The 71,516-nt window shown below is 27.7% G+C and overlaps 5 protein-coding genes across 10 annotated transcripts in view; 4 read left to right on the top strand and 1 right to left on the bottom strand.

Annotated features, from left to right (window-relative positions):
- The first annotated feature begins 317 nt into the window (after nucleotides 1-317).
- Nucleotides 318-17,486, top strand: LOC145750054 (protein phosphatase 1 regulatory subunit 12A-like). 4 transcript variants are annotated; one of them, XM_082565981.1, is made up of 22 exons: nucleotides 318-702; nucleotides 1,538-1,668; nucleotides 3,954-4,072; nucleotides 5,573-5,744; nucleotides 5,979-6,123; nucleotides 6,287-6,361; nucleotides 6,474-6,956; nucleotides 7,110-7,200; nucleotides 7,362-7,471; nucleotides 7,649-7,752; nucleotides 8,005-8,082; nucleotides 8,338-8,427; nucleotides 8,956-9,024; nucleotides 9,132-9,259; nucleotides 9,498-9,613; nucleotides 9,960-10,170; nucleotides 10,360-10,514; nucleotides 13,438-13,482; nucleotides 13,786-13,929; nucleotides 14,101-14,214; nucleotides 14,497-15,833; nucleotides 16,412-17,486. In XM_082565981.1, exons 1-21 carry the CDS (start codon nucleotides 454-456, stop codon nucleotides 15,739-15,741), a joined length of 4,074 nt encoding a protein of 1,357 aa, XP_082422107.1. In that variant the 5' UTR covers nucleotides 318-453; the 3' UTR covers nucleotides 15,742-15,833; nucleotides 16,412-17,486. The 4 variants fall into 4 exon arrangements, with proteins under 4 accessions (XP_082422107.1, XP_082422114.1, XP_082422132.1 ...); XM_082565988.1 differs by having other exon boundaries at nucleotides 7,113-7,200; XM_082566006.1 differs by lacking the exon at nucleotides 14,497-15,833.
- A 5,477-nt stretch (nucleotides 17,487-22,963) lies between these two features.
- LOC145751172 (uncharacterized) lies at nucleotides 22,964-33,693 on the top strand. 2 transcript variants are annotated; one of them, XM_082567284.1, is made up of 26 exons: nucleotides 22,964-23,294; nucleotides 23,607-23,775; nucleotides 23,979-24,079; nucleotides 24,190-24,327; nucleotides 24,773-24,866; nucleotides 26,022-26,126; nucleotides 26,321-26,460; nucleotides 26,785-26,848; nucleotides 26,949-27,047; nucleotides 27,223-27,398; nucleotides 27,649-27,799; nucleotides 28,048-28,149; nucleotides 28,459-28,613; nucleotides 28,871-29,389; nucleotides 29,555-29,788; nucleotides 29,877-29,922; nucleotides 30,027-30,125; nucleotides 30,293-30,407; nucleotides 30,490-30,781; nucleotides 30,945-31,125; nucleotides 31,331-31,453; nucleotides 31,519-31,677; nucleotides 31,808-32,133; nucleotides 32,207-32,272; nucleotides 32,352-32,559; nucleotides 32,734-33,693. In XM_082567284.1, the coding sequence occupies exons 1-26, from the start codon at nucleotides 23,220-23,222 to the stop codon at nucleotides 32,829-32,831; spliced, it is 4,035 nt and encodes a 1,344-aa protein (XP_082423410.1). In that variant the 5' UTR covers nucleotides 22,964-23,219; the 3' UTR covers nucleotides 32,832-33,693. The 2 variants fall into 2 exon arrangements, with proteins under 2 accessions (XP_082423410.1, XP_082423402.1); XM_082567276.1 differs by having other exon boundaries at nucleotides 23,607-23,771; nucleotides 23,975-24,079.
- Nucleotides 33,694-45,244: 11,551 nt separating this feature from the next.
- Nucleotides 45,245-50,087, top strand: LOC145751768 (serine protease 23-like). Its single transcript, XM_082567890.1, has 2 exons — nucleotides 45,245-46,037; nucleotides 48,714-50,087. Exons 1-2 carry the CDS (start codon nucleotides 45,453-45,455, stop codon nucleotides 49,377-49,379), a joined length of 1,251 nt encoding a protein of 416 aa, XP_082424016.1. The 5' UTR covers nucleotides 45,245-45,452; the 3' UTR covers nucleotides 49,380-50,087.
- Nucleotides 50,088-60,568: 10,481 nt separating this feature from the next.
- LOC145743064 (uncharacterized) lies at nucleotides 60,569-65,461 on the bottom strand. 2 transcript variants are annotated; one of them, XM_082560954.1, is made up of 4 exons: nucleotides 65,146-65,461; nucleotides 64,694-64,858; nucleotides 61,605-61,709; nucleotides 60,569-61,069 (listed from the first exon to the last, which is right to left on the bottom strand). In XM_082560954.1, exons 2-4 carry the CDS (start codon nucleotides 64,851-64,853, stop codon nucleotides 60,702-60,704), a joined length of 633 nt encoding a protein of 210 aa, XP_082417080.1. In that variant the 5' UTR covers nucleotides 64,854-64,858; nucleotides 65,146-65,461; the 3' UTR covers nucleotides 60,569-60,701. The 2 variants fall into 2 exon arrangements, with proteins under 2 accessions (XP_082417080.1, XP_082417072.1); XM_082560946.1 differs by having other exon boundaries at nucleotides 64,694-64,966.
- A 265-nt stretch (nucleotides 65,462-65,726) lies between these two features.
- LOC145743057 (nucleolar transcription factor 1-like) overlaps nucleotides 65,727-71,516 on the top strand; it is a 7,050-nt gene continuing 1,260 nt past the window's right edge. The window contains exons 1-16 of the mRNA XM_082560934.1: nucleotides 65,727-66,696; nucleotides 66,781-66,827; nucleotides 67,145-67,270; nucleotides 67,376-67,612; nucleotides 67,698-67,877; nucleotides 68,133-68,243; nucleotides 68,326-68,450; nucleotides 68,697-68,880; nucleotides 68,994-69,049; nucleotides 69,246-69,436; nucleotides 69,515-69,561; nucleotides 69,671-69,748; nucleotides 69,939-70,090; nucleotides 70,244-70,364; nucleotides 70,633-70,800; nucleotides 71,224-71,367. Coding sequence (XP_082417060.1) covers nucleotides 66,636-66,696; nucleotides 66,781-66,827; nucleotides 67,145-67,270; nucleotides 67,376-67,612; nucleotides 67,698-67,877; nucleotides 68,133-68,243; nucleotides 68,326-68,450; nucleotides 68,697-68,880; nucleotides 68,994-69,049; nucleotides 69,246-69,436; nucleotides 69,515-69,561; nucleotides 69,671-69,748; nucleotides 69,939-70,090; nucleotides 70,244-70,364; nucleotides 70,633-70,800; nucleotides 71,224-71,367 — 2,028 coding nt within the window. The 5' untranslated portion in view covers nucleotides 65,727-66,635. The remainder of the gene's footprint in view (nucleotides 66,697-66,780; nucleotides 66,828-67,144; nucleotides 67,271-67,375; nucleotides 67,613-67,697; nucleotides 67,878-68,132; nucleotides 68,244-68,325; nucleotides 68,451-68,696; nucleotides 68,881-68,993; nucleotides 69,050-69,245; nucleotides 69,437-69,514; nucleotides 69,562-69,670; nucleotides 69,749-69,938; nucleotides 70,091-70,243; nucleotides 70,365-70,632; nucleotides 70,801-71,223; nucleotides 71,368-71,516) is intronic.

A 71,516-nucleotide genomic window follows, 5' to 3' on the forward strand; every position in this document is an offset into this window, starting at 1 on the left:
GCAGTTTTTAAGTTTTTCGTATAGTTTATTAAAAAAAAATTTAAATAAAATTGAATAAATGTTTTCGTAGCGAAAATGGTTGAAAAAGTTGATGATTATCCCTAGGTGACGCTGTTCACCAGACAATCACTTTTGCAGCTAGGGTGTGGGCAGAAGTCTGATGACGTCGATATTTGTTGGATTAGTTTAATATAAATGACATTTTTATTTTAATGCCATACATCTTTTCTTTTAAACTAAATTTATGACATTTTTAAAAGCTTTAAAAAGTGCAATTACTGATTTATTTATTAGTTTTATTATTAATTGACAGGTATTAAGTCTGTAAGTCTTTTAGGCCAAACTTAAAATATTAATATAAATGCTCCAGTAACCACATTTAGCAATCAGGCAGTTCTGTTAAAAGAAACTTAAATTTGGATATATTATTGTGAGAATATATTTTAGTGCAATATGGATGAGAATGGACGACCATTAACAGCAAAAGAAAAAAGACAGGAACAGCTAAAATGTTGGCAAAACTCCTCAACAAATGCAGAATCTGGAAAAATTTTAAATCTTAAACCAAAAGTTAAATTTAATGACGGTGCGGTGTTCTTAGCTGCATGTTCAAGTGGTGATTTAGAAGAACTTAAAAGTCTTTTGAACAAAGGTGCAAACATAAATTTTGCGAACATCGATGGATTAACTGCACTACACACCGTAAGGCTTTGTTTGCATTATTGACATAATTATACTTGTTTATATTTATTTATTTAAGGCTAAAAAGTAACTTTTATTACTTAGGTCAACTCTTTTGTTGTCACTAGAATATAAAAAAAAATATGGTATTACTTTTTAATTATATATATATAAATACGGTAGTACTTTTTAAATACTTTAAATCTTTATTAATGATATAAATACTATAACTATCATAATCTACTTAAAAACTTAAAAATCCTACTCAGGCATGAGACTTGCGTATTAGTGTTAAATTTGAGTGCAGAATGTGGTGTGAAAATGTCGCAATCTTGTCAGTTTAGTAATTTAACTTTCAAAAATCCTATCGTAAAATTAGTGTCATCTAATATGATGTTGTTACTGTTAATGGAAATAGAAAAGGTGAAGTACTGCTGCTTCAAATCAGAAGAAATTAATTTTTAACATTTTAGTCAAACTTTTTTAGGAAATGCCATTGCTTTTTTTTAATAAATTTACTATTTTAGTTAAACTTAAAAAAAGGGTCGGTAACACTGTAATCACTCCAAATTTTATTTATTGTTATAGATATTAATAACGTAATTTAAAATCGATTATTAAGGTAAAATTTTTTTAATGCAAATATCCACAAATGCTAGGAGGATTAGTATAAATATAGGTGACCTGTATGAACACTAATGCTATTATGGATATGTACTTTTTTAATTGTTTTATAAAGTAAAACAAATTAAAAATAATTATCATTAGCACTGTATTTTTACTTAAACTTGTGTTTTGTTTATTTTATGATTTTGGTCAATGTTATTTAATATTAAAATAATTTATTAATTTTTAGGCCTGTATTGATTGCAAACTTGAAGTGGTAAGTTTTTTGGTTGACAATGGGGCCAGTATTGACCAAGAGGATAATGAAGGATGGACACCTCTACATGCTACTGCATCTTGTGGATTTATGGACATAGCTAGGTTAGTAGTTTTATAAGCTGGCTAATAAAACTTACTTTCATATTATTTTATGTGTAGTCGTAAAGTTCTATCTTAGTATGCATTCATCTACTAAACATAATTATCAACTGTTCTTTGCATTTTAACTTTTTCATAAATAGTTTTTAATTTAAATTAGACCCAATTTAATTCTAATTTTTGGCGTGCTTTATTCAGGATGTTACTTGTTACGCTTTTTTTGTAAACATGTTAGGAGGACTAGAAATCATAATCTCTAAACTTAAAATTTTATTATATATACATCCAAACCCCCTTTTTTATTGTTTAAAGTTTATTTTTTGGTTAAATTTAAATCACTTCAATAAAAAAAAAATTTGAAATATATTATATATATATATGGGCAATTCTTCGGTAACGGAATTACAATTACTGTGGTTTACAAACTTATAATTTTTTTTTTTAATATAATTAAAATCATTTTTTAAGTTAAAACAACCCATGTATTGCCATTCTAAATTTTTCTAAGCATAGAAGTCCATTTCGAACTTCTATGCTTCTTAAAAATTGAAAAATGTTTGGTAACGGAATTACGCCAATAAATTAGATTTAAAAGGTTGGGTAATACTTAATCCCAATTCGTATGAATTTTATAAAAATTAACTTAAATTAAACATGTGTAAATAATTGTCCTTATTGAAAGACACAAAAAGATACCAAATTTTTTTAGTTAGGGTTTAAAAAATATTTATTTATTGACAAATTAACTTAAAAAAACCCGGTAACGGAATTACACTTTAAGTAACAGAAAGACACTGTCTAATTTTGGCATGTAACTTTAGTCTTAAATTTACTTAATTTCAGATAAAATTAAAAGAAATAGTTTTAGGTACTGTTAAAATAAGAAACAAACCTAACTAAAAAATTTTTTAAAAAATCTTGGTAACGGAATTACAAAACTAAAAACTACTAGTTTTTTTTTAAATAAACTCTTAAACAGAACAAAACAAACCAAATTTTAAAAACTCTAACTACCATTTTAACAAAAACTACAAACATAACTTCAAAAATAAAATTAACAAACAAACATAACATGTTTAAAATTCTAAATCGCTAATCTCTAAATAAGTAATAAAATTGATGTCGCATAAACAGTTTGTTACACCTAAATAAAATGGATAATTATGCAAAAACAATAAGTCTAGTGGGTAAAATAGCTTATAATATTGTTTGAATATGCCAAATATCAGTTAAAAATCAGCTTGTTAACTATGAATATTTTTATTTAATTTTATTTAGTAATATATGTACCCATAAAACTAATTTATAAATTTCAAAACTACCTTCTTACAAAATTAAAAAAATGGATATTATATTACAATGCCATTTCATTTTTTTACTTATAAAAATAATTATATTATTTTAAATCACGTAAACCAGGCAGAAAAAGCATTTCTACAAAATCTCTGATGTTGTAATTCCGTTACCTGTAATTCCGTTACCATTATTGTAGATAAAATTGATAAGGAACATTAAAGTTTAGTTTTTATTTATAGTACTTAACAACTAAAATCAGAGAATTAAAAATATTAAAAGTTGTATTTGATTAAATTTTAAGTTATAAAACTTTTTATGTAAATTCGGTAACGGAATTACCTATATTCTTACAAGTTAAAAACTTAAAAATTGCTGATTTTTAAATTGTAATATAGAATTTGTTGTTTAACTTATGTTAAGCATATGTTTAAACCTCTTATACTAAACACATTACAAATCTGTTGTAATCTGTTTTGTAACTTTTATATTAACTTAAAATTATTGCTTAAAATAGCCATAAAAGTGCAAAAAAATTTGTACATTTTAAATTTAAAAAAAAATCACTTATTAAAAATAATTAGCCAAAATTTTTTTAAATTTAAACTTTAAATATCAAAACCAAAGAAACGGGTAAGTTCATTGAACAAATAATTTAAGTTCATTTTTTTTTAAAAAACACTTTCCCAATGAGAATTGCCCATATATGTTTTATTATGAAAATCTATTTCAACTTAAAAATAAAAATTTTGCCTTAATGAAAAGTTCAATTAATTGAATTGGATAACTGTAATTTGTATTCCAGACTTGAAACAATGGTATTACCATTTAGCCTAATTATATACTTAGTTTGTAACTTACCCTACCTTTATTAAACTATCAAAATTATATATAAAAGTAGAACTTTTGTATGTTAATATATAAAAAAAAACATTTAAAAAGGTTTATTTTATTTTTAAAAATATTTAATGACATAAAAATTTATCTTCAATTAGGTATTTGATTGAGAAAGGTGCAAATGTCGTAGCTGTTAACAGTGAGGGAGAAATTCCTCTTGATATAGCTGAAGAAGATGATATGATCGAATATTTACAACAACAAATTCAATCTCAAGGTAATAAGTTATGAAAATTTAGCTTAGTTGTATTGTAAAAAAATATGTTTTGTATTTAATTGTTTGTTAAATGGGTAGGGATAATTATTTTTTGGTATTATATCTAGACATTTTGCTTGTTGAATTTGTCCATACAATTTTGTGTTTAAAAATTAATAGATCAATAAAATTTCAAGAAAGTAACAAAAACTATTTTTTAAATGACCATATATAAGTTACACATACTTGCCAGTTAATAATCTCACAAGCATGTGAAATTTAGATGAAGCAAAACATTGCAATATTTTTCTTTTGAACCCAATAGCTTAACTTTTTTTTAATATGTGTTTATTATTTTATTTTTACACTTTTATTTTTGTTTTTTTGCTCAACTTTTACCTAACTTGGGGCAAAACATTTTTATTTAACTATAAAGTTTTTCAGTTGGGTTAGGGTATTTATAAAAATAGGACTTTTTTAAATTTTGTAAACACTGGCTCTGTGTCGGGTAGGTAAGGCTTAAACCCAGATCAGTATAAATTCTTAAAACTTATACACTTCTATTACAATACTATCATGTTTTATATTTGTGTTAATCATAAAATCATTTAAGATATAGATCAGTTTTTTAAATAGCCTATAAGTTAAACATTTTGTTCATTAAGCTACGTTATGTTAAAATTAGGAATAGAAAATTACGATAGCAAAATTGATGTCATTATTCTATTTTTAGGGTAACTTTTATAAGCTAGTTATAAACTGTTTCGTATTTTTATTAACCAATGGTGCAATATAATGTTAATTTGATCAATTTTTTTAAATTTCATTATGTAGGAGTTAGGTGTTGTAACTTATTTACATATAAAAAATCGCAAATTGTTGTCTGGTATATAAGTGTATACTGACTAAAACACATTAGTATTACAATTTATCAGCTGTCTTGTATTTTTATTGTGTTAAATAATTCTTTTAGTTATTTTTTTATCATCTTTTTTATATTATATATCTTGAGGTCAAATGACTTATAAATTGTAATTCTTAATCTATTTTTAGGTTATATATCTTTTTTTACTTTTTTTTATTTTATATATGATAAAGTTAGCATGCCTATATAAGTATATTGTTAATTCAAAAAAAGGTAATAATAAAATTGGTTTATGGTTTAAAAGTTAATATGTAATTTTGTTTCGCATTGTTTATAATGTTTGTTTTTCTGAATAGTTGGTAAAGATGTTTTTTTTTCTGATTAGTTAGTAAAAAGAAAAAAAAATGTTTAAAATAAATTTTTAATTAATATTTTATGGGTTTAATAAAAATTATATATTTTATATATTTATTATTATATATTTATTAAATTTATTTGTTTATTCTTTTTAAATTATATATGTAATACAAAACTTTAAAAATGTATCTAATTAAGTAAATAAACAAACTTTGTATTATTTTTAATTTTTAAAATTGTCTAGCAAATCTATATATATATACATATAATTATTAGATCTAAATTTGTATTTTTAAAAGGTCTTGATATTGATGTTGCTCGTAATCAAGAAAGAGAACTTATGGTATCTGATGCTCAGCAACAGCTGAAAAGTGTTCTGAGTGGTGAGAAATTAACTGTTCTTGTTCACCCAAATTCTGGAGCCTCAGCCTTGCATGTTGCAGCTGCTAAGGGATATAATGACGTTATTAGGTGAGAACCTAGTCAACATTGTTTATTACTAAGATTTGAAAACCTATGTGTAGGAAAACAAAGCAAAAGAACTATATTATTTAACATATACATTTTTTCTTTCTTTTTTGTATTTTATTATTTTTTTTACAATTCCAAGAATTACAATTTTGTTGACTTTTGCAGTTTTGTTTAATTTACATGGAAATATAATTATTTTCTTATTTGATCACAATACACTTTGAAATTTCTCAGATTACTTTTGAATTCTGGAATGAATATAAATATGAAGGACAACGATGGTTGGACTCCATTGCATGCGGCAGCTCATTGGTCTCAACAGGAATCTGCAAAACTTTTATCTGATCAAGGAGCTAGCTTTTCTATAAAAAATAAACTGGTATTAAGTGCAGTAGTCCTATTATGCTATCAGTTTTATAAATAAACCCTTACTGGTCGAATGGCTTTTTGATAATGTTAACTGTTGTAGTTATATTCCTTTTTAAACTTAAAAAAATTCTTTTTGTAATTTTTAACTTTATTTTTTTTTTAAATTTATTCAGGGTCAAACAGCATTTGATGTTGCTGATGAAGATATGTTAGAATACTTGGATGATCTTAAAACACATCAAACTCAGGTACAAGTTTAAAATCCATTAGCTTTAATTTTTAGCTTTAATTACTACTCAATTACTAAAATATTAAAAATGATTGAGTTAACTTAAACTTTAATGATACGTTATTTAACAGATAAAGGAGGAGTATTCAGATAATTCCACTATTATTAACAACAATTGCAATGAAGATATTATTAACAATTTTGAGAATGATTCTACAAAACTGCAAAATCGAAACAGAAGAAGTTCTCGTGAAATCGCCACTTCTTCGGATGAAGATGACTCCACTTCTTCTAGTGAAATCTCTTCTTCCAGACTTACAAGAACAAAGCCTCCCGAAAAACAAGGAAAATTTGATGACATTACTAATCAAAGAAAATCTCCTGGGTTTAATCAAACTGATATCTCAGAAATATTTTCTACAAACACTGAAAAAAAAATTAAACAAAGTGCATCAGTTGGCAACGTGTCAAACCTTAAGGGTTTACATTCTGAAAACAGACCGGCATCATTGCATTTAAGTTCTTCTGCTTCTACAAGCAAAGGCACAAGTAAAAACATCCAGACTACGAAAGACTTTACTGCCAACAAGTCATCAACGCAGTCTTCAATATCTGTAAATTTTTAAATAATTTTTTTTAAAAGTTTCAATAATATACTTTGGTACAAAAAAATGCTTTATAGTTTAACAATGCTTAATTAAATAACTAGCAAATTTTGAAATTAAAAACAAATATGGTAAGAAATTCCCAACAGTGTTTTATTTTAGAAGTCAAGTAATGGCCCACCTCTTACGCCTAGTACACCAAATGAAAGAAACAGTAACATTAAAGAAGCTGCTCCTTCAACATGGAGAACGGGTATAAATTTTTTAATTTATAAAACTTATTGACATAAAAAACTAATTACTATTACCTGACAGCACAATTGAGTTAAGTTTTAAACTTCAAGATACAATAACATAATTAAATGAAATTATTCTTTTTATTTATAAATATACAAAATCTCTATTGCAATTCAGGCTTACGGAAAACAGGAAGCTTTGATGACAAGATGAGAGCTATACAACGCCCTATAGGAACTTCAAATTATACTTCATCAAGAACTAGTGAAAGTGGGTCACCTACAAAGGTTAGCTGTTAATTGCTTATACCATGTTGTGTATTACAGAAAACCTATGTGTATGATTCATGTTATTAGTTAGCTGTTATTAATTTTTTAAACTACATCAGTTTTAAAAAAAATTAATCAATATTGAAGACCAATTATTACTTTAAAAAAAGTATAATATTCTAAATATGTTTTTAGTTACAAGATACACTAAAAACTGCCAGGGTAGCTCCAATTCCTGTAATAGATGCTAGAACAAACAAAACTAAACCTAAAGGAGAGACCTCTGAGGACATTTTCAAGTAAGTTTGCAAATCTTAAATTAATTAAATATTTTAAAAGAATTTTATTCATACGAGTACTGTAATAAAATATTCTTCATTGTGTTTTAAAATTATTTTTTATGTGTCAGAATAGAATGTGAATTTGGAATTTAAATATGCAAACACCACAAATGTTTTATTTTTTAAATAAAATAGGCCCGATTAATAAAAAACTTAAATAAAATAGGCCCGATTAATAAAAAAATTAAAAGTATTTTTTTGTTACCTTAGCTTTCAGCGGACAAATTCTTACAAAAAACATGACACAGAAACTACTCCTTCCATTGATTCTTTATCATATAAACGCAGGTTTGTTATGATTTTATTTTCTGTTATAATTTATGCTTTTGTAATTACATGCTGTGCTTTAACTTTTGTTTCTATGGGAAAATAACTTTATAATTATCTGCAATGAATTTAAAATGTTTTCAAGAGCATATTAACTTGCTCAATTGGCATTGTAAAAAGCTCTACATTTAATCAGATTAGTTAAATAGTAGTTGAATAGGCTTGGCAATTTGAATAATTTTGCCTGGGAGTTGTTATATATGTTATATAAAACAGCATTTCCTACAAAATGGCCCTTGGTAGGTCAACTAGTGCTGAGGTTAAGGACAATGATGTACATTTTAAATCTGTTTCAAGAAAGCCCAGGTACATTTGTGCCATAGAACATAGTTTAACACCAGATTTTTTAGCTATGTTGTAGTATAGGTTTGCATATTAAACTTGTTTTTTTTTAGATTTTAATTGTAAAATTTTATCTATCAAAATTTAGATATTATTTTAACTTAACTTCCATATTATTCCCAAATATAACTTAACTTTACATTATACAGTGCATGCCTTTTTAATAGTTTTTCTTCCTTGAAATAGCAGATGACATTTGTTTATTAGTTTATATCCACTACTTAGTAACAAACCTATTGTAAAGTCTGTTAATTATCTAACTGTAATCTTCTTGGAATTTGACTTTTTGTGGTTAAGTTTTTTTTGATGGTGATCTCAACCTTTAAGGATGTGTTAGTTTTGTATTTGTAGATGTGTATTGAATAACTTTTTAATTTAACACACTAATTACAATATATAACTTGACTTTAAAAGTACTTTAACTAAATAATTACTTTAGTGATTTTTAATAAATTACCCCAAAGTGATATATAATAAGAAATATTTTTACAGTACGACCAACACTAAAGAAGATAAGCCCGAACCTACTACTACAAAGCCTCACTTAGCTGCACAAATCAGGTATGTCTTACGCAAATTAATTAATGTTCTTTATGTATAAATGTTTAATTTATTTCTTACCTAATGATGTAATAATAAAGAAACTTTTTTAATATTTTTCCTTGCAGTAATGACAGTCCAGATCGCCGAAGATCATTTCTTCAACCAGTCCGTGATGAGGAAGCAGAAGCTCAGCGAAAAGCAAGGTCACGCAGAGAGAGGCAGTCTAGGAGGTCTACTCAGGGTGTTACACTTGGTATGTTTTAAATAGAATAACTTAATATGGGTTAACTTTTAATAAATATGATAAAAGGTGTTAATAAAATAAACTATTATTGATATAAACTATAATTGACTGTTGATAAAAAATAATTTTAGTTAGCAGATTTTTCACAATATATACTACTAACTTTTCTTGTAAGTAAAGTCTAAGACAATATGGACAAAATATGTTAAATAAAGTGTTGCTATATATTTGTAAATGATTTTGTTAGATGTATATGAGGAGGCAAAAAGACAAATTGATACGATGAAAACTGAAAAAGCTGCCGCTGCCGCAGCTGCTGCAAGTAATGCGATGGAAACTTCTGAGTCAAATATTTCTCATAATGTAAGTTTTACCTTTTAAATGTTATTATTTTCTTTAAAAGATGTAATGAAATTTATTTGGCTTAAAAAATATTTAAATACCCTCAATTTAAATTTATTTATTAAAATAAATTTTGTTGCTACATGAATAAATTGGTAAAATTCCCTGCTATGTTTGGAAATACTATAAATATAGTCCCGTGAAACCTAAGAGTATTTTGTATAAATATTTATTTTAAGATTTTAAAATTGTTTGCGGTATAGGGATATATAAATACAACTGTAATTTTAAGATTTTCAGTACAGTTGAATAACTCAAAAAAAAAATTAAGGTTTGGTTGTCAGTAAAAAAGGTTTTTAAATTTTAGGATTCCTCTTCGAACTTGTATCGGAGATTGGGTGATCAGACATCAAGCGATCTCACTTCCACAACAAGTCAGCCTACAAAGTCTTCCGTCGTTCTTCCTTCAGGTTATATCCCCTCAAGTGAAAGAGTTAAAAACAGTGCAAAGACTCTTTCTGTACCATCTATATCCATACAAAATGAGGAAACAAACACGATTGAGAATAATAAATCTGGTAAAATAAATATTCCAAAAAATACTAAAATAATATTTTTTCCTTTTATGTTTTTAGAAATGTGTGAGAAATTTTTTTTTAATGTTTGTAAAGCTTTTTTTCTTTAACATTGTTTATGCATCAAATTAAATAGGATTTTTATGGTAAATAATTAACAATTACTTGTATTGATATGATTTATATTTGTAGATGACAATGTCGATGAAGAAACAAACCAATTAACGCCTGCCGTCCAATCACCTTCAGTGCGGAAAACTGCTGCCCAACAAAAAAGAAGGCAGCGAAAAGAAAGGAGATCGACTGGTTTACCTGGCCTTAAACCATCAGAAGCAAATAATGTTGATGTAAGTGATGAAAAATCGTATTCAGATGATGATAGGGTGGGTCAAAAAAATTTAGAGGTTGAAATTGTAGGGGGGTTAGATAGGGGTTTTTATAGGATCAAAGATGGGAAAATTTTAAGTGGAAAAGAAGACCTTGGTGATGATGAAAAACTAACACTTAAGACTTTTAGTCCTAAAAGCAAATATCTGTCAACAAAAAGGCTTTCAGTTTCAAAAAATGCTACTAGGCGGAAATTTTTAACCTCCAAACATGAAGAGGATGATGAAAAATACAACGAACTTGTGAGTCGATTGTCACAAAGAATACAGAAAAACAAATCTTTAGATCCTGTAAATACAAGTATATTACCACCAAAAGAAAAAGTAGGTGACATATCTAAAGTAACAGAAAAAAATGATAATATGTCAATACCGCAAGGTGATAATGCAGTGCCCAAAACAGTGAAAGGTGAATTTTTAGAGTTATCCTCTGAAAAAGAAGCAAGTTTTGTTGATATGTTTGCAAAGAACAATGATTCTTGCCCAGATTCAGCTGCCATTATCTCTCCCAATTATAGTAATGAAACTGATATTAAAAAGCCAAACACAGTTAAAAAACAAAATATTGTCGATGACGTTGCGACTAATTTGAATCCACTATTATCTTTAAAAACTAACATACCAGAAAATGACTTTAAAATAAATACTAACAAACCTAGGTTGCGGGAAAAGGTTGTTTCAAATGAAACTGAGCCTCTTAATAGCCCTCTTGTTCAGTCTTCTTCTTTAAATCAACAACATCATGAAAATGATCAGATTGGTGATGTTGAAAGAAATAATATTTCAACAGGCTTAAAATGTTTGGGGGCATTTTGTTGTTTTTTAGTCTTCTTAAAATGGTGGTCACCATGGGCAGAGTAATTTGTTTAAATGATTGTAACAACTTTATTTTAGGTTGGGGATGAAGGATTGTTTGATTTTTTAATATTTATTTGTATTATAATGTTAAAGCATGTTGCAAAATATATATTTGAAGTGATAATACTTTTATATGTTGTTGGAATACATAAATATTAATCAAATTGCACTTTCCTAATCCAAATGTTGTGGTTTTGTGTTTTGTAATATTTGTGCATGACTTTAACATATACTCACATGCATGTTTGTTTCAACAAAGTATTGTATAAACTTTCTAAGATAATAATTTTAAATTTGCTTGCTTAATATTGTTAAAACAGGCCAAAGGCACATTTGTTATAAATGTTTTAGGCCATGTTGTGGGTTTTGTTACAACAGTAACTGAATATGTCCAATTTTAGATAATTGAAAGTGTAGATTAACAACCCCATATTTTTATTAATTATTTGATTTTTATCAATGTTTTGACAAATTGGGGTAAATTTTTTTAAACTTTAATGTTTAGATTACTTTCCTTTACTTTAGGTTAAAAAAAGGCATGTAACAATAAACAGATATCACTGTTCAAATTTTTCATATGTTAATTTTTGAAAACCTGAATTGATTTTGATTGCACTGGTTGTATTGCTATTAAATGTTTAGCACTGCTGCACTATTGTTTTGTTATGTCAGTGTAACTTAAAACCACATTATATATTAACTAAAAATTAAAAATTTTTAGTGAACACATCTTATTAATATAAACTTTATTCTTACTAATAACTAATCATTTTTTGCACTGATTCTCTTATCTGACACAAAGCTTATATTTTGTAGACGATTGGAAGTTCTGATGAATTAGACAAAATGAAGAAAATAACTAATTTAAGTGAACGCCGTGAAAATGCTAATTGTAAGGATTTAAAATGGCTAAGAAAGTTGGCTAGTGTGACAAGCAAAATAAAAGTTCACAACAAGGAGAGTTTTTCTAGAATAGAATCCTCCACAACCTTAGAGATGTGCCAGAAAGTCAATACCAAAAAAAGGCGAAGATTATTTCAGGGTGATTTGCATCCAATTGAGATTAGAAGATGCAGTTTATCGGATAGTCTTAGTCCAATGTCATTTAATTCAGGGGATTTCCTACTAAGCAAACACTTTGTCAGCATAAATAAAAATACTAGTAATCCAGAAAAATCCAAAGTCGATAGACCTACCCTCAGCAAGCAAACAAAAGCACTTTTTTTAGAAAAAAGACAAGGTTGTCAAAACAAGGAGTAAGGAAAGTGTTAGAATTCTATAATTTGTATTTATATATATTAAAAAAAAGATTTAAATTCGTTTTTTTTTCAGATTTAAGAGCAATATTGATTTTATTGAGGGATTTACATTAAACAAAGCTAATCAAAATGTTGAAGTTATTAGAAATGATAAGAAAGATAGTTTACCCAAAACTACACCTTTTACTTATAATGCAAAGGTTGAGAAAGTAAAGCGTAAATTGGATTTTAATTGTTATCTTACAGTTAGTAGCATTTTTTTACTAAATTCATTTTTTTACTAAATAACTTTTTCAATTTTAGTTTATTAGAACTTTTTTAATATTTTAGCAAGTTATTTTTTCACACATTTAAAAAAAAACTCTTTTTAATATTTTCACTGACTTCTTTACTCGCTACAAAACCATATTCTTAGTAAGGAATTGCTTTTTATTTCTTGTTTAATGAAAACGTGACACAATTTTACATTAAGAATAAAGAACAGGAAGGAAATTAGGCCTATTAACTTACATCACTCTCTCTGACTTTTCTTTTAAAATTAATCATATTTTTGTGATACACTACTGCCCTCCGTTGTTTAAACTTTCTTCGTTTGCATGTTTGTGTAGTGGCGCTTTATTCTTTATAGCTTTGAATGTATTATCTCCAACATGTTTAGTTTGTGTGTGTTTTGTATTTATCTAGGGTGGGTAATGTGTGTTTTAGATTTTCTTTGCATTTTAAGTATTGTTAAGAAATTTTTCTAAAATATTGAACATTTTTTTTAGAATCAAAGTGATGATGAACTATTTGGGGCTAATGATAATAAAAATGTAAGTTTTCAAGGTCTTGGTTTTTATATTTTTTATATAATTTAATGTCCAACCTTTCTTACAGTTTTTATTTTTTATATATTGTGAAATTTTAATAATTAACATCACCATTATATTTTAACTTTTAGTGTATCCTTCTACTAGTTTTTTTGGTGCTATTTTTGAAAATAAAAAATTTCTCAAGGCAACTTTTTAATTACATTTTTGAACCAAACTTTATTTTACCAATTGATAAAAATTTTATTTTTATTTTGTGATTGAGATTACTTTGTTTTGATCACAAAACCAAATTTATTTTTTTAGAATGATAGATTGCGGGAGCCTGTTTCGGGGTTGGAAAGTTCAGTGAAACGGCGGGGTTTAAGAGGAAGTGCCTCAGATATTCCTGCGAAAACCTCTGCTAGTATTTTTGAAAATAAAATTAAACACGAGAAAGATTATAAAAAGGTAAAAGTCACAAAAGCGACAAAATAATTTTCTGTAATTCTGTGTGCAGAAAATAGCTGAATAACTAAATTTTATTTGCGGAAAAAAAGAAATATTAAAACTAAATAATATTATATAATAAATAATTCAGTAGCCCCCCTAGGAGTTCTATATGTTTTAATTTTTTTTTAGATGTACGAAGAAAAATGTTTAGATTATGATAGACTTCAAGAAGAATTAGAGAAAGTAAAAAGAGAACGTCGAATGTTGGAAAAAGACCTTGCAGATATGGAAAAGGAACTTATGGTAACATTTTACTTTAAAGTATTAATTTTTTGATTCCTTTTTGGTTAACTATATAATTTTCTACTAGTTGTAACTCGTTTTTTAGTATTGTTAAGTGGTAGTAGTAATATTTGTTTTATATACAGTTTTTAAAGTTTTGCTTACAACTCGGGCTATACTTAAAATTATAGTTTTTTTTGAAAAAGTTTTTCTTGAGTTAAAAATGTAGATGCTCTAAATTCTTCTATTGCTTTATTTACCTTTGTAGTAGTATACTTATAAACTTATCAATAATTTAACCAGAAAACTGAACAAAAAGAGGCTTTAAGGCTTAAAAACCAAGTAATAAAACAAGAAAACTTAGCCCTGAGTAGATTACTCAACCAAAGTTCGGTAAAGGACGATCTAAGTGAACAAGATTCTTCTGAATTATCGGATGATTTTTCAACAAGTCAAATAAAAACTGACCAAAAATCAAAAAATTACAACAAAATTTATGAAAAACCAAACTTTAACTCACAGAACTATGGTCAGAGTAATATTAGGTCAAATTTTGAGAAATCCAATTTTAAAGATGATCTGGAGATTTGTAATGAAAGTGATAATGCTGATTTGTTTAAAAAAGAGAAAGATAATATGGGTTTCAGTAAAAGCAAGAGAATTTCAAATCCTTCAAAAATAAATAAAGACATTTCTGATCATAATTATGATTTCCAAAATAGAAGAAGTTCTTCTAGTAAAAATATAAGCAAAATGTACTCACCTGATGTATTGGATAAAAGTTCAGATGATTTTCGATCTATTTTCCCAAGGAAAAAATCGACTGATTTTACTGATAAAAACAAAAAAAACACCTCTGAATCTCAAGATAAAAGTAAATATTATGAAAACAATGATGAAAGTAACACTTCTTATATTAAAAAGTCACCATCTAATGATTCACTTGCGACTGATGATAATGTTGCAACAACTGATTCACAAAAAGTTGAAAATAATTTAACAAGTGAGGATTGGGATCCAATAAGACCACATTCTTATACTAAATATGATGTTGGCAAATACCCTTCAAGAAGATACTCACCTTCGTATAACTCAACTGAAAGTACTTTTAGTTCTGGATTACCAACAAGGAGAGGAAGTAGTAGTCTAGCTTCGATTTATGAGCCTAGTACTGACAGAATCCGCAATACTGATCGTTCATCAAGGTATAGCCCTGCAAATTATAACTCCAGTCTAAGTTATTCAAGCGACCGAAAACCTTCTCCACTATCTTCAACTTCTCCTTCTTTATATCACACCATTCCAATTCCATCAAAATCACAATATAAGAAAAAGCTTGGACTTACCACATCTTTAGGATCAAGTAGATTGAGTCCTGTTAGTCAACGAGCTAGTTCCTCCTCATCTTCTATGGCTGGTTTTAAAAGTGGAGGCTCAAGAACTCGTGATGTGTTAAACAGAAATCCAATTTCCTATACTTCGTCAGCTAGTTCAAAGCGAGTTGGAAATCTGATGAACACATATCGAAACCAGTACCAAAATCCTTAAAACATTTTTTTAAAAGGACGGCTGTAAAAATGTCTTTTCCAAATATATTATACTCGAGCCGTTCTTAAAGTTAAAGTTGGATATTGTCAAAGGTGATGCCTCTTGCATCTAATTTGTTGTTTTTTGCATTCTTGTCTTGGTTATTTTGTGTGGTTTTAAGTCAATTGCAAATGATTTTGATTGTAGTTTTGATTTGTAAGTTTTTTCCATTTACAAAATTAACACACCCTGATAAACATCTTATTTTCATTAAATTAATAAATCATGATTTTTATTGCTTGATAAATCCCTTAAAATTGTGTTCATTATCAATTCTGTAAATTTAAAATAATAAAAAAATGTCTGCCAAAATTTACATTTATTTGCATGTGAAAACCAGGCAGTATAATGTCATGCACGTCTTTTGTTCTGCCTCTTTCAATTTGTTTTATGTTTTATTAAATGATAATTGCCTGCTTTTTTTATAATTTTTTTTTATGTTATTAATGAAAATTTTTGTGATTTTGGTATTTTTTCTAAGATATTTGATTTGAATTTGGGTTTTTGATGAAATGATTATAGTTCAATGTAATATTTTTATATCATAATATATTTTTTAAGTTTCAATATAGAGAAATTAATCATAGTTTTCACCTTTTTCAAGAAAGTAACCCTTTTTTTGTTCTTTTAGGTACAAACAGATCTTCGAACTGACAATCAAAGACTTAAAGTAGAAAATGGAGCCCTCATTCGAGTGCTTAGCAAACTGTCAAAATAAAGAAAGGCAATATTTGAATTTATTGTCATTTTTTGATCACATAACCACATGCACCTCACACTATTTGTTAAAGAGAAAAAACTAAAATGGTTTGCCGAAGAAAAATAAGAAGGGATTCTGGTATGAGCTACTGTAAGAGAAGATGAAATAAGTAAAAGGATTAAGCTAGTATTTTTGTTTCAAGTGCATGAATTTTTTGAAAAAAATTAAATTTTCACAACTTGTGCATGAGACTGTTTCAATCTTCGCCCTGTATTAAAAAAGTTTTTTTTCTAGTGTTACCTTTTACTTTAAATTTTGCACCACCTTTCCAACTTGTTTGGTCAATTTTATTTAGTTTTAAAAATAACAATTGCCTTGATTAAATTATCAGTTATTTTTAAAACTTGTTTTCAGGTTTAATACCATTGTTTTAGATATTTCGTTCTTTTTTATTTTTATTTTTAATATCTTTTCAAAATTTAGTCGACTTGAAAATAATAATTTCACAACAGTTCATAAATGGTGCTATGTTATAAGATTCTGTTGGGATGCACTTATGTAATATTGCAACATTTTAATATCAACTGAATATAGGTCTTAAGTTGCAAACTAAGTTTTGTAATATTTTTACGCAGTATTTTTTTCAATTTCTTTTGTAGGTTATGTTTATTGGGATTGAAGATTTTTTTCAAAATTACGTCTTTTTATATAATCACAAATGGTCGATTACAAGAAGGTGTGATGTTCACATGTTGTTGGTTTTTTTGCCTAGTGCCTCAGTTTATTGTTTTTCGTTCTTTTTTTTATCTTCAATTGAAGTTCTTTTACATTTACAAAAAGAAATTAGGACATTTATGTGATTAAATCTTACTGTAATATTAACAACAAGGCGTGCATTTTGATGATTTTTTGTGAATTTTTATATGTTGGTCGTCGGATTTAATCAGCTTGAACATTCAAATTTATTTTTTAAATTTATGAATATTAAATTTATATGCTCCTACAGCATATCTGTTCTATTTGCAGTTAAAATAAGTACAAATTACAAGTTAAAATGAGGAACTAATTTTTTATTCGGCAAAGATGTAAAGCACATATACTTTATTTACAAAAATTACGGCTGTAAAATACGAGAGAGAATAAGCGAGGACCGTAATGTAAAAAGTGATCCCAAAATTAAGATTTATTCAGCTAAAGCTGCTCAGAAATGAAAACATTATTTTTTAAATTTAAACATTACTTAAATTAACAAATCAGGAGTTATAATTCATTCCTAATTACTTTCATTTTACGCTACAGATTTATTCATAACCTTTGGTTTAACGAAAATGTATTTATTTACCAACAATATTTTTCTAATATATTTTCAACTAATGTCGGATAATTAATTATTTAAGTAGTAACTTATCACGCTTCTTATTATAAACCCTTGTAATAGATTAGCCAGTTTTTGCTTTAAAAAAATTAAATTAATCAATTTTTTTTTTAACAAAAAGTAATGCACAAAATAATTTTTTTTACGGTATTAACTTTTAAAAGATGTATTAGTTAAAACAGAAAATAAAAAAACAATAATTGGTTAAATTATTAAATAACTATATTTTATTTATGCTACTGGATTTAACTTTTTGTGATGGCGATTTAACTTTTCGTGATGTTTATGTTATCTTTGGCAGATTAAAAAAAAAAACATTTTAGCACAGTTTTTAATTGGTAATTTTACATATATTTTTATTTTATTTTTGAAAAAGTTAAGTTATTTTTAAGAATTTGTAATAGTGAATTAATTATTTAAATTCGTATTTGGATGTTCATCTATATTTATTACGCAAAGGGGTAAAAGAGACAACTTTCTGGGTAACTATTTGTATCCAACTTAATCTTATTTTTTAAGTTTTTTTGGGTAGTGGTCAGACATTTTTCTCTGTTTCACATAAATAATTTTCAACACTTAAATTTAAACCCTTTTATTAAAACCATTTAAAGTTTAACCCCTTATAAAACTTTGGAAAGTAGGGCAGCCTCCACTCAGTCTGGAAGTAGGAAAGTCTCCACGCACAAAATTTTTTTGCAAAAAAGGCAAGAATAATTTTAAACCTGTACACGCCTTTAAAAACCAGTCGCGATAAGATTCCTGCCTATTTTTTTGTTATATTTAATTTTGTCCTTTTTTAAGCGATTAATGTTTCAGTATGTTACATTTGTGATATTTTTAAGTGGATATCTTTTTTTTGTATATATCTTTATCCTTGATGTGGGAAAGTCGAATGCCCGACTTAAACATAGAGTAACATCAGTTACTCCAACCCGGTCTTAAGTTGCTTCTGTGGCAGTTTGGATATTATAAATTATAATTGCCCGATAATTATTCTGCTGATTAAGTGCTGGCTCAGCAGAAGTTCAAACCGTTTATAGCGCCTTACTCAAGGGTGCTACAGCATGAGAGCAGTGGGGATTGAACCCACAACCTTATGTTTTGCTAAAAAATAATAACAGGTCTTTAAAAAAATGTTTTATTCCAACATTTAACAAAGGAAATAATTTAATTAAGTATATAAATAATTCAATTAGGTCTATTACCCATGCATGGTGTTTCGTGAACGACGGTCAAATTTTTTTAGGAACCTATTTAATATTTTGCCCAAAACAAAATTAAAAACAATTTGCACGCCACAAGTTGTAAATAAACATACATAAGTACATCATGAGTCGGGAAAAAACGTTTCAAATTAGGTTTTTTTACCTGGGGTAAGTCGTATAGTTAATGAAGGTAATTATTGGCCAATTTTTACAAACTTGGCCATTGTAGCAGTTAAATAGAAGTAACAATCCGTTACTTGTTTAACAGTGAAATAAAATGAATAAAAAGATAAATACCTAGATGCTCAAGGATTAAGAAAAAGACAAAACAACAAGAGTAAAATGTACACATACCTATTAAGCTTGTACGTCATTAAAGTAGTACACCACACAATCCCTCTTAGAAGCAGAGTAAAAACCACAGGAAAATTAAAAATCAACAATAAACGCTATTTTTGATTTTTTTTTATCTTCTTGTTTAATGGGAATTACCACTTGAACAAACTGCGTTAAATTAATCGTGGCTGGTTTTAAACTTTCAATGAACAAAGTTTGTTTAGTACCACCACTATCCAAATTAAAAAGTTTTTATCATGCTTTCATGACAAAATATATTCCTTTATAAGGTGCTGTTAATGAAGGTTGATAAGCATCTTTTCGAATGAAAACATATTCACAAGTTTGTAAACTTTCGGGGAATGAATGTCAATTAAGTTGCTTGGTGAGACATAGGTTGTGGCATAAACTGACTAAAAAAATGATAGCTGTAATAGATTATCTTGTATTCACTTTCGTTATAATAGTTGTGATAAAATGCTGTTGCCTTAATTGGTCCAACAATTATGTTCCAAGCAGAAAAGTTGTTGATGTCTTTAAGAAGATCTGGGGTGGCATTACAAAACTCGTGAAGTTAAATTTAACGATCTCGTTAATGCGTCAAAATTTAGCTAACTATCTCGCTCGTTAACTAAATCGGTATTACGAAACCACCTAGTTCAGTAAAAATGAGAGAGTGCAAAAGAAGGAATTTTTAGTTACGCAAAATCACAATTCTTACGTTTTTACACAGTATTATAGGCTACATCAAAGCGGCAATATTACATCATATTCACGGGGGTGCTTTTATACTGTCGTTTTCATAATGACAGTCAAAACTTGTACGGTTATTATATTTTATGGTAAGAATGATGTTTAAAAACGCATTACTTGACAAAACAAAATATAGGTGTTTATACACTTGTATTTATTCAAACAAATAAAACATTTTGTCTCTAACAACTTTTAAAAAACCGTACTAGAAAGCCACGCTGAAAGATTAAACCATTCGTTGATATCATAGTCCACATATACATATGCACTTTGTTATTATAAATTGTTTTAAAATACATTTACTTTACATTTATTGTAAAGGTTTACCAAAAGATAAATTAAATCGCGTATGGCCGATAGTTTAGTTGATAAAATTAAATACTAATATTTGGAGATATTTTTAAGCATTTACTTGGCTATTTTAAATTTCAAAATTTATTTTTATAAAAAACATATGAGTATTTATGTACCGCAAGAATATTTTCAATATTTAACAAAGCAATAATCAAGGCAAAATACTCCTCGCTAAGTTAACGGACGGTAAATTCTACTCGCTAAATTTTGTGCTTTTTCGTTCGTTAAAAGTGACATTTTTAAACAAGTTTCGTAATGCCCCCCCTGGAGTTTTTTGAAATGTGATCTAGTAGCCAATTCCAGACTTTGAGCAGTCTAGTGGCAAACTTTCTGTGGGGCCATTTGAATTTTCAAAAAATGCTTAGTTATATGGAAAGATTTTTTTTAAAAGAGTTGTTTACATAGAAAAATCCAGGAAACATAACTTTTCCCTACTGTTGCTGGTGGGAACATAAATTCAGCATCACTATTATCATCAAAGTCTTTCTCACCTTCACTTTTTTAGGGCACTATCACATCACCCCAGTCAGAACTTTCACTAACCTTTGCCTTTTTTTTATTTATGTTCTTAGCAGCTTCTATTTTGTGTGCTTTTTCTATTAAATTTTTAATACGGTATTGTTTGTAACTATTGCTTTATATGGATTAACCTTTGTACGTTTACCTGTTTTTGCAGTTGGGGAAGGCTGAGCAATTTTATCAAGAAAAAATTGCCGAAAGCTTATTCTTTGTATTGGGGTAAAGATGTTGAATTGGCAATACTTCAGATAACAAAAGCATCTTTTTTCTGGTGTTTCATCTGGCGTAAAACGTAAAATAAAAATTCTTGGTGTGTAATTTAGTAGAACAATTTGCACATCACAAACTGGAATTGGGGCAGTAGTGTTGGCAAAAGCAGCGACATCAAACATTTAATTAGGTTCTTAAGCTGTAAGGTTGGGTTTGAAAAAAATTCAGTTTTACTTAATCTAAATCTAGTGTCATTTAACCTTGCAATAAGTTTTTTACTTTATTTTTTCACTTCATTTATCACAGACTTTAAAACAGTGACATCCAGTGGTTGCTTAAGATTATTATTGTGCGGCTTGCGCTGGCAATTTTAAAAGGATGACATTATGTTTTCTTGCTGGAAAGGGTGACATTATTGTTTAGCACATTGGTAGAATTGTATTTACCGATCCAGTTTAAGAATGTTAAGACCAAGCTCAAATGGAATGTTTACCTACTAAACTACCTAATTTTACACGAATCAAACTTTCTTTAGTCACAGGCTATTTTAATTATGCATTCTATCGTTAATATCAATTTCCTATTTATATACATAAGAGTAAAAAAAACACAGAAGTAGTTTCTAGCATGATTAGATTACTCTAATATAAACAAATGTTAGAGTCGTTATTGTTGTGGTCATTCCAGGCATACCCCAAATTATATTTTATCAACACATTTAAAATTTTTTGAATGTATTTTATGGTTACATTGTGGTCATTCAAGGCAGATTCAATCTTACAGAAGCACACAATTACTTTATTTACAACACATAGCATCACAAAAATAGACCTATATAAATAAATTTTCATTAATTAGAGTGTTATGTTCTTTTTAATTTTTTTTTTCTAATAACTAACACTTATAAATTTTTTCCCTATGTTGAATTTTTATTATGTAAAAAATATACCAACTTTAACTATCAAGTAATAATAATTTATGAAATCCCAAGCTGCCAGATTTTTATTTTTGAAGGTGGCAATCACTTTCTTATAAATAGATATTAACAGAAGGACAAAATGAATATACCGCTTGGATTATTAAAAAAGTGTAAATTTTTTTTACCTATTTTCTGTTAATAAATTCAAGGAATCTTAACTAAACCTTGTTTGTTTTACATTCGATTTTACAGGCTATATGCAATTCTAAAAATGCCTATTTTACTAAATATTTTTAATCAAGTAAGAAAGGAAAGTTCTTAGCTAAATTTGTAACACTATGTTCTAACTACTAATTAATTTTTTTATAGGCTATTGTACTTATTACAAATATAGGCAAGGTCATGTACATAAATAAAGTCGTGGTTCGTAATAAATTTGACTATAATCTACCCATAATATATCCTTTCTTTGCCCTAACGAAGTAAATAACTTAATCTAATACCCCAACTTACAGTAGTGTCGGCAACCGTAGTTAGCAGATGTCCAGTAATAGTTAGTGCACGTGGTTCACTACACATAAATAAAAAATAAAAACAGATTTGTGTAGATCAAAATTTGTTTATTTTAAAATTAAAAAAATGTTGCTAAGCCGACAATAATTTAGTTTTGTTCCCAATTTTTATTTGTGTTAGTCTAGAAAGTACTTTACGTCGTTCCTATGGCGAGGATAAAGATATAAAACGAGGTATTTGCTTATTGAACATTTCTTTTTATTATATTTATTGATGCGTTATAGATCAAAATAAAAAAGATTGCAAATGAAACTTATCTTTACATTCTTATAAAAAAAAGTAATTGTTTTGGTTTTATTGGGCTTCAATTCTTACTGCAGGCAAGCTATTTAATTTATTTTATATAAAACAGTGTAAAATTTTGAGTTATGCGAACGGGTTAAGGTTTTGTTTATTAAGGTACAGTCAGACAGTTTGCCACTCAGACAAAAAATCATTACTAATACATGTTTTGTCAGCTCGTAGAAGTTTGTTTCGCTTTTTTTTAATACCAAGATGTCTGACCAAGCTTTAACAACTAGTAAGATTCGTGAAAATGCAGAATCTTGGTCATTAGGTGGAGATGCTAAGGTTTGTTTTTTAATTTTTATAAATTTTTTTGCATTAGCTATAATGAAAATGCAGTTAAAATGTTTAAAAATGTGTTTTTTTAACAACATACCCACTGTAGCATAACATGGTACATTATTTTTAAATTAAGAAAATTAATATAAACAAGTTAGTACAAAACCTAACTTTTTTGCAAAATTCTACAATGTCTTTTATTTTTTTATTTTTTTTTTAACGATTCCTAAACAATATGTTTTGTCATTGTGAAACGGTATGTTTGCAAAAAATGTGTTAAACAAATGTTGCTAAAATTTGATATTGTTATTTTTTTAGCTTTTACAACTTATGCAAGATTTTGCAACAAGATTAACTGGAAGAGCTAATGATGTTCATCGGGAAGTGTCACAACTTAGTTATGACACTAGATTGTTAGATACAAAAATCCAAAGTGTCACTGATTATTTTTTAACTCTTAGTGATAAACAGTTTTTTGAAAATGTAAGTGTTATGGTGTTTTTAAGGAACGGTACTAAAAAAACTAAGTTAACTTTATGGAAAACTATGGTATGGTGTAAAGTTCGTTTGGTAATGGTATGATAAATGGAATTTTTTCATTTCATGTTAAATTTTTAGTCTTATTAACAGCAATTTATAAAGAAATTGAAATATAGTTTTCTATAAATAAAATTAATGTATGAAAGAGAGTCTATGATGAAGATGTGTCAATCAAAAGTGAAACCAATGAAGAAAATGATGAAGCCAAGCAGAAAACTAAGGAGGAAAGAGAAAAGGAGCTAATTTCAAAAGTCAATAAATTTTTACTTAATATGTATTAAACTAAAATCTATTAATTCAAAATATTAATTTTATACTTTATTTGTATAGCTTTAATATGATAAGATAAAACTTTTTTTAGTTAAAAGTTGCATTTTCTTTTGGACTTGATGTGGTAGAAAATTGTTTTGATATTTTGGATATGAAATCGGAATCAGATCTTTCAGATGACGAAGATGATGGCGATGATGTTAAAATGGAGGTCATTCTTGAACCAAAGGTACATCAATATATCTCGCAATTTAATTTATTTTTCTGAAAGATTTTTAAATATCTTTTTGGTTTGTTTAAATTTTTCTTTTTTTATTTGGTTTAGTTTGATGGTGGCTAATATTAAATTGTATCTTTAATAGTAATTAAGGTTTTAGATTTAGCAACGCAATTTTTTAATAAAATTTATTGTTTTTCCTTTTAACTACAACACATGGGCTAGATAGAAAAAGTTTTTTTGCATTTAAATGGGTGGGGCAAAGTAATCTTATTTGTGTTTTTAAAATGGATAAATTTGGTTTAAGCAATAATAAATTAATTTTGTGCAAAAAAGTTTATTAACAAATTCCAGATTAAATATATACATTTAATTTAAAATAATTAAAAACCTTGTCTTCTCGATGAAACATTTTTAAAATAGGTGTTTTATTATAATTAAATATTATTTTTAATAGGATCCATATGTGAACAGACCACTTCCATATTTGATTGGAAGTCGGGATTTTTATGAAGATGAAAATGTTGGTGTAGGTGATTTACCAAGTTCTGGTAAGTACATTTTTACATTTATTTTACCTTTGACAAATATTTTGTTATGCTGTTATAACGATTATTTTAGATCAATGTAATATATATTTAACAGTTTGGCATAAAATTAAAAGCTTACAATATTGTTTTAAGTAGCCTATTTTTAAAGATTTTTTATTAAAACTGTTTTAAAATGTTTGTTTTTTTTTAAACTAAATCAAAATTTTAAAAAAGAATTTTAAAACTGGATATTGAAGTCAATAATTAGTAGAATATGGTTCTGCAAAGTTATACAGCAAAACTAATTTAAATATGATAACTGTTAGATGATCATTTGACTTATTGAATGCTTATGTTTTACTCCTTTCTTTTTACTTTAAAACATGATTGTAAAAGAGTATTGTATTTAAATGTTAAAGTAAGGAAACTATGTCTATATTAATTACAACAAATTAAAGTCATCTGAAAAAGTTAAATCTGCAAGTTAATTATTAACATGGTTGCAAGGTGGCAAGCACAACCATGACAAATAAATATACCTAACACATTTTTTATTTTAAACTGGAAGAACAGTCGACTAAAATTGAATAAATGTTTATTTTTGATTAAACAAGCAGTCAACTTCATTATAAACACTTTTTTGTAAGGATAATATAAATACAGCATTTAATTATATTGAAAAAAACTAACCAATACATGGAAACATTACAACACATTGTTTATCATTGAAAAATTTAAAATTGGTTTTCGGAACAGTTAAATTATTTTTATCTTTTATTTTATTAGTTTTGGGTAAGTTTAAATTTCTATATTATTAAGCATTTTAGACGATATTCAAGTTAATTAATGTTTTGGCCTAACTAGTAAAACAACATTTAATGTAAGAAACAACAGTTACTAAACAATTATTGCAAATGTATAAACATTATTGCAATGTATAAACAATTATTGCAATGTATAAACAATATTTAAAACGTTTTATTTTTTAAAACCTAGCAATAATTTTTAAAAGTTGTTTGGTTCTTACAACATTGTCAAAAATTCCAGTTTTATTGGACACATTTGTTTATAATAATGTTTATTTGTTTTAAAAACTAATTAGAAATATTTAAAAATGTAAACTAATTTAATTAAAGTAAAAAAATAAAATTTTTTTGAAATTTAAATTAAATTAAGATGAGGTGGAAAGTGAGGCGGGATCATTAACTGAATCTGAAGAGGAAATTGAAAAGGCTAACACTGTTTCTGATCTTTCTTCTACTGATATATCTTCCGATGATGGTAGGATAATTAAAATTTTGTTTTTGTGGTATTTTGAAATAAAATAAACTATTTGATAAAAATGCTGTTTTCTTACATTTCTAATGTCTAAGTGTTTTTCTTTTTAAATATAAAAATTTTTAATTAAAAAAAAGCTGTTGATTACTATTAATAGACAATCAGTATAAGTAGTAATATTATAACCTATTTTTAAGATAATGAGCAGGCCAAGGCAAAAAATCAAAGTGTTTCTTCATCTGATGCTAGTAGTAGTAGTAGTAGTAATGTTGACCAACAATTGTTCACTAACAACAAAAGTCAAACAGATTCATTTTCGTCTGAAGAAGATAAAAAGGTTAAAAGTATGATTTACTTAGAAACTAGTTATGTAACAAAAATATGATTTAAAGAAAGTTGAATACAAATTTAAAACTTTTACCATGTTAATTTGTTAAAAGTGTTAAAGTTAAACCTATTTTTAGCGAACAAGTTAGAATAATTTGTTTTATTAATTTCAAACATAAAATCTTTTGTAGCAAAAAAAGATTTAGTAAAAATTAAAACTGCTAAAGTTTAAATTTAAAAAAAGCGATAATAAAATATTTGTATATGAAGTTTTATTTAATTTTTCATAACTCAGTAAAAGTATTTTAAATGTTTTTTGTTGGGTAACTTTTAGGTTATAAAAAAGAAACCAACAAAAACGAAAAAAACTCGATCAAGAAAATCAACTCAGAATAAAGGTCTGCAATCAGTATAAATTATTTTTACAATAAAAAATAAAATTGTTTATATTTTTTTATATGCTCTAGCATTTATATCAATTTTGTTTGAATATTTTAGACTTTTTTGGTGGACCAGATAATGTTGATATATTTAACCCATCTGGTGACTTGTTTAGCAGCAATAATAAATTGTTTGATACTTCGAAAAAGTCAAAAGGTAAAATGAAATTAAAACTTAATGTACTAGGCTATGCTGTATTGTATACTTCAATACTTGGAATACATTAATATTTATATTTTAGTTTAAAATTTGTATTCATTAAATATGGAATTAATTAGTTGTGTTTATAAGTCGGTACTGGGCATAAAATGAATTTTTTAAATTTCCAAAGGTCTATTTGATGATGATGATACTAGTAGTGACCACTCAGTTAGCTCAAATTCAAGGAAATATGTTTCCTCGGAGTCAGAGGAGGAGGTTGCAAGACCCTCACATAAAACCAAGAAATCAGTCAAAAAATTACCACAATCTATACCTGTTGTTGCTGTTAAGAAAGGATTATTTCATGTAAATGTTTAATTTTTAAAAATCTTTATTCTAAATTAAATTTTTATGAGTTTTTTTCCTTTTTTTATGAGTTTTTTTTTTTTGAGTTTTTTTCCTTTAATGCCATTGGGTAGTTATGTTATACCCAGCTAAACATACTAAGTTGATAAAAACATCTTGTGGAGTTTATTCATTTATTTTTAACTTTTCTGTAATTGTTTAATCCTAAATTTTATAAAAAAAAACAATAAAAACTTATTTAATGAAAAAGGATGACGATTCCTCCTCGAATTTAAATTCAAGTGAAGAAGATGATTATGATCCCAAACATCCCAAACCATCTCGTCAAACTCAAAGTAAAGGTTTATTTGATCAAAATAAAGAAAGTAGCTCTGACTCAGATAGCAAAACAAATCAAACTGGTAAGTTATTCCTAATATTAAAAGAATGTTTTAGTCTTTTTAGTTATCTAACATCAACAAGTTTAATGTAGTGAATATTAATCAATTAAAAAAATATATTGATCTATAAATTGTAATAAAAAAAATGTTTTTTTATAATTTAAATAAACTAGGCTTTTTAAATTTAAAATTATAAAAATATTTTTTAAAAAGCTTATTAAATGATCAATTAAATTTGTTTTTAATCTTATTTTGAAATTTATTAAAAGCATCTACGAAAAAAGTAACAAAACCATCGAAGGGTTTATTTGATGATGGAAGTAGTTCAAGTGAGGATGAAAATCTTTTCCAAACTCGAAAAAAATTACAAAGTTTGAATTTTTTTTTATTTAATATTTAAATTTTTTTTTTTATTTAATATTTAAATTTCGAAAAATGGTTTATAATAATTGTCGGTTTCAAAATGTCAACTTAAAATTAGATTGGTTATAACGCTAATCTAATTAGTTTCAGTTAACATAAAAAAATAAAAAGTAATATTTAGTTATATTTATTAGAATATTAAAACAAATGCATTGAATAAAAATATTAAAAATAGATAATAATATTATGTTTAGATTTTTAAAGGGTTTTTGGATCTTTTTATTTCAAAAAATTATTTTCTAAATATTGAAATTTAGATTCAGGATCCTTGTCTGGCGCTGAGTCGAAAACCAATCAAGCCAAATCAAAACGTCCAGTGGGAGGAGTTTCCATGTTTGGAGGAGATGTAAATCAATTACAAGCAGCATTAAAAAAAAGAAATCAAAACCAAAGTTCATCCGATAGCAGCGAGGTATTTGTTTCTACCTAATAAAGTTTAGACTGTATCCTTAATTTAAGTTGCTGCTGTTTTTTTTAATTTAATTCGGTTTTATTTTTACAATTAAAGCTAATAATTTGATAATTTATCATTTAGAAGACATAAGCTATTTGCTATAACAATAATAATTTTTGATAATTTTCTTAATTTTCAACTATTATTTTTTAATAATTTTTGACATGTATCTAAATTTAAAACAAAAATTTTAATAATTGTAATTTATTTTGAAGGATCTTAATTTAAAATCAGGTGATTCTGATAAAAAGTCCATGGACGGTATCACTAAAAAAACAAGTGAGTCGGTTTCAAAAGATAGTAACAAAGAAGACACACTTTTTGGAGAAAAAACTAAAAGCAGTTCTATTTCAAAGCCAAATCATAAAAAAAGTTTATTTGGTGATTCTGGTAGCAGTTCTGACAGTGATTTGTTTGGTTCAAATCAAAGTTTCAAGGATCCAAGCAAGTTCAAATCACAAAAGCCTATTTCTCAGAATACATCGCTTAATTTGAAAATGTCAAAACAAACTGAATCATCTAATATCAATTCTAAGAACATAAAATCTAGCAAGTTACCCACCAAGAAACCTCAAAGTACTCAACCAACTAAAAAATCTCATAAACAAAACTCAGAAAATATTTTTGAAGAAAGTAGTGAAAGCGACGATTTATTTTTATCCAAACCAAAGAAAACTGTTCAAAATGTGAAAAAATCATCCAAAAATAATACGAATAATTTATTTGATTCTGGGGTAATTAAGATTAATTTAAAATTATTTCTTTTTAAATAAACAATATACAATTATTGTTGTACCCTGTAAAAAATTAAGGGTAAATATTAATTCTATTTCAATATAATCACCTTATTTTGGTTGTGTTCTCCTAGAAATATAAATAAAACTTCATTTTTTTTAAAGAGCGATGATGAATTGTTTGGTTCTAAATCGACTCCAGTCTCCACAAACAAATTGAATTCTTCAAGTAACACTCCTGATTCAAATAGAAGCACCAAAGTTAAACCTCCGCCAATAGTTCAAAGTAAAGGATTGTTTGATAGTGATAGTGATAGTAAAAGTGATGAGGATTTATTTTTAACACATAAACCAAAGTTAACACCAACAGTTACCCCTGCAGTAAAACAACCAGAAAAGGTAACGTAAACAAATATTATGTATTATTGTTTGCATAGATTATATATAATTGTAGGTTTATTAACTTAAATTTAAATTTGCTTTACAGAAGAAAAATTTGACTCGAGAAAAAAATAATTCTGCAAAGAATATAAGTAAGATTGATAACATTATTTACGAGCTTTAAATTTTTTGTCATATTTAAAAAAACATATTTAAAAGCTTAACATTTGTAATTTTGTATTTTTTTTAAATAAAGGTAGTTTATTAGGTGAAAGTGAGAATTCAAGTGATGGTGAGGACTCATTATTTTCCACTAAAACACCAGTTACAACTCCCAATGTTAAAGAAAACAAAGGTTCTTGATTTTATTAGTTACTTATTTCATAATTTTTGTAATTGGACGTTTAAGATAAAAAATGTTAATTCATATTGCAGTATACTTTTTGGTTATTAAAATTATAATTTTACAATGATTATTTTTAGTTTAACTTATTTTAATACAATACTTTTATTTTTAAATAGAAGCTGAAAAAGAAGAAAAGAAACAAGAGGCAGGTGTTAAGAAAGTTCTTCCAGGAGCAGTATCGGTATTTGGAGCGAAAGGAGGAGAGCTGTTTGCCGCTATCAGTCGGAGAAGGTTAAATATTATTTATAAAAATATAACATGTATATTCTGTATCAAAATCACATTGTTTTATGTTTTTTTTTGTTTATTATAGATCTTCATCTCAAAAGAAAAGTATTTCTAAAGATTCAAGTTCAGAAGATGATATGAGTTCAATTTTAACCAAACAACCAGATAATATAAAACCAGGAAATGACCAGTCATTAAAAAAACCATCTACTGTCACACCATCTGAGCCCAAAGTTATTGCAAATACTAAAACAAACGTTTTGTCAAAAAATATTACTGCTAAGCCATTTTCTCCATCGAAACCCATTAACAATATACCCAACATTACAAAAGTCTCTGCACCTAAAACAAATACCAAGGCAATAGGAAAACTGCAGGTTATTTTTTTTTTATATTAAAATTGTTGTTTTTCACCCAAATTAAAAAGAAATTTTTTTAAAAAAATCTTTTCATAACTTAGTTATCTCTACGCAATGTTAAACTGGATTACATATATACTTTTTTTGTTATCCAAAAAATCTGTAAATATTTTAATTTTAGTTAAAAATTCACATTAATCCTAATGCAATGCTTCCTGGAGCCACCCCAACTATTAAATCAACTCATGACTCTGATAAACCACTTGATAGTGCTACTAAGACAAGGCCAAGAGCTCAAGGGGGACGTCGACCTCAAACCAGACGAGCGCGACAAAAGATTGCAGAACATTCAAATCTTTCAGGTGCAATTTAAACAGCTGTAAAAGTGCTACAACTGTTGTATTATACAAATAATAATTTGTGTTAATATGGGTTTATTACAAACTCGAGACTTATTTTAAAATTAGTCACAAATGCTAATAAGAGGTTTAAAAAACAATTTAAAATAAATATTTATTGGTAAGATAATAAAAAAATTATTTTAAGTAAATTTTTGTTTGATTGTAGCGGATTTTGTGGATTCTATTTCTGCTCCAACAATTTCAAGTCCACCTCAATCTTCTATTGTAGCAGATCCAACTTCCAATCAAAAATCTGTGCAACCATCGGATGATGTTGACAATTTCTTAGGTTTGTTATTTGATCATTTTAAATACAGTTTTCTTTCTTTTATTTTTTAATTGGTAAATTTATAGATAATCTCTTGTCTTCACCCTCTAAGAAGAATAAAACTAAAGATAAAAAGAAATCTACAACAGTGAAAAACACTGAGATGCCAATACCTCAGAAATCACCTCAATTATCTCCAAAATCAACCAAAAAAAAGTCTTTCAAAAAAACTCCTGTGCTTGAAGGTATAAACTTTTTGCTTATTTAGTGATTTAAACATGTAAATGGTTTAAGTTGTATAATATACATAATATTTCTTTCAATATAAATTAAATTATCTTTATTTATAATTAAATACTAATTGATGTATTTAAGATGATTTATTTACTTCTGCGATAATACCCAAAACCAAACCTACAAAACAAAACAATGATTTATTCAACGACTTTATGGATGATGATAATGAAGATATGTTTTCTTCCTCTGCTTCCAAAAAGGATTCCAAGTCCAAAGAAACTAAAAAAGATGACAATCTTGAGGATATTTTTGGAGATGAGTTTTCTGTTTCACAAAGCAACGATAATAAAAAATCAGCTGTTAAAATTAAAAAACACAATCTGTTTGATGATGATTTGTTCGGAGATGTAGGTGATGATATTTTAACTGAAAAGCAAAAATCTGAGAAAGTTAAGAAAAGCAAGGTAAATTTAAAACATATATATATATAATTAAACAAACCTTTACAATATTCACCTGCTACTTGTATTGTTTTAGGAGATAGATATTTTTGGAGATTTGGATTTGGCTATGGAAAAGAATGAGAAAAAGGTGTCAAATAAGGTAAGCTATTTTTATAATTTTAAATAAAGGTATAAACATTAAAATTTGTATCGAATGATTAAAACATTTTGTGTTTCAGAAAAATCCGAATGACTTTGATGATCTTTTTGGGGACAATTCAGCTAGTAAGAAAAAATCAGAACCAAAAAAGAAAAAAAAATCAACTAAATTTACTGACGACTTGTTTGGAGAAGATCTAGAAGATGATTTATTTGCAAATACTTCCTTAAAAACTAAAGCGAAAACTTCCGCAAATAGTAAATCACCAAAGCCTAACGATATTAAAGGTAAGTTTATTGCCACCATTTAATCATTTATTTTAAATTGTTTTTTTTTTATAAAAACTTTACTACCATGTTTGAGTATGCATTTTTTTATTATCGTTAGTCAAACAATTTATTATTGTTAGCCAAACAATTCAACTTTTGTTAATGTTAATATTTTATGTAATTAAATCTCAGAGATAAGCAACAGCAAAAATTTGAAATCATCCAATCCAGTAAAACCGGAAGAAGATGAAGATGTATATGATGACCCTCTTGGAGCTTTACTTAGTTAAATATTGAAAATTAGACATAGTAGGATAAATGCATTATTGATATAAAATATTATTTTACTATTCCACTGATTTGTTATGATTTATTTTATTTATTCCCATTTATTATTTTTCTTCAAAATTTCTCTGCTATATTTGATTATTTTTTTTCTTTGTTATATTGTGATTAATATATTCTTTACCATTCATTTTTATTGCCATTTAATCTTATTTAAAATTTATTTCATGCATTTACACTTTCTTAATTATTATTTAACCCATACATTTACAACGTTAAATTTTTACAAACAACATGTTGACTTAGATTTAAATGTTCTTAAAATTGGCAGTTATTTATTATTGAATTTACTGTCATCAGTTTTTACAGCCTTATTCTTTGTTTGGAATATTTTTTCAGATTGTTTTTAAAAGTGTTAAAATTGTTAAAGGTTTTGCTCGACGTGGTAAATACATTATTCGTATATCATTACCACATCACGAATTTTTACTTACAAAATCTGCATTATTTCTGTTTTATGAAACGTTGTAAAGCGGTGTTTATTATAGATGATGGAGTGCACTCTTTTTTTGTTTTCTAATGATATAAACCATGCCATAAAATAAAAACAGAAGGAGAATAATAGTTTTTTAACCATGCTGTGTAAACTCTCTTCTAACAAATTTAATTTAATCACGCCAGGAGCTATATGTTTAATAAATTGGAAATGTTAAACTAAACTACTTTAAGTGGTGAGTCATATTTTGCTTGTGAATTATGACTAACAGGTTGAAGTGCATATTTAAAATTGTAATGGTTTAGCAAATAGCGTAGGCGTAATTTACTAATTTCTACCGTGCGGTATTAAAAAGCCCACACTAGGTTATTACAAATATAATGAATGATTCCAGTTGTTCTTTTATAATTTGCAATATCTTTTACGGGTTTGTTATTTTCTACTCAAGCCAAATTAGGTTATTTAAATTTTATTTAATTATGAAACTTAAACAGTTTTAACTATTTTTTTTATTTTCGGGTTGCTTTTGTAATAAATTGTCGAATTTCGTTTTTGTGCAGTTGTTTTATTTATTTTTTCAATTTATGCCTTTTTTTATTTATTTATAGATTTTATTTTGTGGTTTATTGCAGAAATTATTAATTAACGTGGGCTATATAAAATAGGGTTTAATAATTAGAAATAAAAATGATTTTTTCCGGTTATGTAAGTTTAGTTTTGACGCGGTATTTAACACACAGCTATTCCGCGGGTTAATTATCTGTCAAGGTGATATCGGAAACTGGCAAAGACAATTCAGGATTAAGTTAAGGTTGGGGTTACAATGGCCACCCTGTGTTTAATTTGTAAAGTCGTGCTTCTCACAATGAGGGCAAATAAGTAAAAGAAATACATCAGAATATAGCTACAACGTTTTATGGGCACTTTTTTGAACGTAGACTTATAATTCATTTTTAAACATGTTTATGATGAGGTAATGCCTTAAAATAGTAATCGTTACATCATCTAAAAAAAGCCGTTACGTCAAATGCAAAGACAAATGGATATTGTATTCTTGTTTGAATATAATGTATAATTCATTGATGTTATTGTTGCCTGTTATGAAGTTGACATTTTTAAGTTTTTTAAAATAAATGAAGCGAATCTAAAAACAGATTTTCAAGTGGTTAACGACCATAGTCATTAACTAACTGCAGTCAGTTTACTGATGTAGAAACTCGATTTTGTTTGTTTTTAGATTATGTGTTACCACAAAAGGTTTCCATGCTTGGGTGCAAAAGTTACATTTTAAAAAAATCGATTTGTTTATAAAAAAGCAGTTTCCACCAAACAAAAATAAAGTAAAATTTTAAATTTATCTTACAAGTTCGTGTTAATACATACCCAAAAGGAACGTCTAAGTGCAATAGAAAAGGGTAAACGCCTTATGGTTTATACACTTAATGTAAAGTATTTACCGCGTTTTGTTCACAAGGGAAATATTTCAAATTGATTTTGGTAAAACAGATTTTACTTTAACATACATAAATGTCACGGAAACTAATAAACATAGTTTAAGATTGTGTAAGGTTTTAAAGTTTATAGGGTTTTATACTTTTTAAAGCGCGATTTAAGTTATGAGGAATCTGCTTAAAAATAACTTACTGAAAGTGTTACGCCATGTTTGGTTAACACACCTAATTATTTTTACCCCACTAATGTGTATCAATACAATGTATTAGGACCATAGTTAAGCAATTTAGCTTTTAAGTTATTTTAATTATACTGTAAGTTGCCATTTTTAATATTTTTTTCGCATTTAACAAGAGGAGATATTATTTGGTCCGTGATATATATTAGTTACTTGGCAAACAGGATTTTCATGGACGATATTTTTAAAATATAGTATCCAATTAAAATTTATAAAATTAAGTTTACCTTTTTTTTAATTTATCATTTAAAAACCAAAAAACAGTTAACTAATAATTAACACTGCGGTGACTTAAACAAAAAATGTTAGGTTTAAATGTTTCGTTATTACGTATGCAATTATTTTTTTCAACGTCATTAAACCAAAAAAGAAAAACCAGGTTTGTAACGAGACCTAATTTCAAGTATCTAATGAAGTGATATTAAGTACGCACTTCAAACTAATTGTGCTGTTGCATGTGTTATTTTGACCATTTTTCCTTTTTCTTTATTTAACGAATTTTTTACATAGATTAAGTGGCATTTAGGTATTCGCGCAATTTTTATCCTTAATAAAGTGATCAAATATTAGGCAACAAATGTAGGAGTATTTAAAAAAGAGTGTTATTAGCAGTTATAAAAATCGGTTTTTATGTGTATAGCACTTATCCAAAAAAAAAATTTTTATCTTCCTGACTTTAAGCTTCCGACGTTCCTACATGGGGCCCTTAATTTAATTTCTTCTACTTTCATGCCGTAGCGTCAATGAGTAAAATAGTGAGGCAGATTAGCAGTCTAAATTGATCCCAAACTAGCATTGACAACTGGAGGTTGGGCCGGGGTCAAAAGCTACCCTACCCGAAGGCGTAAAGTCACATATTTTTCATCAGTGGTTTTGTTTTTTAAACCAAACCTTTATAAAGGCACTTACCTACCCTTACGTATTCCATTAAATATTAATAAGTTGAATGATAATACAGGATCCCATTACGCAAAGTGTATCACAATTCCTTATCGTATATTATATCAGAGTTTCCGTTATCATTCGCCGACTTATTTACTCTTTCAGCCAGGTCAAGTTAAACACTAAACGTTTGGTCATGGAACCGATTTTCAACTGTATAAAATTACTCGTGTGAACGACAACTCAACGAAGCGGTGTGGCTAAACCAAAACTTTATCGTAATGGTCTGATAATGATTTTCTCAAGTTGCAACTTTAAGGCAAATAGATTTAAATTTCAAGTTTTTTCCTTACAGAATGATTGATTTACTATCAAAGTATACATTTTTGGTCCATATTGGTAAGTATTCTAGGCGAACTTTGATAAGTTTACTATATTTTGAAGCGCATTCTTTTTTACCATGGCTTCGTCATTAGACCATAAACATTACCTCATCGCAATTACGTAATGGCATAGTATTCGAACGTAACCCTTTTTAAAAATTCATTAGATAAAAAGTTAAATGCAAAAACCATAATTTGATTAAATATCTCGTATCGCCTCATCCTCGAATTTGCATACAGTCTTTTTATAATTTCTCTATCGGCGGTAAGACCATTTAGCTAATTCTGTGGATTTGTAAAACGAATAATATGCTTAGATAATCATTATTGATGGGCCAGACAAACTAAACTTGTCATATTTGGTATCCGCCCTTTCGACCAAAAACCATTTGATCAAATAGACATTTGCCAGATATTCAAAATTTAAAAAAAATCTAAATTTTCCTAAAATTTAGGGCAATATTTTATCGGAAATTTAAGTTTTTTTTAGGTTGAGCTTGGGTTAATAAAAATGTTCTATTGTCGCTAAATGAAATTGTTGAGCAAGTGGTTTTCGGCCAAAAACAGTAATCCGTAATCTTAGCACAAAAAGTATTTATAGCAGAAAAAGGGAATTAAAAACATCAAGTATATTTTGACACAATTATTTTCACTGTTCTCCGACTGGTTATGACTTTGTTGTGAAAACATCGAACAAAGCGTAATTTATAATACGAATAAATACTCATTTTGTTGGATGCTTTTAAATAAACCTATTGTTAAGATAAAAAGAAATCTTTTATGTTTACGTAATAAATATTTGACATAAGAAGAATACGTAAGACCATTTCCTGAGCAGTTCCTTTATTATGCTTGTAGTGCCAAATTTCATGAACTTGAGCCAACTTTAGTTTTACGAAAATTTGTCTGAAAGCGTCAATGCTAATGTGTTATCCAAATATGGAAATAGTTATATAAAAAAAGTGTCTGCTTGCGGCAAACTAAAATTAGAATTTTCTTTCCTCTGCCTTTTTTGTTTTCATGTTAAAATTTTATATTTTGTTTGTTAGGTTTAAATTCGTGCTTGTTTATAGGAATTTAGGGATTAATATTAAATTCTCAAATTTTGGTCAAAGTATGTTGTATCGCGATAACCTTTAAATTAAAACGTGACAGAATTTTAATTTTTGTTCGTTCATATATTAAAATGCTCGTTTGTTTATTGAAATTAGAAAATCGATTTGGTTTTAAAAATTTACTCAATTGTTAATCGTAATATTAATATGAGAAAACATTTGTTTAATAATAATCAAATTTTTTTTTTAAATTTAAACATCAGTAAAATTTTATAAAAATGTTTTAAAATACGACAACAAAACTTGTTTAAGCATTTAATTTTTGTTGTAAATTTAATTTAAGAATACTTTTTTAAAATTAAATAGTATAATTTAAAAACAGGTTCATTATTTAATTTATAATTTTAAAAAACTAAACCATATGAGGCTAAGTCTTCTTGTTTAGCATAATAACTTTATATTTATATTACACTTAATATTATTTATTTATCTAATATTTGTTATAGCTGTTATTACAAAATTTAAATACCTTAAAAGTTATTAAACTGTATATCGTGTAAAACACTTATATCATTGGTATAATAATTTTAAAGATAACATGATCTTTTTATAATGTAAAACAGTTGAGTTGCAAAACTTTTCTGGTAAATGCAGACGGTGTGAGTATGAGTCATTTTTAAACGTTTTTATTTTTAGATAATTTAAGGGAATCGATATGACTTATATTGCCATTCCACAAAATGAATAATTTAGGAACCCTAAAGTTCGTCTCAAAAAAAGTTAAAAAAAGCGCTTAAAAGGTTTCAGAATTAGTGTCTCGCTATATTGGTTTTTGCAATTTAACCAAATTAGCTATTAAGGTTGTATAATGAGAAAAAAATAGTTCACTTCTTGGCACTACACATGTTTTTGTAAGAAGGTTATACATACACTACCTTAAATAAACACGAATAGTAACTAAAGGTAAACTTACAAATATATAAAGATATGTTTAATTAAAGGAATATTAACATGGTTTAAATCAATCGTTTTTGGTATTTAAACGAATTCCTTAGGATAATTGTATTTATCGTCTACTATATAAACCAAAACTCAGACAAATTGTTCGCATTTTTTCGATGTTCAAGTCTAGTCTAGCCCACATGATAATAAGACGTTAACTACACTCTAATCTTACCGCAAAACCAACCGACGATAAGAATACAACGCCGTTGAACTTATTTAGAGGTACACGGATTTCATAAAAAATATGTATATATGTTTATATTAAGCTGGGAATAATATTGACAACTTTATTGTTAATATGGTTTTACTGGAATACATAATCTTAATAAAAATGTAACCGAGATAATTAAATTTTATTAAATATTTTCATTTGTTTACGTTTTTAACCTATATGAAAGTTTCAAGAATTATTATTAGCAGTATGTTGTAGATGCTTTTAAAAAAAAGACTAAGTCACATTCTTGATTTAAAACATGTTAAAACCAAAGAATATTTACATGTTATTTTTTATTATAACATGGTATTGTCACCACACCAAACAGCATTGTATCTGGTTAAAACAAAACAACAACAAACCACACTATTGAATTAAATCTATTGAAAATTTAATAAGACTTCAACATTTTAAGAAATCCAAACACTTGTTATATTTAAGTGCACCCAAACACAGCAAATGTTGTTTCACAAATGTACAGTTTAAAACGCTTGAGTTTCTCTGTGTCAAATCTTAGACATGGTTTAAATTCCGCACTGTAAACACAAACACACTTGTGTGGGGAGATTAACAATTTAAAAATAAATATAAAATTTTTGTCAGCTATAAAAGCTATAAAAGCATAGATGATTATTTAACTATAGTGTTTTTTTAAAGAAAACTTGATGTAAATACTCTTTATAAACTATATGTAAATACAAGAAAATAGTTGTTTCTTTGGTTACTTACAAATCATTAAACAAAAATTTTAGAAACTGGTACAAAAAAATTTGCTCAATTTTAGTTTAAGTAACTCAGATAATCTTATTAGTAATTTCATTATCTTAATCTCATGAAAAGATCGTTAGTGGTATTCGTTTATAGAGAGCCCGGACAAGTTAAGTTTCGTCAAAGCTGGTTTAAAATGACCCATTGGAATTTATAAATGACCCATTGGATTTTAATTTAATTTTAAAGTTATAAAAATTACCAGAAAAACACTATTACCAAACTAATTAATGACAGAATAAATCTGCAAAAATTTATGGTCTGTATATTGGTGGTTTGTTTAATAATAAATATTTAATTAAATTTGTTTGCGTTGGCCAACCCAAGTACACATACTTTTTAATACACAAAGCACACAATTTAAAAAGCTTAAGTACGGGGCTAAAACCGGTCATTTTTAGAAATTAATTGAGGCGGAAATTTTGGTCAGTAGTGAATAACTACATACCTGAAATTCCTAAAATCTAGGCAACGGAAACCGAGCAAGGGTTTAGTTAATTTTTGTATATATTTATCTTCGAATTCTGTTTGTGGGTAGTATAAGCTTTTAAAGTTCATTTACGCCTACCCTTTATTTGAACAGGTTTAAATTATTATATATAATAAGTTAAAATCAGTATAGTTTGTTTCATAATGACTCATGCTTATTTAAATTTAAGTAAACTATGTATTAAATTATTGAGTAGAGTAGATGTGTAAAATTATATAGGTATGTATATTTATAGGATAAGCCTTACATTGTAAATATGGTTAAAGTATATTATTTGATCTTACTGATGTAAAAGTTTTTTTTTATTTTATAAGTTAAATTGTTGCTCATTATTCTTATATCAAATTTTGTTTGTTTGAAATATAAAAATAATAAAAGTAGATGCGGATGGATTTTTTAATCTTTAATAAAAGATAAAGATTAAGACAAACTTCTCAGAATACATTTAAAGTTTGGTATAGCAGTAAAAAAGTAAAAGTGTTTATAACATTCAATTTAAAATATTTATTTGTTTAATATATTTTTATACTTGTTTGTTAGTTTAAACTTCAAGGTTTTTACAGGCGATAGGGCTTTTTAATTATAATCAAATGTTTATCATGATATTAAAAACGTGTCTAAAAATTAAAAAGGTGTCTTAAATTGATTTTGTTTGTTTGTTAAAACTAAATGTTTTTTAACAAACCACTAATTTACAATCTTGGAATTAGTAAAGTTTTCTTTTTTGTTCAAAACCTGATGTTTCTTAAATAAATTCAAACGTAACAGTTTAAATAAACTGTCATATGAATAACCAGTTTTATAAATAAAATTAAAAGTTTTTTTTTTATATTCATGTCTAGTTTTTTTAAATTTGTTCCATTTTTTTGTGAAAAATTTTAAGAAAGATGCAGTTGATTGGTGAAGTTAGTATAAAAGTACTTGTATCTGATTACTAACTTTAACGTTGTCAATATTTAAACTTTTCTGCTTACTGTTATTTTTAAAACTATAGTTGTTTGCATAATTTGTGTGAACCATTTTTTTTTATTCATAAACCACCCATAGAACTTTAAAAAATTTTCAACATAATTGTTCACGCCTAATTAAACTACAGGAATTTGCCAAATAACGCGCCAAATTTTATAAATGAATCTATGCGGTGGATTTTCAAGGGTTACAAGTGGAAGTCGTATTATATATCAAAATAATGACGTTCTTTTAATCAAAGATCATGTTGTATTACCAAACATAGCCAATTTTTTGGGTATTTGCGTGTTGTTGTGCAATACAAAACGTTTGCCAATGCACACGATCCCTTGGATAAGAATTGCATATTGTATAACTTATTGTAATAATTTGTTAACACGAATTGCAAATGTAACGTGAAAAAATGTTAAAATAGTTAATTTTTTTACATATTTTAGGTCTTAAGACTTGAAAGGTAAATTTAAACTTGGAATAATTTTGAATAAACAAATCCTCCTCTTTAAAGCAGATTTGTATTAAATCCTCGTACACTACTAAAAGTTATTCGACCGTTAATTTTATATTGGTCCCTAATAACAAATGGATTAAACGTAATTTTAGCTTTCATAAAAGCGAAAAATCACACCTTGAAAATGATATACTATGTGGTTATAACTTATAACTATATAAGGACAGTAAAGCGAGCAATACACGAAACCGATAAAATAAATTAAATCCTTATGGATTAAGTCTAAAACGCCAGATTTAAGTATAAGTGAAGAAACCTGGGATAAAGTTTATGAATTCTTTATCATAAAAAATGCTGGGAAAATAAACATTTACATTCACGCGTGTATAAAATTTAAGAGAACATGTTTTTTTTTTACATTTATTTACACATAAAATTGCTACATGATCGGCAGATCATGAAAAGTCCTGTTGTATTTAATATAGTTGCACAAATTACAGTAACTTTATAATAAATTTTAAGGTAATTTTATGAGTTTTAGTTTTATATTTATAGTTACCTTGAAATAAAAAGGGATTAAATACTTAAAAATAAACGTTCACAATTTTATCAAAAACTAAAAAGATCAGTGTTTTAACTAAAAGAATGTCACAAAAGTTATATAAAGCTTTCTTGCCACCACCAAAGTAACTTAAACCTTATATTCTGGTTTTGATTGAGATCGACGTAATCTTATAGCAACTTAATTCAAAACTTCAAAGTACCGCGTTGCCAACTTTCACGTGTGTTATACAGATTAGTTAGGCTTTGTTGGACTTGTTTACTTTTTGCTTGTATCCTAGTTGGGTGGTATACGTTGCTTAATTGAGGAGCTGGTAAAACTAAATTAACTTGAAAAAACTTCACCACAACTCTCCAATGATTTGTTCGGTACTTAATCATTGCGGCGTTGACAAAATCATGTTACGTTATTTCTACTAACAGCCTACGTTGTTTTTATTGGCCAAATGTTTTAGTACATTGTGTTTTTGCTCCTAGTTAAAAACAGTTGTTTTGATTTTAAAGCTTATTTAAATTATAAATAAAATTGACGTCACATCAGTTTTAATATTATTTCGCCATTTTTTTTGATTTGATGACGTCATATTTTATATTTGGTTTTATTTTTTGTTTTTGTTCAAGTTATTACTGATACAGTAATGTTTTATTTTGACTCAAATAATATAAGACATATTCTACTAGAGTTTGGTAAAATTCTGAAGTGGTACTGTCACATTGTTATATAGTTACGCTTAATATTTATTTGAACAAAAGAATATTTGTTGTATGTAGTTATGTGTTTTATATCGACCAAGATATTTTTGTTCAACGTCGCCATGGTCCACTACTACGCAGGTATGCAATTCCACATTCATTGAAAATTGTTTAAACACTTTATATGTTATTTATAGACTTTTTCTTATTTAAACTACTGTTGTGTAAATTTCTAAAAATCCCACTTTTAGAAAATTTGTAAAACTTTGTAAATTGAAATACTTTTGTTTGTTGTTTCTAAACAAACATAAGTCAGTTATAATATGCTATTTAGTATTATCTTTATTAAGATATAAAATATGCCTATCTATACTTGTGCAAATAGCCAATTTTTTTTTAACTTTTTTACAACGGTTACACGCATAAAGTTTTGCAAATTATTTGAGTTACAAGTTGTTATACTTTCTAGGGTGGGAATACTTAAAATAAGAAGATTGATTTTGAAAAACCATATTAAAAAATGTTAAAGGTACAGAACATTAAAAAGTCTATATACAAAAACAATCACAATCCGTTTTATTACAACAAAATCAATTTTTTAAACCTACATTATGTAATCGGTGAAGTGACTGAACTTTACTTTATTACATAATATTACTAAATTACTTATTACAACTTCCCTACAGGAAAGTGTCAAATGCGCAAAAAAGCAAATAACTAAACTTAGTAGTTGGGCCATGCAATTTAATCTAAATGTTATAAAATAAGGAAACGTTGTTAAAAAAATAACATTTTTACAACGTTTGACATTTTCAAAATGTTTTTTTATTTTATTTTTTTTGTTTGAAGTTTTTTATACAGGAAACACCTTTACAGTCCACAGGCGCACAAGCCTAAAAGATTGCACAAAATTGCAATTTTTATTTAAAATAAACCATTTTAAAATCAGATGAAAGCATAAAAACATTTTTTTCATATATTCCTTTAAAGTAGAATTTTTAACATAGGCGCGAGGAAATTGTGGTACAATAGTGACAATTGACAAAATTACACTTATTTTGTAAGTTGTATTTACATAAATGCGAAATAACCACGAACCTAATGTAACCACACCTGTTTTTGACGGCTAATAATATGTAAAGCAACTTCCTTTAGACAAAATAATATTTTAGTGACGTTAGTACTATTAAGGCAATTGACCACCAGAGCACACCTAAAGAACAACGAGCTTATTGTATTACTTTAACGATAAATTTCACTATTTTGTCCTGTTTAATTTGTTACTCGATTTACCTGTTTTGTTTGTGCTAAAACTGCATCCAAGTCTTTTATACGAATGCCACTTCGTGGTTAGATTCACTTACAGAAAGCATTTATAAACAGCACAAAAATTCAATGGGACAAAATGACTGATGATAATTCTACGATATCATTTGACAATAATCTGTCACTGTAACCTTAACATTCATGGATCGATACTATAATAAAATCAATTGTATTGTATTTTATACATTTGTTGAAAACGATTGTTTGCAGTTTAAATGCTAGACAGTGTGGTAAACAAGCTATGTTAACATCACGCAGTATATGAACTGATTGATATTGTTTAATTTGTCTATCATCGTCGTCAGCAGACGTTTTCAAAGTATGTTTGATTTGTGTCTACCAATAACGCCCCCTTGGGAAATATTGAAATAATTATAGTGTCCTTATATAGAAAAATGTATAGGTAAAATTTATTTTATTTACTTTAAAATCTTTTTTAAAAATTTAATAACACAATATAATTTACTTTATATAACAAGTGTCATATGCAAATTTGATTTGCAATGCTCGTTTAAACGTTTTAAGCTGTTAAGTGACTTCTGACGTAATATGCCAGTTTCGATGACGTAATAAACTTTGTGTGGCTATTGACAAGGTTGTAAATTACAATTGGCACAAGTGGCTGTATATAACGTCGGATAAAGTTTAAACTAAAAAGGTCAGACGACATTTAAAGGCAAGCAATAAAACAAGAAAGGGAAACTTAGGCTAGACCGCGGTTGATGCTAGCCTGTAATTTTGGTTCTGATACCGGCAATGGTTTTAAGGCCAAGTACCTTAAATTTGTGTACCAAAAAGTCGAATAAAGAATTGCTTCCGTTTAAATAATGTTACCGGAAGTTAATTAAGTTTTTTACAATCAAAATTTCGAGCCGTCTAAATTTAGTGTATGCAAAAAAGGGCTAAAATTTAAAGCAGAATTAATTCGTATTATAGTTTTCATTCGAATTTTCCCAAGGCTATTTAAACACTAACTAAACAAACACAGTCCGAATTCTAGACCGGACCATGTATGTACACAACGGAGCCTACGTAAAAAAATCGTAAAGACAATTTAACAGAACATAAACACTTCAGGGTAGTTAACGACCACACGTAGTTTTTTATCTGAATTGTATTAGTAAACCAGGTTTTTGATGTATTGGTGTTTATGTAGTATATAACCTAGGTGTCTTTTACTGAGTTTAATAAAGCTTTGCAAATGTTGTATTGTTGTTTAATGTATTTGGATGTTTAAATTAATTTAGGGAAATTCAATTTAGTGTTGCTAAAGTTACCGTACGAAGAAATCGTATGTATATTCATAGGATTATAACCTGCGTTATACACACGAGCTTAAACATTCTTTTTTGCTCGTTTGCGAGCCTTTCTCTTTTTACACCGCATGACGTTTTGTGGTTTTGTAACGCTTTGGTCTTTTTTCTACAGGCTCATCAAAACTTAAGACTTACTATCGGGGATAGGTACAGTTCCTGGTTAGCTTAACTGTAGATTGTAAGAAGTCGTGAAGAAAGGTGAAAAGCATAGACTGACGCTCAACTACATGGTTGCGCTGAACTTTTAAGGGCTGGGTTGATATTCTTTTATGATATTTAAGTTTGGAAGGCCAAATTTGAAGTATAGTACGTCAACAATAAGTCAAAAACATGATGGGTAATAACTGGATTTTTGGTGTGCTATTTGTTACGTGTGTCTGGCCTTGCTTTTTGGCAGTTCAACTTAACCTCGACAAATATTCATGGCAACAGCCGCATTTACCTAACTTGCAGCCCGCCATTGAAATTGTTGAAGGCAAGGCAAAATTTTACGGGCACGTAGGCGAAGCATTGCGAATAGACTGTGACTTAGAATGTCAAATAGCAAAAGGCAAACAACCAGTTACCTTAGAAAAGATAGAACAAGAAATGAGTTACGAGACTTTAGATGTCGAAAAACAACTTCGTTTTAAAATTATGGTCAATGTGACGGATATACCTGCAGAAATTGTTAACCCTAAACCAGAAGAACAGCAACAAGAAGACGATTTCGATTTGCAATCAAATGTCACTCGCCATAAGCGGGCAATTTTTGGCTACGACACACGTTTCACCTTATCAACGAAAAAATTTTCCACCATGTTTCCTTTTTCAACGGTAGTTAAACTTTCGACTGGCTGTGCGGGAGTGAAAATATCGCCCAAGCACGTTTTAACCTCGGCACATTGCATTCACAACGGAAACAAATATTTAAAGGTGAGCTGAAGGTTAATTTACTTTAATTTGATAACACTTAACAAGGTTGGAAAAAATGTACGGTTTAAACTAAAATACTGAATTAGGTATTACGAATATTTTAAGAAATTGTCATATACTAATAAAATAACTTTATTCTTAAACCTAGCTAGGAAAGCTAAGAAAAAGTTATATTTTGTGACACTGCCAAATTAAATTTAGCTCTATTTTGGGTACGTTGTCATTACTAGTCAACTATGCAAACCATATTTGGTTATGTTACAATATCTCTTTGTTGTAAATGAACCTCACAAACCCATAGGAAGTTAGGGTAACTAAATCCTTTGCGTAGAATGACATAAAAAGTAATGTCATCATACTTGACATTTTGCCTTGCCATAGGGGTCATGAAAACATAAATTGTGGTCATGTATACAGCATTTATGTTGATGCAGTATAAACTAGGTAAAACTTGTCGGCCCAGCAACCTTTGCAAAACGGTAAGAACTTAAAGCTTGCAAGTTTATTCCTTCGTTACCGAGTGATTAATGGCATTGTATTTACATTTTTTTGTTTAAAGTTGTTGAGAAACGTAGGTCTCTCTCTAATTTCATTAAACCACATATTTGTTTGGCCAATCTGGCTGCCTAGGCTTAACAGGGAAACCAATGTCTAAAATTCGTTTTTAACTGAAGTTTAAGCGCACTATGTATTGTGTGATGTTAACATAGCACGTATAATATGTAAGCCCGATTTATTATTAGGCTTATTCGATTTTCTTTTCCGGTATTGTTGTTATATAGGGACTACACATCACTAAATATGTTTTTATAGTTTTTGGGTTTGATAAAATTTACGTCATTTACCTTATCTGGAATTGATAATCATTTTTTTAATGATAAAGATACTTTTGTTTACTGAACCATATCTTGAGTCAATATTTATTAAGTTTTTGTTACAGTATTATTTAAATATTGTAGTTTTTAGTCCTTTAAAGTAATGGCATATATTTTATTAACTGTTTTTCGAATATTTAATATCGTTGTCAAATATCTTTATTATAGAAAATACTGCCTTGTCTGAAACATACAATCTAAAATTAAAATGGTATAGTGTTGTGTGGGTGACGTATTTTAACTTTTTGTTTGTATTGGATTTTTTCAGTTGTCCCAACACCAAATAGGAAGTCAGTGCATTATTGCACAAGCATTTTCTTTCAACGTAACGAACTATATACAAATATTACGGAGTCCATTTACTAAGTCCGAGAATTTTTAAGGCTATTAAGTTAAACGTTACTATAAGGGAAAAGCATTCACAGTTCAAAAAATATATATTTCCTTTATAATACAATAGCGCAGGGTTTTTATGACATATTGTGTTACGAAATAATGGAAAATTTCCTCGAAAAAAGCAAACGTATATTTTTAAAACGCATCTAGTAAAACAGAATTTAAAAATTTAAAATTAGGTTAAATGAATGAGATTTGGTTCCATTAAAATCTGTTTTATTTAAATCCGCATAGTTTCTTTCTTTAGATTTTGCATCGTAGATATATAACAAAAACATAATTATCGAATTATATTTCCCTAAAAGCCTGTAATTCATCATCATGTAATCCTAGAATATTTTAAACATCCGATCGTCGTTTAACTTTGCGCTTGGATTATTCCCTTTAATAACAATGAATGGGCGCATTGTACTCCACGTATGTTAAACAAGTTTATAAGTTTAAATGTTTGTTAGGTAGTGATTCTAAATTTCTGTTTTATTTTTAAGGTCTGAAAGCTATATTTAATATTGTAAGCGTTTTAAAAACGGCTGTCATAGAAAAAAATAAATGTTGCATTTTACTTGAGAAATTTGAGAGAATTTGCTAATTAAATAAAATTGTTTTTACAAGCAAAAGTGGTTAACTTTAAAATAGCATGAACGCATTACTTTACCACGTTTCGCTTTGCACAGCTGAATGCTTATGGAACCATCTACATTAACATATTTCCCTATATTGCTAAGTGATAAGTGCGAGCAAGAATCTTTTGCATTGTCGTTGGCGGGAAACACAAATAGCCTGTTTTATGTAGGCTAGTTTTACGATGTCTTATATAGTAAAGTCCGTATTATTTACCCCCAATGTTCACAGTTTGGCGATAAATTAATATTTTTAGTCGATATTGAATCCCAAAAAAAGTTTTGGTTATGATAACAATGTAACAATTGACCATTTTCAAAAGAATAAATATATACAATGTTTTGGCACTGAACTATATTTTTAAAATTACTGCAAGCAATAAGTTTTTATTTTTAATGGCATAATCCATACTGTGAGGATTAATATCGGTTGATTTACCAAATGTTATTTACTTTTACCAGATTTATAAGTTCTTCACAAGACTTTGTACGATTAGTATTAACTTATGGCTAATACGTTGATTAGCAACTTTTTTGTACAAGATTTAATCATAATATTTTTAGTTTAAATTCGACATGCGTAAATTTCCTTAAAACGTTATCTACTGTTAAACTTGAATTTATTAATTTAATAGTTTATTGGAGTTTTGTTATAGGATAATTCCTTTTTTAGTTGTTAAGTCCCATTTATCACACTATATGGTTTTTTTAAAAATATTATATCAAGTTCATCGGTTCAAAAATAAAATTATTTTTTATTTAAATAATCTTATTTTATTTTTTAGGGCGTTAAACGGCTGAGAGTTGGCCAATTTACGAAAAAAATAAAAAAGGCGAAAAAGGGAAAGGGGTCAAAAAAAGGGAGAAAGCAAAGAAAATCGGTCAAGTTAGCTCGATCAAAAAGAAATGCAAATACCAAACCAGAATACGTTGAAAAATTTAGGTGGACGAGGGCCAAACGTACACATATACCCCAAGCCTGGCTCAAGGATTCAAATCATAAATCAGAGAACGTCATTGTTGAATATGACTATGCTGTTATCGAACTTAAAAGACCACTGGGAAAGCAGTTTATGAAAATAGGAATAAGTCCCGCAAAAGAAAGGCTACCCGGCAATCGACGAGTTCACTTCACTGCATTTGACCGATCCAAATCCCCCCAACTTTTGTACAGATATTGTGGAGTAGAAGAGCAGTCAAATGACATGATTTATCATTACTGCGATGCTGAGAGAGGTACATCCGGTGCTGGAATCTATGTACGACTGTACGACCAAGAGAACACAACATGGGATCGAAGGGTGATTGGGGTGTACTCTGGTCACCAGTGGGTGAGAAACGAAGAAGGTGCGAAAGAATACAACACTGGGGTTCGAATCACTCCGCTTAAATTTGCACAAATATGTTTCTGGACAACAGGAGACTATGCTCAATGTCGAGGGGATCAATAACCAGAATCCTAGACGTATTATAATATGTTAGTGGTTTCTCCAATGTGTGCTAACACTACATTTCAAAAACGTAAACCGAGGCGAACGGTTTTGTTAAGCTTAGTACAAGACGCTTTGCTGCTGTATAAAAAACGTGTCATTTTCAGCATATCTTTATTAGTTCTTTTTGCGCCAATACCTGTAACATCGCCACTTTAACTGCGCTTTATCTAAATTTATATACGCATTAAACATTCTATATAGAGTACCGTCTCGCAGTTTTACGATTTTCTTCAGCATATAGCGTAATTACATTTTTATTTTAATTGTCTTATTTTGTTTAATTTTTTTCTGTTCCATTAAAATTTATTTACAAAAAATAACAACATGATAGTAAACTATTAAACACATTTTTGTCAGCATGCTTTTTTAATTTATTAATTTATAAATATTTGTAATTGGTGCATTTAGATTTTCGGTGTTCTGACTGTGGTTTTTATAATAGATAAATACAGCAGCAGCTTTGTCAGCATAATTATGTTAACTTTTTATAAAAGACGGATTAACAACCTTATTGCGTAACATTATAATCTGCGATTTAATTTGATATAATTTGTTTTACCAAAACTTAAATTAAATATGTTTTGTATTCGTAAAAATAAGATCTTTTTTTAATTTTTAATTACCCCCAGTCGTCAATTTTGTTGTTAAATAAATGGAGAATTGTTGTTAAAACTGTTGTTTACTTGAACTATATTTTAATCAAGTTTTACATATCTTCAAGCTGTAAATGTTAAAATAATATATATTTTTTTTGTCAAAGCTATTTTTTTTCAAAGCCACTTGGGTAAAAAAAAACAACTAAACCCAAAAACAACTCCACCTAACGACATTTTTTGAACCAACTTTATAACACCTTTCTTGTATCATTTTTTATATTTATTTTTGTTAAGAAGACTATTACCTGCGCCAGGCGACTACACACATAATTGTTTATTGTGAGATTTAACTTTTTTAAAAAGTTTCTTTATTATTTTAAGACTTATTATTTTAAGAAAGTTTCTTTATTAGGTTTTAATTGCTAATTTTACACTGTTTAGCAGTTTTTTATGTTTTTATAGGGCATTAGCATAGCTGAATCCTTTTACAATGGCATTTTTATATGCATTATCTATACGCATTTTAATTTACTTGGTATTTATTTAACCTCTGTGTTTATTTAAAGGCTATATCTCTGTTGCAAAAAGCCAACTTTACGACCTGGACATACAGCAACATTTTTTACTTTAACCCAGTTTACTTTGTCAGTTTAAAATACTATATAGGCAATTTGTTCAATAATCAACCTGTCGACAGATTTTGAGATGGCCAAAGAATGTACTTCCTTAACACTTAACTTAATGGCGGTACCCTATTAAAAGCACCTTAGTATCTAAGTAGTTAAAATCAAACCAAGGACTTCATGTAATGAAGCTAGGCTTAAACCATTTTACCGCATCGCTGGCATGAACATGAAATTCTAAGGACAACACTAGTCTACATATAAAATTTTAAAAAGAAATTACAATCTAATTATAATACATCAAGTTAAAAATGCGCCGTAAAATATTGACGTGAGAAAAATAAAGATGTTAACACGAAGAATAAGTACATGTTTGCGCTCTGGGAATTGCTGAATAAGCAAAGAATTTTGAGTAATTTTCTCGTGAATTAGTTTGACCTTTTAATCCTCGTTTTTATTCGTTGATCAATAAACAACAATTCAAAAACAGCTTTTACCTTTCAATTTTTAGTCCCGTTCTACTTTACTTGTTATTTTTCAATCCTAAAATTTTAAAATAAAATTAAACATGTTATACCAAATAGATTTTTTCTAAACTAAACTTTAACGTAAATTGCAATTTTAATTCAAAAACTTAAACATTTACCCTTAGAAAATATTCTAAAAACACGAAATGTTGTCACTATATTTAATACGGTTGTGTACTACTACCATGTCTAAAAAAAAAACAATTTTAGAATAAGTTGTTAAATAATGCACTATTGAAACGACACAATGTGTATATGTATATATGTATATCTGTAAGTTTTAGTAATATAATGATTGCAGTTAGGTTTTTTGAGTAGCAAAAAAATGCTACAAGCCTTTACAATAGATACAAAATGTACGTGGTTTGCTATATTTTAATCTCTATAATTTCTAGTTTAAATCCAATACTGAATAATAAATAGCAAATCAAAAGTATGCAATTTACTCAATATTCTAAAAACCTAGCTCGTTTAAATAAATATTTTTTTAATTAAATCAATATTTGTCCTGTCGGGTAATATATTATTGTCATCAATATTTGTCCTGTCGGGTAATATATTATTGTCACTTTCTTTAAATGTTTTTCTATAAGAGTTGTAAAATTTTACCCCTTCTAATTTATTTTCAAGTTTATTTTTGGATTTACTAAAGAGGTTTTCGTGGTTTTTTTGAAGAGCTTCTGTTTGTACATATCGACCCTCTGTGAACTATAAACAAATAACATTTTATCTAACAACTGAAACCCAAATCTAAAATAGTATTAATCAAAATTAAGCACTGATTTTCAGATCAGTTTAGTAGCTTTATTAACACAATATTTGGTTAAAAAAAATAACTCTTTAAAAAAGGTTACCTTTTTCATTTCATTTCTGTACTCATCACGAAGATTGGATGTAAATACGTCCAATTCTAACTTCTGTATTTTCTGCAAAAAAAACTAAGGTGTTAGGGTAAACTTACTTTAACATTAATATATTTGTTAGTTATTTAATTAAAATTAAAATATTAAGTAGATTATGACGCACAGGCAAAAAACTCGGTTTAAATTCGTCAAAAGGTAAAGTTGTTAGGGCTTGCACATGTTTGTGTATGTTACTAATATTTGGCAACTATAATTTATCAGTGTATTTTAAGCTTTAGTTTGCTTTGGAAAACAAATCACGTATGCGCCCATACACATTTTTTTTGTTCCACTAAGACGTGTTTAGTAACTAAGTGATAATAAATTACACTTTGTTAAAGTATATTTCTTGTCCCGTCACAATTAACTGTGACCTCTCTTCGCGTTTTATAGTTTTGCATAAGTGTTAACCCGAATGATAGCCAATTTATGATAAATAAATAAATAAGTTTAAATTTGTCGTTATCCCAGCCATTCAAGGTAAAGGTAAGAATATTTTTACCAACTTACCTATTCAAACAGTAACCGAATTTAAGAACTCTACATTAGCTTTTAAAAAAAATTACGTCGTCTTTTACAACCACCGCTATGTTTCATTTTATCCATGCATTAGCCGCTGCTTTTAGCTACATTAGTAATTTAAAAAAGCTGAATATGGCTAAAGGCAGAAGGGGCTAAACCTATTATTTTCTTTGACTTAAGATATTGCTAACGCATTTAATGTAATATTTACCTTTTTATTTTCGTTTGCTTCAATGTATTCTTGAAATGAAGACGCAAAATTTTTCTGTAGCTCTGTTTTAAATTGTTCTCTGATTTCACTTTCTTGGTCCAAATAGTTAGAATCATAAACGGTAATGGCTTTACTTTGTGCTTCGACGTTAAAGGAATAAATTTCCTTTTCTTTAACAAAACGATTTTTGCACTTCTAAAACGACAATAATTTGCAATTATACAATGACTTTTTTTGACCTAATTAATAAAATAATTTATAAAATAGAACAATATTTTTACACAAACTTTTTAAAAAAAATACTTTAAACCTCATCCATATACGATTTATAGACTGTAACACTTTTCTTCATTAAGTTGGTTAGGTTCAGCTTTAATTCATTCTAAAAATAATAATATATTATTCTGAAATGCTGTTTTAGCAAACAACGTTATGTTTTAAGTCCTTACTTTACGTCATTGCTACCTTTAAGATTTAATCTTTAAATAAACAGTGTATTAAACTAAATTACACTGTAAAAAAGCTTAGTCCAACAAGTTATTTTAATAGGCAACAATAAAAATGATCGAATTTTAGACCTATATTTTTAACGATAAAGTTTTAACACTTTTGTAAAAAGTATTCGCGAAACACTAAAGTGAACTAAGAAAAATGTCTCAAACCTGCACAAAATAAACATTTTAAATAATTAGTTTAAAACGTTTATTTTGTGCAGGTTTGGGACATTTTTTTGTTTACTATGGTTTCGCGAATACTTTTTACATAAATAAATATTGAAACTTCACCGTTGAAAATATAGGTCTAAAATATTCGACCATTTTTTGTTGCCTATTAAAAGGACTTATTGGACTAAGTTTTTTTACAGTGTAATTTAGTTAAATACGCTGTTTTTTTAAAAGTTAATTATTAAAAGTAGCAATGGCGTGTAAAGTGAACAGCTCAGCTTTTTCGTCTATTCTGACATTTTTATATCAAAACATACAGAACGTCACGCCAAAAAAACGCACCAAAAATTATAACTCAAATATTTATGAATCGTTGTAATTTAAGTTTAAAAATCACTTTTTTAGAAAAAATTTCAAACGCAAATTTACGTCACTCTAGTAGATTATGACGTAACAATGGTAGAAGCGCTGTTTTGCAATGTTTTCTTTTGCGCTTTAAAGTTTTATAATGAGTTTCATTTAATTAAAAGTTTATTTTAGTTTATTTGTATTCTTGTTTGTCAAATCAAACCTAAGAATAACGTTAGAATTGCTTAAAAAACAATCAGACTGTTAAATCATTACCTAGAAGCGCAAACGCGATTTTGTTTGGCTATGTAAGCTAGCAATATCTTTTAGATAAAGGCAAACCAAAGTGTTAATTAAATTACAAGTATGACTTTTAAATCGTATTTTTTAGTTATGTAAGTACAACTAACATTTTAATAAATTGTAGGTGGCAGTAACTAAAACTGCCTTCCAGAACCTTGGTTGTTTAAACGGAAATGTAAAATCGCCAAATTTAAAAAACTAAGCATACAATCAAAAACTAATTGCTATTTGCCCTATTTATAACAATTTATAAATAATAAGATAATAAGACCGTTTAATAAAATAAAAAGACCATTAATAAAATTTAAAATATAAACTAACATCAACACATACTTTAATTTGAAATTAAGTTGTGTGACCCAGAGCCATACTGTTTAAGTATGGACTCAAGACATAACGTCGTTTGCTAAAATAGCATCTTAAAATATTATATTATTATTTTTAGAATGAATTAAAGCTGAACCTAACCAACTTGATGGATAAAAATGTTACAGTCTATAAATCGTATATGAATAAAGTTTTGTATTTTTCTAAATAAATGTTTGTGTAAAAATATTGTTCTATTTTATAAATTATTTTATTAATTAGGTCAAAAAAAGTCATTGTATTTAGCCTTATAATTACAAATTACTGTCGTTTTAGAAGTGCGATAATCGTTTTGTTAAAGAAAAGGAAATTAATTCCTTTAACGTCGAAGCACAAGGTAAAGCCATCACCGTTTATGATTCTAACTATTTGGACCAAGAAAGTGAAATCAGAGAACAATTTAAAACAGAGCTACAAAAAAATCTTGATTCTTCATTTCAAAAATACATTAAAACAAACGAAATGAACAAGGTAAATATTACATTAAATGCGTTAGCAATATCTTAAGTTAAAGAAAATAATAGGTTTAGCCGCTTCTGCTTTTAGCCATATTCTGCTTTTTTAAATTACTAATGTAGCTAAAAGCAGCGGCTAATGCATTAAATAAAACATAGCGGTAGTTGTAAAAGACGACGTAAATTTTTTATTTTAAAAGCTAATGTAGATTTCTTAAATTCGGTTACTGTTTGAATAGGTAAGTTGGTAAAATTATTCTTACCTCACCTTGAATAGCTGGGTATAGCGGTCTGTGTGGACGTATTGTAAAGTAAATCGGATGTAGTGTTTTTAATGTATTTTAACGTGCTTTTATATGTTAATGTTGTGTACGTTCTAGTGTTTTAGTATTGAACCGTATGCGTACCCGTTTTCATTATCACAAGTAGATAACAGAGTTAGCTAAATTGGTTTTTACGATAAACCGTTATAGCGGAGTACCTAGGGTTTTATTAAATTAGGGGAGATCGTCTCGTCCTAATAAACAGTTCAGGGTGAGGGTTATATACAATTGGTACCTTTATAATATTGCCTACTAAACTATAGGCAAAATTACGAGACGATGAAACTTTTCTCGTAACACTGAAGCAGATACGCTAAAGCTGCACTCAACTTCGGTAATTAAATTACACATTTTATATAAATAAACGAAATCAAAATAAAATGTTAAATACGACAAATACTTTTTGTAATTACCAAAAAATGTATACAAAAAGTATTTTAAAACTGTAATTTAAGGGCATTTTTGAAGAAACCTTTTTTAGAAAAAGAATTAGCATAAATATATAAATAAACAAAAAAGCTAAATTTGTTGATACGCAACGTTTAAAATAGCCAAAAAAGGTTTTTATGTATGGTTTTAGTTCCACATTTTAGTTCACTTTCTCAACGTTCAATAGTGGGAGAATTTTAAAAAGCTGCCATATTCGGATCACTTACTTAAAAAAAAGTTAGTAACGCAAAGTTAAAAAAAGAATAAGCAAGGACCACAAAGTACGTGAGAAAATTAGCTAGTGCTGCTAAGTACAAGATTTTGGTTGAAAGTTATTAAGTACAGGTAAACCATTTTTTACTGCAACCTCTAACAAACATTAGGTTATTGGAAAAAAAAACAATAAATCACCAAGATCTTGTTCTTCTCTATAGCTAATTTTTTCTCGTACTTTGCGGTACTGACTTTTTTTAAATTTTGAAGTACAAGGGATCCAAATAAGGCAGCTTTTTAAAATTCTGCGACTATTAAACTTTAACTGATTTCTTGAGGTGAAATAATAAACCTTTTTCTGTTTACAAGTTATTATTGTAACTAATATGATACCATTTCGATAAGGTTTCTTTAGACGAATTAATCGTACTGAACCTAAAAATACTTTTTGCTACCCATGTATACATGCATATCTAAATATATATAAATAAGTTTTATTTACTAAAGTTTTAATGACTTTATATAGTTCGTTAAATATAAACTTAAATACCAGTTTGGTTTTATTAGCTTCAGTAAAATCTTTTTTTTGTTGTTTACAAAAAGAATCGACGACATCACGCTGCTTGTTTTTGTACTCATCATTGCCCAATATAAAGCTTTCATCATAGAATTGCAAAGCTTTATTTTTACAAACGATGTGAATGTCCCCAAAGTGTTTCTCAGTGGCATACTTTGTAAGTTTCTAAATAATTTTTTATAACTAATAGACAGAACAAGTAAAAATTTTAATAAAGAACAAGTTTAATTAAATGATTTGGCAAAGCATTAGAGTGGGAGGCCTCACGCTGAAAGAAATTTATTTTAGATCTAGTTTAGTGTAATCCTGCGCACCACTGCTTTTTTAAATTTTTTTAAATTACAAATACGGACAAGTTGTTACGTTAAAGTCTTATCTTGGGTGAAATTGATTTAATAAAACATTTTCAAAAATTTTATAAACAAAAACCATGGACTTAATTTATAATTATTTACCGATTTCATTTGTTTGCTATAAAGATCTCTTGCTCCTTCAAGAATTTGTAAAATAGCTGCATCTCGGTTTGCATTTTTGTTTAAACAATATCACAGAAAGGAAAATGTAATATTATTTATTTGTATATTAATTACAGGACATGGGTTTTGTTAAATTAGAAAAACTTTAATTACTTAAAAAGAACAACTAAAATTGATATGTGACATGATTGACATATTTTTACGTAAATATATTACAAACTGTAATACAAGTGTTTTACTTCTTTAAAAAGGCAATTTACAGCAGTAGATCAATACAAAACAGTTTACCTCGGCAATAGACTTAATTGATGGCAATTTTCCATTTTCAAAAATTTTATGATACGAAATCACAAAATTTATTAAATCTCTCCCTAGTAGTTTTTTTTCATTGTTCATTTTCAGAAAATTTACATATTCCAAAAATTCTTCGTCAATATCTTTAAAATATAATGTTAGTTATTATTTATGGTCATTCTAACAAATAACTTAACAAACCTAAATAAGTTTGTTTAATTATATCACATATCGTCTTTGTATAAGCAAGTCTTTTTGTCAAGGCCAAACTAAAAACAAACCAAAAACGTTTTGTGTTATAATATAAAGAATTCGTATTATGCCAAGTTGTAAGTATCAAAATGTATTAAATTAGGTATGAGTTATTTCATTCATTTGTTCTATGATTTTAAGCATCCTTAATGCAATAAACTAAGTTTCTGCTTTGGACGATATAAAAAAAAATATTGTTATTTATTTTCACTTGCCATAACCGCGTTACTTGTTTTTTTTTCGTTTTTATATTGTATATTTTTTATTTTGATACCAGTAACTTTTGTTTGCGACATCACAGTTGTGCAAATAAAAATTTTCGGTTGTGTTAATGGAAATCGTATTGCAAAAATCAACGAGAAGGTGTGAGATAATATATTAAAATATGCATTTTTATTTTTTGGAATATAAATAAAAGCAAAAATTTTGTTTACAATTTAGGATTAATTTGGTGAATATGTAGCTAAAAGTTGGTTCGATGGGTAAGGTGCTTGCCTATAAATCCCTATCTATGAGTTTAAATCCTGTTTCTGTTATACAAATGTCCATCAACTTTTAATCAAATATTATTAAAGTGACGTAACAGAGATAAGTTTTTAAGGCAAATAGTTTGAAACCCACCAAACTCATACTGAACACCCGAGGTTCACGAAAACGTGACAATTTTTAAATGTTATTTAAAAGTGCAAATAGAAACGTATGTTTGCACGCTAATTAGTCACGTGATCAATTAGTTCCGGATGAGTGAAAACGAGATTTTTTGTTAAATGTAATGAAATAACTAATTTAATGAAAAAAATAACTGTTTACTTTACCACCCGCGATTGTGGACTAAAAGTCTCCTTGGTAACCTTTGACTGCAATCTTACCTTTGACAGGATTCGAACTCCAAGGCCCACCAAATCGCAGTCTTTCGACTAACGGCGTCATCTAGCGCAAGGAATTGTTGACTTTTACTAATTTAATATTTAAATCTAATTTATTTAAAAAAATAATACTTAATAGAGGAATGCCAACAGCTGGAATCGATTCCACAAGATTCAATGGCAAACACCTTTTTCACAAGATTCAATGGCAAAAACTAGTACGCCACCATGACAGCATCAAACAACAGATTTTTTATATATAAAGTAATAAATGTTAGTTTTTAATTCAAGATTTTATTGATAATCTTATCAGTTATAACAATGATTTTATTTGAATAGAATTTAAAATTGAATTTAAATTACTTACTCAGTGTAGAATATTTACAGAGAACAGTTAATATAATAAATTAAAAACTGAAGAATTACACAAAGTACAGACAAGCCAAGGTGCCAAGACTAAAAAGATACGAATATAAAAAATGTGCCCTTTAACGTATTGCCTAAAACTAAGATAAGGCACAGAAAAAAGTTTGTATTTGTTACAATAATATTAAAAAAAAAAATGACAAAAAAAAATTTGAAATTTATATAGAACTCAAATCAAATAAAGGTAAACACACAATCCCTTCAATTTTTTTCTTTTTAGAATTTACGGACTTGTTTCTCGTAATTTACGTCATAAAAACCATGTTTTGTCACGAAATCTTGCAATAAATAATAATAACTTTATAAAAATAATAATAAAAATATCACTTTTTGGTTTTAAGTGTTTTTAACAGTTTCCTATTTGGCAAATTTTAACTGTTATGTTACTGCGTTTGTTATGGCCATGTAAATTTAAAATCTGAAGATTTTTTTTTTAATATTTCGTGTAAGAGGGTACGCTTATGACGTCACGGCAAATTGTCGTCGTAATTTGTCAAAACAAAAATTTGCTTAACGTTATTTATTTTTATTATTTAAAAAATTTTTTTGTTTAGTAGTTAGTTAAATGCTTATCCAAAAAATACTAAATTTTAATTTTTAAGGTTTAACGATATATGTAAGAAGTATTAGTTAAGTTTTGGGGCATTATATGTAAATTACTTTTACGTTGAATTATTCGTGTAAACTATTGTTTATATTAGAATGCTAAACATTTACTTTTTTGTTAATTTGTATACCGTTATATATTTCGTTGTTCCTTATTATCAGATCGTGCCTATTCTATATTGTAGTGTCGTTGCCAGAGTAGAACTAAAGTGTTGGTAGTAAATATATATTTCTTAACATAACTACGAAGTATGCCAATGTAACAATTTATCTTTTTGTTAAAATTTTTTGTTAAAATTTAACTTTTAAGTTAATTTTAAAAATCGTTATCGTACCTGTTAACTATCGTTAAAATGTGCTTCCGTTAAATTAAGCCCGTTAATTTAATTTTTTACAAGTAAATCCATGGTAATATAGGGATATATATGTTTAATATCGGCGTTTCTCGGGTTTAAACCTTGCAATTTTTAAACGATGTAAGTAATTCTTATCCGGCCACTTTTTTGGGGGCATTAGGCCTATGCCAGTTTTAAAAACTTCTTTTAAAACTTACTTTCGTTTAGTTAAAACATCGATTTAGATAAAAACTATCCTTTTTTATAAAACAGGTCATTTCTTTGTTTGTTTTAATTAAATTTTAAGGTTAACGGTTAACGATAACTTCCGATACATTTCGTTTAATTTAACGAAAAAACGTTAGCGAAGTTACTGTATTGAGTAACGAATAACCATTTAACGAAATTGCTTTTTTAATTAACTGTGCCCACCCATGTCAAATTACATTACGTTTTTTTTACCTTGTAATTGTGACGTAGTGGGCTAATAAACATTTTAAAATTAAATTTAGTTCGTATATTTAATTTATACAACCGACATAGTGTAGATCTTACTTTGTAGGGCGCTGGATTAGATACTACCTGTTGTTTTTGAGCAAATTGCCATAAACTATACATACTGCTGGCGATCCAAAAACAATTGGCTGGGTAATAATTATAAGGCAATATGATTAAAGATATTTAAAACTGCCAACCACAATTAGAGGCTGTGTCGGGATAGAAAATAATATCAAATGTTTATGCTGTAAAGGCCAAATGTTATTTTCAATAGTTTTGCATAACAACTTACTTTAAATTCAATGTAAAGTTAGGAAATAAAAAGGTATTTTGCAAGTGAAATTTATTTTGCCAAGTATTCAAAATCTTTTTAAAATAACAGCAACTGCAATTAAGATTAATTTAAAGAAAATAGAAACCCTAAAATGTCATAATCACAAACCTATATTTAACATTTTTATATACAACTATTTTTTAGATGATGGCAAAAGTTTAAAATCCACAACGTTATCTGTTTTATCATGTAGTTCACCACCATCAAATTTTACTAATTTATCATTGTCTTCAATTAAATTATAATGTTTAATCAAGTTTTCGATGTCAGATTTTCTTAAGTTAAATCGTTTTTCTATTTCTTCCGTTGATACATTGTTTTCGGGAATACTTACATTGTGTAAAATGTCAATAATGTCATTTATTCTGGCTAGACCCCTTGGAATTTCTACATCTTTGTTAAAAATTACATCTTCTTGTGGATGTTTTGTTGAACTTTTAGGTAACTTTTTTTTAATGGCTTCACTTCTTGCATCTTGATGTTGATTTAAAGGCTTGTTGTCTAAAAATTTTTATTAAATGAAAAAAAATCATTAAAACATTTTTAAAATGAGTCTTGTTGTTTAAAATATAACAAATGTTTGTATTAGAGATTAGTGTGTAGGTATTTCTAAACACTTTTTAGTTAGTTGCTTATTTAACAGTCTTACAACTTATTTGGAGCTTTTCTAAAATTAAAAAAAATATTTTCAGTTTGCTCTTTTTCTCATTTACTGTAACTACATACTTCATATTAACATTTGGCACACGTGTGTGCCTAAATTTAATAAAGGGGAATGTTATACCACTGCAAGTATGGCAACATTATTAAGGCTAGAATTGGCAAATTAACCATAGTAGGGTAGTTGATTTTTAATTGCTGATTAAAATTTCAAATAAATTGTTTTTTATTATAACTTTTTTTTTTAAGTTTTTTTTTATAAAAAGATAAATTCAAGATATGATAAAACCCCATTTTTAATACTCCTAAATTTTTAAATCAAAATTAAAAACTAAAGCATTGCCTAACAAAATTGGTAACATCTTTGCCAGTTCACCTTTAAAAATTGTTGAAGAAACTGAAAGCTTATCCATATTTTTAATTAATTTTTCACTCTTTGCTTGTATTTCCAAAACCATTTTTTTGTTGTGCTCAATTTCATCTAAATAGTGAAAAAAGTATTTGATCAATTGTTAAACATCATTAAACGATGTTTTTTAGAATTGTCCTTTAAAAAAAATTGACCAATCAAAATTGTAGATCTTTTCCACTAATCATAGAAATATTCGAAAATGGTACAAGAGTTATGACCTAATCAAATAACAATATTAAAAAAAAAATTAGGCAAACCATTTGTAAAATATAATATTTTATACAAAAGTATATATATACAAATAAATTTTTGACAAGTGTTAAATAATAATTTTAATTTAGTAACCTAATTTTATAAAAAATATCTTTTTTGAAAATTTAGGTTTGCCTTTTTAATGAGCGAAGGAAAAATAAAATATTTTAAAGCCGAATTAAAGCTGAACTAGTTTGATTGCCTTATTCATAAACATAAACTGTATCATCATGTAATTAATAAATTTCCGTTACATGTGAAAAAAATGTTAAAAATTAGCCAATATTTTTAGCATTGGGCATTTTAAATCACATTATACAAGTTCGTTTAAACTAACAAATAAATTATTCGATATAAATTATAGATATCTGTTTTAAATAAGTACCTTAAAAACATTCAAGCATAAAATTTGGCATTTTCCCTTTAAACAATTAAAGCTTACTAGTAGGTTGTATAACGTAAAACTGAAAATATGACCAAAATAAGGCACTATGTAAAAGGTGGAGTACAGAATGCGGAGTGCGGAGTATTTTTTTTTTTAATAAAATGACGTCATAACCCCTTTGTGCCACATTTTTATTGCCCCAATCTTAAAGTAAATTCAATTTGCAATCGATTGATACTAACTAAAAGTTGGCACAAAGGGGATAAAGGGGTCAACGGGAGCAATATTTGACGAAAATACGTATTTCGATTATCAGTGTTTGAGCGGAAATGACGTCATAACCCCTTTCTGCCACATTTTTATTGCCCCAATCTTAAAGTAAATTTAATTTGCAATCGAATGATACTAACTAAAAGTTGGCACAATAGGGATAAAGAGGTCAACGGGAGCAATATTTGACGAAAATACGTATTTCGATTATCAGTTTTTGAGCGGAAATGACGTCATAACCCCTTTCTGCCACATTTTTATTGCCCTAATCTTAAAGTAAATTTAATTTGCAATCGAATGATACTAACTAAAGGTTGGCACAAAGGAGATAAAGGGGTCAACGGGAGCAATATTTGACAAAAATGCGTATTTCGATTATCAGTGTTTGAGCGGAAATGACGTCATAACCCCTCTGTGCCACATTTTTATTGCCCCAATCTTAAAGTAAATTCAATCTGCAATCGAATGATACTAACTAGAAGTTGGCACAAAGGGGATAAAGGGGTTAACGGGAGCAATATTTGACAAAAATACGTACTTCAATTATCAGTTTTTGAGCGGAAATGACGTCATAACCCCTTTGTGCCACATTTTTATTGCCCCAATCTTAAAGTAAATTTAATTTTCAATCGAATGATACTAATTAGAAGTTGGCACAAAGGGGATAAAGGGGTCAACGGGAGCAATATTTAACAAAAATTCGTATTTCGATTATCAGTTTTTGAGCGGAAATGACGTCATAACCCCTCTGTGCCACATTTTTATTGCCCCAATCTTAAAGTAAATTTAATTTGCAATCGAATGATGCTAACTAAAAGTTGGCACAAAGGGGATAAAGGGGTCAACGGGAGCAATATTTGACAAAATACGTATTTTGATTATCAGTTTTTAAGCGGAAATGACGTCATAACCCCTTTGTGCCACATTTTTATTGCCCCAATCTTAAAGTAAATTTAATTTGCAATCGAATGATACTAACTAGAAGTTGGCACAAAGGGAATAAAGGGGTCAACGGGAGCAATATTTGACAAAAATACGTACTTCAATTATCAGTTTTTGAGCGGAAATGACGTCATAACCCCTTTGTGCCACATTTTTATTGCCCCAATCTTAAAGTAAATTTAATTTGCAATTGAATGATACTAACTAGAAGTTGACACAAAGGGGATAAAGGGGTCAACGGGAGCATTTTTTTGACGAAATTACGCAGCAGATTTTTATATTTCGTTAACCGACCTTGGACGAAAATGGACACATTGTTATGGCGAGCCTAACTTTTTTCAGGACTGGGTTTGGCCTTCGAAAAAATATTGCTCCCGTTGACCCCTTTGTGCCAACTTTTAGTTAGTATCATTCGATTGCAAATTAAATTTACTTTAAGATTGGGGCAATAAAAATGTGGCAGAAAGGGGTTATGACGTCATTTCCGCTCAAAAACTGATAATCGAAATACGTATTTTCGTTAAATATTGCTCCCGTTGACCCCTTTATCCCCTTTGTGCCAACTTTTAGTTAGTATCATTCGATTGCAAATTAAATTTACTTTAAGATTGGGGCAATAAAAATGTGGCGGAAAGGGGTTATGACGTCATTTCCGCTCAAAAACTGATAATCGAAATACGTATTTTTGTCAAATATTGCTCCCGTTGACCCCTTTATTCCCTTTGTGCCAACTTTTAGTTAGCATCATTCGATTGCAAATTGAATTTACTTTAAGATTGGGGCAATAAAAATGTGGCACAGAGGGGTTATGACGTCATTTCCGCTCAAACACTGATAATCGAAATACGTATTTTCGTCAAATATTGCTCCCGTTGACCCCTTTATCCCCTTTGTGCCAACTTTTAGTTAGTATCAATCGATTGCAAATTAAATTTACTTTAAGATTGGGGCAATAAAAATGTGGCACAAAGGGGTTATGACGTCATTTTATTAAAAAAAAAAATACTCCGCACTCCGCATTCTGTACTCCACCTTTTACATAGTGCCCCAAAATAAGAAAAATTGTTGAACAATTATTATAATAAAGCGAAAATTTACTAAAATGTTATATGTTATAACTTAAATTATTCAAAGCACTAAGGTACAGTGGTACTAAAGTGAAGATTTACAATTACTTATATATACATATTAAGTAATGTTTTACCTTTAGTTACTTTCACTTTTGGGACATTCATCGGTGCTCTGTTTGGTTTTAATTCTTGATCTTCAAGTATCTTTTGCGCACGTTCAAGAGCCCTGTATTCTTGCATGGGTTTTTTGAGTTTTCTTTGCATATTAACTCGAACAGTTTTACCCAATTGCATGATTGCTTCAATGTGTTGTGATAAACCCATTGTTAGTTTTTAGTAATAATTTAAACTAATTGTATTGTAGTTAGTCTACAACTTAATAAACCTGCAATTTTACCAATGCTACACTGTAAAAAAACGATTAAAATTAAATCATCAAAGTATTGGGTGATTGGTGATGAGTCAATGAAAATAATTTTGTCGTTTTTTTTGTTGCATTACTGTATAATTTATTGTGTATATTTTCTTATTAATACCTATTATTAATACCTATGAAAATTTCTGTGTAAAAAAAACATTTATATACCTATCAAATTCGATTCAGCAGTCAAGCGTTGAAGCGTTCATCGCATGGTCTTCAGGTTAATAGTTTTCAGCCATATTTAAAATGTTGTGGTCTGTTAACAGAGAGTAATAATATTCCGAATTTGTTTACAGTGTTTTTGTTCACATTTTTTATCCTCGATATAAAAAGAAGATACTACGGCCTAAACATTAGTTACTTCAATAAGTCTTGAGTTAACCCATCTTTTTAAATACATTGCATTTTACCACAATTTATTGCCCCTGCCCTTCCGGTTAGTGTTCGGGTCGGTGGAAGTTTTCTCATTTGTACCGTGGTGTACTGCACCATTGAAATAGAGTGAGGATCAACCAATAAAACACAACTTTTTGCACTGTATTTCACAAAATTGTTAGCTGTTAGCGCTGTCCAAAAATAATACAGATTTCAGTTTTTTTAAATTGTTGTTGTTTATACCTACATTTTTAGTTTGTTATTTTTTAAAAATTAGACAACGGAAAATTAGCCTCGCACCTACCTTGACAGACTTGCTTAGATGCCGCGAAATTTTTTTGGGGTTCCGAGACCTAAAATCCGCAACGTGGTGTGGCTAGATCGGAATTTTTCTGACATTTGGCGGTCTTAATGTAAAACTAGTGGCTCCCTGCCCTTTCCGAGACTAGTAGGTTTAACTGTCTGATTAAATAAGATTATAAGATTGTTTGATAGTTTAAAGACAAAGAACCAAGCCTGGCAAATATTAGCATTTGTGTAAATCTATGTTTATTTTTTTTGTTGCGGGTTATAATAGATAAAAAAAATTTATTAATTGTCAGTCACTCCGTACTCGGGTCGAGGCGACTAGGGCGATCTGTAACCACTATTTACGGAAATTTCGGAAAGTGCCAACTGAAGTTTTGCGACTTGCTTACCGTTACCGCTACAAATATTGCCCTGCAAACCTTTTTATACCTGCCTGCTATATAGCTTTATCGCCAAATTTCATAGATATTTATATTATACGAACTGAGTGTATATGTTTTTAATGGTAATTTTTGCAATTTATTATAATTGCTCATTGGAAAATCAACTACTAACAACTCTTTTTTTAATAAACAACAGTAGTGTAATCATTAAATTAATAAACATATAAGCCATAGTTTAAACTAATTAGGTTTTATAGAATTATTTCCTATTTTCAAAGATATGCTTTAACTTTAAAATTATAATTTACCACCAATTGACCACTACCATTTCAGACTTTATTCAGCAAAAAAAATTTGAACTAATACATAGTAATATGTTGTAACAAGGTTCAAAATAAAAAATGCTACTTAATGTGCAACAAATAGCTTATACTAATTATCAATTCAAATATATATATGATATATACAACTAAATGTTTAAAAATGTTTAACTCAAACTAATGCAAAAGCCTTTTTTAAGTGCTTATAAAACTTGGCATTTTAAGAGACTTGTTTTGTATATAAATAAGGTATACAGTGGCGTTAAAAATGAGCTCCGGAAAAACTTTGAAAAAAACTGCTGACATTAAAACAGAACTGATTAGTTCAGGTAACCTGTTTTTCTATTAATATAAATTCATTTCTGGCATTATATATTTATTATAGGATTATTAACTAACTTGTTTTACAACAGAATGGTCCCAAGAAGCAATAATGAAGCTTCTTGAAAGAATCGAAATGGTATTATAAAAAAAATAGTTAAAACTAAAATATAAAATTAAAACTTAAATTTTTGTATGAATTACATGATCCAGTTTTAACAACGTAGGAAAGCATTTCTGTATCTAGTAATCTATGATTTTTATTCTTTTATATGAAACATCAAAAGTAAATAGCTTAATATTTAAAAAGAAACATCTAGAAATGTTGTGTCACAATAAGGCCTACTAAATAGAAATTTAATCATAACTATTTTAAAGACCTTACAAACATTTTTTTTTATAAAAAATTAGACAAAGTGTTGTAAGTTAACTAGTTTTATACATTTATTTTATAAGAATATAACAAAGCCCGATGTTGCAAAGTTTTCAAGTTTGGTTGATAAACTTGCTTGGACTAAAGTTGCTTTTAATGATTTTACTGCTGATGATTGTAAGCGAAAATGGAATTTACTCTCCAAAGAGGTAAAATTTACTTAACCATTTTATGAAGCATGTTGTGTAAAATTTAAACACACATACCCTTTTAATTATTTTTCCTTAGTTATGTATACAAATATTTTTATTAAGATTCGAAAATATCGTACTCTTACTGAGATGGTAGTGGATGCACAGGAGTATATAAAAGATCCATTTAAAGGTCAAATTAAAAAACATCCTGATTATCCAAAAAGACCTCTTACTCCATATTTTCAATATTTCATGGAAAAACGTGATCAGTTTGCTTCAAAACATCCTAAAATGTCTAATTTGGAAGTCACAGCCGAGCTGAGTAAAAAATATAGGGGTCTTTCAGCAAAGAAAAAGGTAATTTATTTTTTGTAAGAAAAATTGTTGTAAAATTTTACTTGGCATTAGTATCTTTTTGTTTTGTTATTTGATGTTTTTTTAGGAAAAATACACAAAAAATTGGCAAAAAGAGACTGTTGTTTTCCGCATTGCTATGAAGAAATTTAAAGAAGAGCACCCTGAATATTTTAAAACTAGATCTACAAGACCAAAACCAGCTCGAACACCTGCTACTATCTTTAAGACTGAATGTTTAGAAGAATATACTTCAAGTCATCCAAAAGTAAGAAATTTAAAAGTTATTTTTTAAAATAATAAAATGTTTGGTACTTAATAATTTGTTTTAATTTTTAGTTATTGTAGGTCTACAGTATTTTAAAAATCTTATTTTGCTTTTGTCATAACCATTCATTGAATACATAACCTATATCTTTGTTTAACTATTCTTTTTTATATTTGTATAATATATTTATACATATACACTTTTACTGTAACTTTTTACTTACTTTCCATTTAACACTTTTAAAATTTTTATTAGCTTTCGAAGAAAGATTGTCTTGAAGCTTTGGGCAACAAATACAAAGGTCTATCAGATGAAATTAAACAAACTTATATTGCCAAAGCTTTAAAAGAACAAGAAGAAAACATGGTGACAAGATTTGAATTTGCTTCGTAAAGTTTAATGTTTATTTTGTTTTTACGATTTAAAAGTATTGAAAAATTTGTTTTAGGCGGATTTACAAAAATATCTGGAAATGAACCCAAATGTTTCAAAAACTATGGGCAAAGTTGTTCTAACAAAGAAAGAACAAAAGTTAAAGGATCAGTTAAACGGAAAGCCGCAAAAACCACCCTCGTAAGAAAAAAACATCTAACACAATATAGTTTACTGCTTGTTCAAACTGCATTTCTTTTTTTCACCTTTTCTGTTAAATTTAAACTCTTCCTATATCATAATGGGTTTTTAACTTTAATTAATTTATGAGGGTATTATATTATTTTTATGGGTTTAGTCATAAATAAATTTATTTTTCAGTGTCTGCACCAACTTGGTTATTTAGTTTATTTACTTCTGTCAGTAAATTTTTTTTTTCCGTTTTAGGAACGGATACAATTTATTCTGTACTGAAATGATGCCCACTTTAACTGGTGTAGTTGGTCAAAAGAGAATAGTAGAATGTGGAAGGTTATGGCATCTTAAGAGTGAACATGAAAAAACATCTTATCAAGTTCGTTATATGCAAATGAAACAGAAATATGAAGAAGACTATTCTGTTTACATTAAGGTCAATTTAAATAAGTAGTTTTTAGTATCAGAAGTTTGTACCTAGTTTTATTTAAAATATAAGTTTATAAACTTTTCCCCTTATTCTATTTTGTGTTTAATTGTTTTTTACAGAATTTGTCTCCCGAAGAACAAGTAATTGAACAGGAATTAAGTAAAAAAAAACGGAAGTAAGTAATATTATTCTTTTGTTACCCTTGTAAATTTATAAAACTGTACAAAAACATCTTCAAACACTGTTAAGATGACAAAAAAGGGCAAAACTAGTAATTATTAGTGATATTTTCATGTTTCTTTTATATGTCAAGGATCTATAAACTAAAAGTAAACACACAAAATTTCAACTCATATCAAACCTTTTAAAAGGAATATACAAACAACAAATGCCATAAGTCACAAGCCAACAACGGTAAAGCAGGAAAAGATAAGTAGTGATGAGGAAGAATTATCGCTCAATGACTCATCCTCTGATGCAAGTGATGACTCTTTTGCAGAGGGTGGAGACGAGAGTAGCAGTGAAAGCAACTCAAGCGATGAAGATGAACAAGCTAATTATGGTAGAGCAAAATAGTTTTGACTCAAGTAACGAATTTTAAAAATATAAAATTCTCATAATTAAAAATAATGTTTAACAGAAAAGAAACAAGAAAATAGTGAAGAGGAAATCATAAATAATGCGGTCGTAAGTGACATTTTATTTGAAATCATGTTTAAAATTTTTAATAATCAAATGGAATATCGGAATTTATAAAATTTATTTAATTCTGTGTTTAATTAAATAACTATTTTAGTCAAAGCTTCCAATTCCTACACGACCAACAACCCCATTTTCTGCACTATTTTTGCATCAAAGGGCCAATAGAAAAAAGGTTACGAAAGTTAAATTACAATAAACCCCTTTTTTTACCGTTTGATCATAATTAATTCTATTTCCGTTGCTTTCTAGAGCATTTCTATAGTAACAATTGTATTTCTTTAGCATTTTCATTCCTATGATACATTTTTGAACTAAATTTTACTGAACCGAGTCTAAAAATTTATATACATTCGCTTTATTAGGTTGAAAAACAATATCCTAATCTGTCAGCAGATGAAGTAACAAGAATGTTGGCTAGACGATATCATGAACTTCCAGAACATAAACGTCACAAATATTTGCTTAAAGAAAAAGAACAGAAAGCTATCTACAATGACAAGATGCAACAATACTTGTAAGTTATCAGGACTTATATACAGATGCTAAAAATCCTAAATTTAAATTTTCTATTTTATCTTAAAGCTTTAATATTGTGATTAGTATTTGAAAATCCTTTTTTTTCATTACTTTTAGACAAAATAAGAATAATATGTTCATCTTTTTTTAGAAAAAATGTGCAAAAGGTTTGTAGAACTGATAATGGGGAGAAACCAACACAGTTAGAACCTGTTACGGGAGAGCAATTATATCATGAAAAAAAATTAGCTGCTTTTACTAAAAAGTTTAAAGTAAATAATATTTTTTATTTTTGTATTTTGTTTATATTTTACTCGTATGTTTATACATTTTTTGCTACGCAATTTTTCGTCTAAAATCATTTTCTTAGTAGTTGGGGTTTGAAATTACACTGTAAATAATTGTAAAATGTTTTCTTAAGAAGAAGGTAGCAACAAACACTACTTGTATTCATGAATTTATAAATGTTTTTTTGTTCATGAATATTGAGGTGCAAAATTTTCATGGCTTTAATTAATGTTTGTTGTTATAATTTTTAAGAATGACACCGAAAAAATTGAGCATGCTTTAAGAGACTCTTGGAGCAAATTGGGCAAGGCCAAAAAACAACCTTTTATTACAGCTGCACAAGCACAAAACGAAGCTAACATTGTAAATTACCAGGAAGCAGTTAACAAAGGGATCCAAGAAGTCCCAGCAGTTGATAAGGTAGCACAATATAATAAAGCAAAACATGACATCATATATTTAACAAATAAATATTGAATTTTTTTAAATAAATTAGATGATTGCAAGACTTAAAAGCTTTAACCTAACTGTAATAATGATCTTAATTTGCCACTTTGTTTATGGTGTATCCATACACTAAAATTACCATTTTTTTTTTTATTTTAAAGCCTTTTAACTATGCAAATACATATTTATATGTACATGCTTACTAAGCATTTATTTATAGATTGTCTTGCATTTAAACATTTTTAACTAAAATATTTTTAATATATGTTATGATCAAGCGGTGTTTTTTTTACCTATTGATATAGTAAAAATTGTATTGGTTGAGTTAACATTTGATAATAGATAATAATTTACATAATTTATTATTTTGTTAAATATTTGAATTTTTTTAAATAGACTACCATTGTTGCTGTTGCACCATCAAAGAAAAAACTAAAGTTCCCAAACGAACCGAAAAAACCACCTGCAAGTGGATATCAACTTTTTAACTCGACTCATCTTAAAAAACTCTCACATTTGTCACAAAAAGAAAAAGCTGCTGTATGTATATCTTTATTTTTTATGACATGTTAAAATGAATATTTAACAGTAGTGTGGTATTTTAATACAACTTCAAGTTATTAAACATTAGTTGATAGAACACCTTCAGATTGTCATTTTAATCGTCATAATATGGTTGCACTTTCAAC

The sequence above is a fragment of the Corella eumyota genome, chromosome 1, assembly GCF_963082875.1.
Source record: "Corella eumyota chromosome 1, kaCorEumy4.1, whole genome shotgun sequence".
NCBI lineage: Eukaryota > Metazoa > Chordata > Ascidiacea > Phlebobranchia > Corellidae > Corella > Corella eumyota.

Excerpts from the sequence above, each read along its gene's own strand:
- LOC145750054 (XM_082565981.1), top strand. The coding sequence starts at position 454 with ATGGATGAGAATGGACGACCATTAACAGCAAAAGAAAAAAGACAGGAA. Across the intron at positions 4,073-5,572 it reads ACAACAAATTCAATCTCAAG|GTCTTGATATTGATGTTGCT; the intron begins GTAATAAGTTAT and ends TATTTTTAAAAG. Across the intron at positions 7,472-7,648 it reads AAAGTGGGTCACCTACAAAG|TTACAAGATACACTAAAAAC; the intron begins GTTAGCTGTTAA and ends ATATGTTTTTAG.
- LOC145751172 (XM_082567284.1), top strand. The coding sequence starts at position 23,220 with ATGTCTGACCAAGCTTTAACAACTAGTAAGATTCGTGAAAATGCAGAA. Across the intron at positions 23,776-23,978 it reads ACAGTTTTTTGAAAATGTAA|TCTATGATGAAGATGTGTCA; the intron begins GTGTTATGGTGT and ends TATGAAAGAGAG. Across the intron at positions 29,789-29,876 it reads CAGTAAAACAACCAGAAAAG|AAGAAAAATTTGACTCGAGA; the intron begins GTAACGTAAACA and ends TTTGCTTTACAG.
- LOC145751768 (XM_082567890.1), top strand. The coding sequence starts at position 45,453 with ATGATGGGTAATAACTGGATTTTTGGTGTGCTATTTGTTACGTGTGTC. Across the intron at positions 46,038-48,713 it reads ACGGAAACAAATATTTAAAG|GGCGTTAAACGGCTGAGAGT; the intron begins GTGAGCTGAAGG and ends TTTATTTTTTAG.
- LOC145743064 (XM_082560946.1), bottom strand. The coding sequence starts at position 64,883 with ATGGGTTTATCACAACACATTGAAGCAATCATGCAATTGGGTAAAACT. Across the intron at positions 61,710-64,693 it reads AAAAGTGAAAGTAACTAAAG|ATGAAATTGAGCACAACAAA; the intron begins GTAAAACATTAC and ends TTCACTATTTAG. Across the intron at positions 61,070-61,604 it reads TTCTTCAACAATTTTTAAAG|ACAACAAGCCTTTAAATCAA; the intron begins GTGAACTGGCAA and ends AAAAATTTTTAG.